The sequence below is a fragment of the Cajanus cajan genome, chromosome 1 (genome assembly GCF_000230855.2).
Source record: "Cajanus cajan strain Asha chromosome 1, NIPB_CcT2T_4, whole genome shotgun sequence".
NCBI lineage: Eukaryota > Viridiplantae > Streptophyta > Magnoliopsida > Fabales > Fabaceae > Cajanus > Cajanus cajan.
Genome location: NC_138517.1, coordinates 6,263,810 through 6,335,898, shown reverse-complemented (window position 1 = coordinate 6,335,898; position 72,089 = coordinate 6,263,810). Strand labels below are relative to the sequence as shown.

The following is a 72,089-nucleotide window of genomic DNA, read 5'->3' as shown; positions in this document are numbered from 1 at the left end:
CGTTAGTTATGATATGTTTCTGAATATTTTTGTTGGTTCAATACATATAATAAAATTTTACTTTATATAATTAAAATTTATTATAAATGCTTATTTTTAAATATAAAGTATATTATTATTATTATTAAAATTTATAATGATAAAAAAAATTTATCATATGAATTATATTTTAAATTTATAATGAATAACTTATATTTTTAATATAAAGTTATTTTTAACTATTCGTATTTTTAAAATATTAAAACTTAATTTAAAAAAATAGATCGAAAGATCCAAGGTGTCAAGAAAAAAATTCTAAGAATATTCGCATGGAAGAGATTTTATGCGAATTTAATGAGAGGTTTTAATGCATTAGTATGTTATTGATTTTTAAAAAAATTTAAAATTAGGTCCTTAATTTTTTTGACACCAGATTAGGTCCGTAATTACAAAAATTATAATTGAATAACTTTAATTTCTATAAAACCACAAAAAAATTTTAACTATTCACATTTTAAAAATATTAAAATTTGATTTGATTTATAAAAAAAATAGACCGAAAGATCTAAGGGGTCAAGAAAAAAAATTCTAAGAATATTCGCATGGAAGAGATTTTATGCGAATTTAACGAGAGGTTTTAATACGTTAGTAAGTTATTTATTTTTTAAAAAATTAAAATTAGGTTCTTATTTAGAGAAGTTTTTTTTTTTTTTAGAATCATGATACTTGAAAATAACATATTTAGAAATCATGATTTTTTATTTTTTTTGGGTAAAGATTAGAAATCATGATAAAAAATCATGATTTTGAGAATAGTTAAAATTAATTTAGTTATTCATAAAAAAATTTAGAAGTATAAATTTTTTGTTTTATTAGAATATTACTTTTTTTTTTCTTCATCCAAACCAAAAATAAACACATAGTTACCGTGTCTTTTTCCAAGAATGAAGTGTATGTTATTGTCCAATTTTTTATTCAATACTCATTTGTCAAATAAATTTCTTCTTTTAATTTTCATTCTTTCTTCCTTTCTCTCGATATATCATTCGCATCTTTCTAACCCAATTTATATTTCTCATCTTTTTTCATTTAAAATTCTATTAATTAAAACTGTATTCTATATAATCTTATACATGTTTTAATTAGTGTTATTTTCGATTAAACATTTACATTCTTACATCAACATCAAATGAATACATATAACATGTTAGTAATTGTAATTCAAGATGTTCAATACATGTCATATTGTTGCAAAATAGTAACAAAAGTTAGTAAAAATCATGGTATAAATAAATTCTCAAGTTAAAAACCAAGTTGCTAGTTTATATTAAAAACTAAAGAATTCAAGTTAATAAATTTAAAGTCCCATTAATAAAAGTATGTTTGTTGATTAAAATCTTGTTGAAGAAGTTACTTATTCGAGAGTTATTACCATTTGAAGTTATGGAAACCAAATTTGATAGATAACATAGTGTGATTGCAGGAAAACCAGTTTAGACATAATTCATAAGGATTTGTATTAATAGTTGATAATATTCCAACAAGCCAAACCATAGAGAAAAATATAGTGCCCTATTTTCTCGCTTCAAAATCCCACGCTCAAAAAACCTATATTCTCTTAAAAGAAGACTAGTTTAATTTTGGCAAAAATACAAAAGCCCCACAGAATCTTATTCAAATGCTGCTTAGTGATCCTGTGCTAAACAACAATCAGTAGGGTTCCACTGGGGCTCTGAATTTGGAACCAGCATACACAGCAGCAGAACCAAGTTCCTCCTCAATCCTCAGAAGCTGCAATAACACAGCCCAGGGAAGGGTAAGTGACAATTGTTTCCAAGGTATTCAAGTAATTCAGTTCATCTGAAAAAGAAAAAAGAAATGATAATCTTGGCGGTTTTTACCTGGTTGTACTTGGCAAGCCTTTCAGATCGGCAGGGAGCTCCAGTTTTGATTTGTCCCTGTTAAATAATCCACAAAAGATGATCAAATTATATCAGCTATCAGCTTAAGGTAAAAAATTCGTGTTTCAAAATTTAGACACAATTTGTCCGAAAAGACACCACTGGAACCAAAAAAGATGGTACGATTAAACAAGCTTCTGACAACTTACAGTTGCTAACCCAACTGCGAGGTCAGCGATGAAGGTATCCTCAGTTTCACCACTACAAAAACCAAGATGAAACACATTAGTAAGCACATGCAAAGAATAATACAATGTCGGAAAACAGAACAAATGGATACAAGGGGATAAAGAAAAACAATGAAACTTTTTTAGACATCAAGTACCTCCTGTGGCTAGTCATGACACCCCAACCATCACAGCTTCAATACTTTCAGTTACACTACCAATTTGATTCACCTGACATTCATATAAATAAATAAATAAATTTCCTAGTTATAGTTGATAGAGAACTTCAGATTAAAAACATAACCTAATTAACATGGAAAAGGCAAAAGTTAATTTACCTTCAACAGAAGGGCATTGCAAGCCTTCTCCTGAATTGCTTTCTCCACACGCTGCAGAGTTAATAATAAGACAGAATATTGTCAAAATGATGCATGTTTGCAGAACATAGCCCACAGGTTTTGAAGTTAATATAGCATACCTTTGGATTGGTGACAAGGAGATCATCACCAACAATTTGCACCTGCTGACCAACTTCAGCCGTTAATTTTGCATAGTGCTCCCAGTCATCCTGGTCAAATGGATCCTCAATGGACACAATTGGATAATCTGTCACATATGATTTGTACACATTCTTCAAGCTGTCTCCTGAGATTTTTTGTGATCCATCATTGTTCTGCAACAAGGTAGTCAATTTTATAGTTAAAGCATTTGACAAAGAAATACTTCTCAACTGAGGAAGATGAAAATTTAAGGAAAAAATGGGAAAAAATTTGTAATTTTTCAACCTCTTCCTTAAAATTCAAGTCATATGTTTTGTCCTTGCTGCCATAAAATTCTGAAGCAGCAACGTCCATCCCAATTACAACCTGTGGTAATAGTAATTAATTAGCCATATATTAAGATGCTAAAACAGATTTAGTAGATGAAGACTCAACCTTTCCAGTGTAACCAGCTTTGGCAATGGCAGTCTTCAGAAGCTCGAGACCTTCTTTGTTTTCCTGTAAATTTAACAGAAAAAACATACAATGTGGGGTGATAAAATTGTATTGAACCAGCAGTTATAGATAGTTAATGCTCGGTGTACACTGTACAGTAACAGCAGAAAAACATGATAATCTTTTATATATTTTTGGATTATTGAATAAAGATATTGATATGCAGAGAATATAAATAGCTCAGTTAAAAATTATTTATATTTCTTTTAAATAATGCTTAGATCTCTCAAACCAAAAGGAGCAGGTAAGGACCTGGATATTAGGAGCAAAGCCACCTTCATCACCAACGTTGGTAGCATCCTGTCCGTACTTCTTTTTAATCACCGCCTGCGAGATGAACAGATCAACATCTCAAATTATGACCACTAGTAACAATGATTTTTCCTTTCATCCAAATATTTTTAATTTTAAAAAGAAAACTGATGAAAAGGACAGTAACCTTAAGATGATGGTACACTTCTACACCCATTTTCATTGCTTCTTTGAAGGAAGATGCCCCGACAGGGCGAATCATAAACTCCTGTAGAAGACGTAGGGTAAGTAATTCAATAAATAAATAATATATATATATATATATATACGTGTTCAATTGCAATATTAAATAGACATTACCTGCATTGCTAGCTTATTTCCTGCATGTGAGCCTCCATTGATAACATTGAATGAAGGCACAGGCAGTACCAAATTCTTGTTACCAGCCAGATTGGCGATGTGCTAAAAATTAAAAATAGAAAGCAGACCATGAGAATACAAGATACACAAATAGGAACTATTATTAGTGAAACCTCACATACCTTGTACAGTTGAATTTTCTTCACTGCAGCACCGGCCTTACAGACAGCAAGTGACTAATGTGTAGTCTGGCTTTGGTATCTTCTTCTATCATTTTTCCAAAACATAATTAACATAAAGAGCAAACCTTGTAACTTAAATTAAAAACAAAGACACAAACTATGGAAACAGTACAGGGAAGAAATCAGTCCTACTTGTAGTTCTGTTGGTTGGTGGTGGTGAATATATTATGAGCTTGCATATGAAGAGTTCAGCCATTTGTCTATACATCTGGAGATCAAGGTTTTCCACATTTGGTATATCACTTGCACCAAAGAATTTTACTCTGGCAGAGGAACCTAGTTCAACATTACAAAATGCATCAGAAGATTTATCACAGAAATGAACACACTTGGTTCATTCAAGAATTAACAAGTCCAAAATAGAAATGCTACCCCCTCTATAATATGTTGACATACAAAGTTTGTTCTTGTTGTGACTCACAAAACAGAACAAGTTTCTGTAAACTCATTTGGGTGGAAACAAAATGTGAAGGGGGAATTTCCATGTGCAAATTGCACAATGTTTATCTCTTAGCTCACATGGATAACTAATAATACGCACGTAGAAACAACCAAACTGCATCACATAAACGATATGAACATTTATACATAGAATTATTTTACTTTTTGTATTCACTCATTAACTTCAAATTCAATATCCAACTCACTCAGAGCACAAAGAATCAACTTTCGTTTTCTTCTTGAAGGATCAATTGATACAAAAATATAACACAAGCACATCATTACCCTTTCACATTCCAACTCTTAAAATTAAAAAACAAAAGCAATACAAAAAGAAAATCTCCCAAATCTAGAAGCCATGATCATTTTGTAATTCGACAAGGTTCATCTACCTCGTTATTGTCCCAGTATAGAATGATAGAAAAAGCAAACTAATAAGAGTAGAAACTGATTTAATTGAAAATTTTCACCCTTGGGTTTTGGGCCCCCTTCATACGTGGAAAATAGACCCAAATGTATAAGTTATTTATGTCTTATTTAACCAAGTGAGAAAGATCAAATTAGAGTTGAGAGTGAGAGGCTCATTAATGAGAGAGAACAGTTGCAAACAAATATAGAGAAGAGAAGAGAAAATCATAGTGCAGTTTGCATATCCATAGGATGAAGCACATTAGATGGAATTGGAATGAAAATAAATTGAAATAACCATCGGCAGATTAGAGAAGCCGACTGCTGACACATTGGAACACATTTGCATATATAAGTGATTGAAAATAGGTTACTTATAGTTAATATGAATCAAGAGAATCAATGACTAACTATTTTTTGCCACAAATCAAATGACCTAGTTATTCTTTAGTAACTAGAAAGCATCTCACCTGATTTAACACTTACAATAAGCCTCTAGCAATCATTTCTCGGAGAAGTTCCTCTGCCTTATCATTCTCGTCTTTTTCAAATAGAGAAGAAATAATTATTTCAAAAGTTATAGCATCAGGGATGCAACCTTTCTCTTCCATTTTTGACTGCAAGGCCAATGCTTCATCAAACAACCCCACTTTACAAAGTCCATTGATCATAGCATTATATGTCACGACATCCAGATGATGGCCTTTAATCAAAAGATACTGAAAAGCTTCTTGTGCTTTCTCAAGTCTTCCACCTTTGCACAGTCCATCAATAAGTATTGTATATGTGTACTTATTTGGCTGAATTCTCCAACTAATCATTTTCTTGAATAATGCAATTGCTCTGTCTAGATGACCATTTTTGCATAAAGCATCCAATAAGGAACTGTAGGTAATTATATTGGCAGGTTGACCTCTATCATGCATCTCATCAACAAGATTCCAAACATCAGCTATCCTTCCCGATTTGCACAGACTATCAATAAGTGAATTATAAGTTACTGTATTAGGAATCATATTTTTGCGTTGCATGTCTTCAAAAAGATTGATGGCTTCATCTATCATTTTCTTCTTACATAATCCATCAATCATGATAGTATAGCTATAAACGTTAGGTGCCACTCCTATTTGGGACATAGAGTTGAATACATGCTTTGCTTTTTTCACTTCATTAACCATGAAGTATCCCTCTATTAATGTATCATAAGTAATAACATTAGGTTCCACACCTGCTTTTACCATCAAAGCTATCACAATTTTAGCTTCTTTTATCTTTCCTTCCTTACATGACGCATCAACCAATATGTTGAAGGTATAAATATCTGGGTTGCTGTTTTTTAATTTCATATCATTTAACAAAGCAATTGCTTCTTTGAAATGACCCATAATGCAAAAGCCATACATTAAACTATTGAAAGTGACAACATTAGGAGAAATCTTTTTGATAAGCATTTCAGAATACAAATTACAGGCATCAGCAACAAGTTTATTTTTGCATAAGCTGTCAATGAGTGTGTTATACATTACCACATTAGGTTTAATTGAATGCGCTTCAATCCTTCTGAGTAACTCTATGCCAGCCTTTGTTTCTCCTGATTTACAAAGACCATTGATCAAAGTCCCATAACTAACATGGTTCAACTGAAATCCTTGAGCTTTAACGCAATCATGAAAGTGCAGTGCTTTCTTAAGCTGACCACAAAGACATAAACCTTTGATGAGTGTTGTGAGGGTTATTGCATCTGGCTTATATCCCATTTTGAGAATCTTGGCGAACACAGAAAAGGCAAAATTGATGTGACCGAGGTGGCAGAAGCAGTTGATGAGGATGCTCAAAATAACAATATTTGGTGTAATACCTTTGAATTCCAATTGTTTGGAAAGCGAAATAGCAGTTGGGTAATGGTTCATCTTGACAAGGGATCCCAAAATGTGGCCAAAATGGAAGATGGGTGGGGAAGGATGCATATGGAGCATGCGATTGAATGAGGCAACGGCATCGTCGTGATTGAGAGATTGAGAGTGGAAGGTTGCATTTGCATAAAAAGGAAGAAACTTTGGAAACCTAAACCTTAATACTGACAAAGACATTGGAGGAAGCCAGGCATTTAAGGTCATCAGATCAGTCAACGGCGGAGAAGGAGTAGCGACGGTAGCCCTCCGATAACACAGGTTCCGGCTGAGAAAACTGCAGCGGTTAGGCAAGGGTTTGCAGTGAACTCCTACACAAACCGAAAGAGCTATCTGCTAATTTATGAATGAAAACAGAACAATCATATATTTATTCAACAACAACTTTTAAGAAAGAGAAAATAGCAGCTGATTTTTGAAGGAAAACAACATTCATATTCACGCAATTTACGTTTGATTCAGTTTTCTAACTGCTGAATATAGTTTAAATAGAAACACGATTTATATAATTAAAACTTAGAAAAAAGTTGTTCACCTAGTTTTTAAAATCTACTCATTTCTTCTATGATAACATGTGAAAAAGAAAAAGAAAATAAAAATGGATTCAGAATACACTAATGTGTTTATTCTTTATTTCTGCATTATGTTCATGATTCTTTAATTTTTTTTTTTAAAAAATCTCACCCCGTTAGTGACTCTTTTTTTTTTTTTATTTTGTTGGTATTTTACATGTGAAGGAGTAAAAATAGAGAATTGTAAGTATGATAAGCCTAATATAGGATGCTGCATCTCTTAGTTCATTTTGTTGAAAAAGTAACTACACCGTTGTAGGATGAACTAAGTAAATGAAATAGCATAAAAAAAGAAAAAAAGATATTAGGGCATGGGTAGTGATACTTCATGTGGTTAAGGGTAGTGTTTTATAATACACTACTACAGTTTTTAATGATTAAAGTACACACTGTTATTTTGAATAATTTATTTTTTATTAATAATGTATAATTAATGTTATTTTATAAAGAGGTATATGTGTTATTTAAATAAATAAATAAGAGAGATTAGTATTCACTTAAAAATTAGAGAGGATGTGTGAGTAATATAAAGAAATTTTAGGAGAGATTAGTGGAATTTTCCCTTGAATTTATATTTTATAATAATTTTTTTAATATATAAATTATATTATAATTAAAAATTATTATAAATAAATATTTTATTATATTATAAAATGATAATAAAAAATTTATATTGAGATACAATAAAACTATTTTTAATTATTGATAATTTAAAAAAATTACATAATTAAATTATTTTTGTCTAATAAAAAGGTATAACTCATTCTTGCTAGATTAATGTTATAAGGATAGAATAGTATTTTTAGTCACAACTTCATGCTCAAATTGAAGATCAAATCATGATCTATAGTTAAACAACATATGTCATGTATATTATGTTTAATATTTGGTTCAATGGTTGATCATGTGTATAATTAAATATTTTATAAAAAAATTAATAAGTCATTAATTTAAGTAAAATTAGATTCAATTTTTTTTAAAAAAAATATGATCTCATGTTTGAATATTATGAATAAAAAAATGTAATTGAAAGATAAGACTTCAACAAAAATGGAGAGTTGAATTTTTTTAGTGGTTATCATCCATAAAATCAATAAATACTTCACATTAATAATGTGTATATATATATATATATATATATATATATATATATATATATATAAGAAGGGATTCGTTTATGCTATGAGTAAGTTTACCTAAATTTACTTCATTTAATAATTCATGTTCTTCATTAAATTTTAATAATCCAACTGTTGAATTCAAAGTTCTTAATGCATAGATCAAGTCTACAAATTTTTAAAAATTTTGAAAATCATTTGATACTTCATTTTATTAATTCAAATCAACGTATAAAATGATTTTATGATTATCCGACCATTTGAATCAATGAAATAAAATATCAAATAATTTTTAAATTTTTTTAAAGAGTTGCATACTTAATCTATACATTAAGAACTTTAAATTCAACAGTTGAATTATTAAAATTTGATGTAAGACGTGAGTTATTGAATGAGATAAGTTTAGATAAACTTATTCATGAAATAAACTAATTTCTTTTAAACATATATAGACTAAAATCCTCATAAATGACACCTCTGATGTATTGTTTATCCACAATAAATTTGTCATTTACAAGTTTACAACATAATAATAAAATCATGGTCAAAGCATAGAAGACACGAGCCAAATTATGAATTTAACACCATAACGGATGCATGAGAACAAGTATGTTTACCAAAGCAAACAAATCATAGATAAGTACTAACACTAAAAACATTTATTCCAAGGATTAACATATATTTTTTAATATGTATACTTTTACTTATCTTATTTTATAGTTTAAAACAAACTTTTTCTTCTTTATATTTATCCTTTTCAATATTTTTTAGTTTATATAGTTTAAGGTAAATCCTTTTAATCCATATTGATAATTATCTTCTAATGTTGTGTTGATGTGGTTAAAGTTTTCAATTTTGTGAGAATAAAAAAAAAGTGTCTCAATAATTAACGTCATAGGTGAAGGTACGTACGAAAGTAACATAAAGTATCGAAAAACCTAATTTAGAGTAATTTTAACAAAATAAAATCTGCATCAGAGACAGTTGAATTAGTCCCTATAGTTAAAGGTAGATGTTTTTAGTTTATATCGTTAATATTTTTATAACTTTGTGTTGATGTGATAAAAAAAACTTTAATTTCGTGAGAATAAAAAAGTGTTTCAACTATGAGTGTTACATATGAGGGTACAAAAAAGACATGAAGTGTCAAGAAATCTAATTTAGAATAATTCTAACAAAATAAAATTGACATTAAATACACAAAAAATTTTAAATTAATATCTTGGTTACATCAATACGAAAAGGAAAACATTACAACAAAAAAAAAAAATTAATGACAAAGATTAAAAAATTAAAAAAATTATAAGTATAGAGACTTAAAAGTATACAAACTAAAAGGTAATGTAAATGATATTATAGAGACTAAATAATATTTTAACATATTTTAAATTATAGAAACTAAAAAGATAAAATAAAGTGAAATTATAAAAATAAAAAGACATTTCAACCAGATTTTAATCTACTATATATCTCTGTGTGTGTTACTAAAGTTATTTTAATAACTACTATACATATTAGAAGAAAAAAAAGAGGTACTCTCTAGTTATAAAAAATAAAATAATGAGTGATTATTTAGACAGAGATTTGGAAACCAAATATCTTTGAAGTAGAGAAAAGAGATAATAAATAAATAGATTAAAGATAATAAAAGAAAAAGTAATTTAGAATTAGTTATAAGGATAAATTAGTTCAAAATTTGTGTATACAAAATTAGAATATCTCTTTTATTAATAGTATAGATATAAATGGAATAGGCAAATTTACATAATTAGATTTCTCTATATTTTATCACATGTAAATGTTGAGGTTGCTAAAGTCTTTTCAGTAACATTTTCTCTTTAGTTTTTTTTTTTTAACTTTTTTTAATTTTAAAAAATAATCTTTTTTGAAACTCAAAAGAAATTATAATATAAAAGAATATTTTATTTTATAATTAAATCTTTAATCTAAACTCTAATGTCACCAAAAAAAATTTTAAAACTTAAAAATGCCGTTTAATAAAAAATAATGAGTCCCTATATATTAGATACAAACATCTATCTTGTACAAGAATGTTTTTAAAAAAATTCTTCAAGGGTTTATAAGAATTTTTTTAACTTTTATTTAATTTTTTTTACATGGGATAGAAATATATATCTAGAAAAAAAAAAAGATATTTTTATTTAGAAGTCCAATTCTAATATATAAATTTTTAAATAATGTTTATTTCATAAGTAATAGAAAAAGAAAAATAGTTGTGCATAAGCACGAATTACTTATTAATTATGAGAAGAAGAAAAAAAAAAGAAAAAAAAAAGAAAAAAATTGAAAAAATATATTTTATGATCGTGACTGATTACAAATCAAATTTTATTTGTATAAAAATCTCTTAAAAGTATATATATTTTTTTATCACTTTTTAAAGGCTAAACATTCTTCCTAATCTTGTCAGGAAACAACAAATTAAAGTTCTTTTTTTTTTTTTTTTAATTTTGAGCACCAATTAATCTTCTTGTTGGTTTATGCCAGATATATCCTTCTCTGTCAAATATAAAAAATTGAAAATTGATCTCATGCAAAAATTATGTACCAGCTCTGTCAAATATATATGTGTTCTTACCGGAGATCTGCTGTAGTAATGATCCACCAAGTAAGATTGGTGAACCTCCTTCACTGGTACCTTGGTGCTCCAAGATGGGGGTGGTACCTGCAAAAGAGACTCTGATGTCAAAGTTAGGATTTGTATGAGTATGAGTCTCGTATAAGTAATGCACGTACCTTAGTGTGAATTAGGATTGCGTTGGGCCTTGGGCCCGATGATCCGGTTTCAGAACGGGCCGTTCTGGGTCCAGGTATTTTCAAAAAAATTATCATCCACGTGGCATCCACGTGGCCAAAAGTTAACTCCGTTTAAATAATTTGGACGGAAGTGCCACATTAAAACTACTTAATTAATTTGGGACTAAATTGAAACCAATTAATTAGTTTGGGACCAAATTGAAACCAAAAATAAAAGTGAGACTAAATTGAAACAAACAATTAATATAAGGGACCAAAATAGGGTTTTAACTTTTAACCTTGATTTTTTTTAAAACATTTGTTTGTTAAAAATAATTAATAATTAATTAACATCAACGAATTACGGTGTGTAAATCTACAATAATGATTATCATTACATAAAGTAAGATTATGAATCACAAAAATATTAGAATGGCTAAAGTTGTTTATGTTAGGATGTAAGTAAAGTCTCACATCATTCAAATAAAGACATGTATTTATATATACACAATTGTCTTTATTAATAGAAAGGTCTTTTTGGATGATGCACAACTGTTTAACCTTTCATTTTTTTTTCATGAGTTATATATACATAATGTTGTACAATAAAATATAAAAACTACGCATAGATTTTTATTTTCTATGATAATATGAAAAAAAAATACACTTATATTCTCTATATTTTTTTAAAATTGTATTCAATATCCTTTTATAATTTAGATATATGATAAGATCTATTAAAAAAAAATGTTACGCAAATCTCTTGACCCCAAAAATGCTTGTGAGGTGAGATGCATATGATTTTTAATGAATTTTTCTTTCTCGAAAATGCTCTCATCTTCTCCAATCATTCTCAGTAACAATATATAGATGGTCGGGTTAACAATTTCTAATCATTTAATGAGTAGCAAAGATCCTGAATATACAAAAATGGAAAATTAATTGGTTATTCCATGCAATAGGTATGACTGACAACTTCAATTATATGAACTATCTAAATTTAACATACTTACTTCTTGTTGTGACACTGTTTGTCCCATGCATTGAGTATATTTCAGGGGGGAAATTTGTTGAAAGAGATACATTAAAATTGAAAGGCCAATCAGCAATAATGCCCGAGGTTTGCTCTCATGACATGATTGTGCATTAAGTTGTGAATAAAAGCTATCATGTACTAATATGATGTGTATATTATTTTTCTCTATTGTCTTGCTAATGTTGTGAAACCAAAAGCAAAGTCAGAAAATCCTACTCTTGAAGCAAAGGCCGAAGCAGATGCATCAACTAATTCAGTAGCAAAAATTGACCATGAAAATGCAATTCCTACACATAAAGCAAATGTTTTAATTCCTTGATGGTTTACAAATTAAGAAAATTAGCCAACTATCTCTGTGGGACATCCTATGGAGCACTAGATAGTTATTATAAAGCTACGTATATATTTCATTAATTCCCTTTTTCTATACTGTTGCATTGCTACTACAAAATAAAATGATAAATAGTGGATCTTATTTTGCGGAGGTTTTAAAACCTTCCTTAAATTATTAAAATCTGTTATTTTTTTGATTAATTTGTAGAGGTTTATAACCTCCTCTAATTAAAATATTATTTTAATTTATAGAGGTTTATAACCTTCCCTAATTAAAAAATATTTCCTCACTTAAATATTTTTTCTCTAAAAGTTAAAATAAAAGGAAATTAGTATGTGACTCTACAAGTACTTCCCTCTCAAAAGATAAAAAAAATCTTTTCAACTCCCTCTTAAAAGAATCAGAAAAAGAAATCCCTAAACCCTCTTTATCAGTACATGGCTCCTTAATGTATCCTAAATCCTGTGATGATTCAAGTGCCTCCAAAGTGAACCCTAAATCCTGTTTGCATCATTTTGATTCCTTCTGCCTTGGACGCTCTTCCTCTGTTTTGTATTTATTGCACGTGCAATTCAACAAGGTTAGCTTCACCTTTCCAAACTTCATTTGCAATGATATTTTATTTATTTGGAGCGTTAAATCACTATTCATATATTGGTGTTTGTTTAACGTTTGAATACATGACCAATGCTTTTGACTCATTCCTCCTTTTTCAAATCCCTTAAAGTTGCCCGTGGATAATCTAATCCATCAATATCATAATTCCACCCACAAAACAAGTACGAGAATTTTATTTTATTAATATATATCTTTTTGAAGTTTGGATAAAGATAAACGTAAACGCAAGAGACGGAGATCTATGAGGTAGTGTTTGTTTCCAGTGATTTACTGTTTACGAGCAACGAAAGGTGAAGAAAGTGAGTGTTTGTTTCCGGTGATTTGCAAAGAAAGAAAGGCGAAGAAAAGGGGGAGAAGCTGAGATGTCATCCTCGCGTTTTTGCGAAGAAACGAGATGAAAGCCACGTAAGATTTGAGAAAACCCGATAATACCCTGTCCAAAAGCTGAAAAGAGGTGAAAAATTGAAGCAAAAATATGCTAACATTGAAGGGTATTTAGCTAAAGAGTCTCTTACCTTTTGTTTTCGATACATTAAAGATATCGAGACAAGGTTTAATAGACCTAAACGTGTTTGTGATGACCCAAATGACAGTGAGACTTCTTTCGTGTCCTCTATCTTTCCACCAATTGGTAAACCAGTAGGAGCTCGCTCAATGTTCACTTTAACTCCAATGCAAAAATTGCAAGCTCATCGATATGTGCTCCTTAATTGCACAATAGTCACACCATATGTGGAGTAAGTAAAATGAGATAAATTTTAATTATTAATCTACTTAAAAATAATAACCATGTGTATTGATTATAATAATTAATTTATGTAGTGAATTTAAACAATTTATAAAAAAGAGCTCAAGAGGAAGAAGACCTTCATCAACAGAGATAGAGAAGAGAGTCAATAAAGAGTTTGTTGATTGGTTTAGAAAACGGGTGAGTAGTCATTTAGTGGTGAGAGACATTTTTTTACCATATTTGTTTTAAACTCTAACTTCTAATCTTTTTAGATTATGAATCCAGACACAATGAATGAAATGTCTACTGATCTAAAGTTTATAGCACGAGGACCATTGGATAATGCAACAAGATTTACTGCATATAATATTAATGGGTTCAAATTTCGAACCTTGGCTCGAGAAGAGGGATTAAAAACACAAAATAGTGGTGTTTTTTTAACATCCAATACATCATGTGTTTCAAGTAGCGTTGATGGCAACTTAAGGCAAGCATATTTACCTTATTATGGGAAGTTGGAAGATATCATTGAGATTAACTATTATGGTCGGTTTACTGTTATCCTTTTCAAATGTAAATGGGCAGATACTACACGAAATAAAGGGTATAAAAAGGATTATTGGAATTTTAGTTGTGTTAATTTTGATAGATTGATTCATATTGGCGATCATGAAGAACATGAACCATACATTGAAGCATCTCAAGCACAAATGGTGTATTATGTAAATGATGTAGTCAATGCAGGATGGAGTGTTGTTGTACACATAAAGCCAAGAGATTTATATGACATGGGGGAAGAAGTAGAAGAAAATGCATATGAAAATGAGTCATACCAAGAGCAAGAACTTGAACAATTTTTTAGGCTTGATGATCAGTATGTACAATTGGCTACAAACCATCTAAATGATGATATAGTTGACTGAAGTTTGACTCCTAAAATAGTAAGAAGTTCACACTTGTCTAAATATTATTATTTATTGTTGCACTTCTTTAAAGGTAATAATTTGACTTATAAATGTTGTTATTATTTCATTTATTAATTATTTTAATTTTGTTTTAATTTACATAGTATGTCATGTTTAATTTTGTTGTTCTTTATTTATTCTTCTCATAATATTGTTGTCATGAATATGTAGTCATGCCAAAAGTGAAGCGTTTTAGAAATGCACAAAAATCAGTACCTCAACCACAATGTGATACACCTCTAACACAAGCTCCAACACATTCTGTTCCAGCAATGAATCCTGAAATTTCTTCCCTACCTAGTGATTCCTCACAAGCTCCTGAAGTCCCAACTGTTAATGTCCCTCTTTCTCATGTATCAACTTCTGAAGTTCCACAAGAAGATGAAACAACAAGACTTCATGTTGGACGTGAGTCTACACAATGTTGGACTATTGAGGCAATAGGTATATGAGTATTGTATTTTTTTTTTAATTATCATCATATGAAGTATATTACAATTTCTTATTAAGAAATTCTTTTATTGTCAAAGACTCTGAAGAAACGATCAAGAAGATTAAGGTGAAAGTTAGAGGAGTCAATAACTTACCTAGGGAGTTACGCATCATTGTGAATTTTGATGACCAAGGCCAAGCAATTGGTGAAGCACAAGCCTTGCTTGCAGGATTTCTTGGAACACTGGCATCTGATTGCAAGTTATTTCCTATGGATTATGATAGGTGGTCTGGACCTTCAAGAGTACCTAAAACTTATTTTGATGATTGCTTTGAAACAATTTTAAAGGTATGTTAATTAGTTATATATAACTTTGTATAACTACATTGCTTATATTTTCCTATCTTAACTATTTTTCATATATATCTCTATTATTTTGCATATGATATTGACAAATTTGTTTTTTTTAAGCCTCGATTTTATTTTAAGATTAATGAAGCTAGTGCAAAACGGTATTGCAAATTGAGTATGGGAAGAAAATAGGCTGCAAATAGGCAAAGCTTATGGAATGAATTCAATGATCCATCCAAAACAAGAGATGAAATCATAAGAAATGTGCCGATAGGCATAGATAAAGATCAATGGGCTCGTTTTGTTCATTATCGTCAAAAAACCATCAATATTGGTACAATTATATTATTTTAATTATTAAATTGTTTTTTTATAGCTAATTATATGATTACTATTACAATTTGTAACCTTCAAATTGCTTTGCTTATAGGAACTTTGTAGGAGAAATAAAGAAATTCGAAGCAAGCAAGTTATTCCACTCACTCGTGGATCCAAAGCTAATCCTAGAAGAAGAAATGAGTTGGTAATGACTCTATATGTTAACTTTTACTATTTAAAGAAGTTAAATGTTTACTTACTCTTTATTTATCTTAGTTGTTAGAAACTGGGAAGGTACCAAGTCGTGGACAATTATATATTGAAACTCATAAAAGGAAAGATGGATCATTTGTAACTGAAGAAGCAAAGACTATAGCGGTATGTTTTTTTTAGAAACATTATTTTCAAGTATTGTGCCTAATCTTAAAACTTTTATATTTGATTTTGTTACATGCCTGCAGGAACAAATTGAAGTAGGATTGACTCAAAGCACAGTTGATGAATCTGAAGTTTCTCCTCTTGATGTTGTTGGTAGAGTGTTAGGGTCAGAGCACTTTGGGAGAGTGCGATGCATGGGATTGGGAGCTGTTCTTTCTAATACATTCAAGAATACAAGACTTCGAGTTTTTAGCCTGAGCTCTTCTTCATCTGGTGTTGTCTTTCCATCTTCAAACCAAAGGCAAGAGAAGTACAACAATTTAGAATAAGCTTTTAAGGCCTACATGATAATGAAAGAAGGAAGGATCCTTGAAGAATTATATAGTTATTTCACTCCTGAAACACATGTAAGTAATTAATGTGCATTATGTATATGTGAGGTATCCCTAAAACTTGTTAATGTAATACACAATATTCTCTTAAAACTGTTTGACATATGTCTATAGTTAATTAATTTATTCATATTATTAAGGAAATATATTTTGTAATTGGTAGGGGTGCTTATTAAGCTAATATATAGTTTTGTAGGTAGATTTTATAGTTAACCAACAATATTGAGCCACATCTCTTCATTAACATCATTGTCTAATTTTCTTCATTTTGGCTGGTTCTTAATACTCTTTATCTCAAGTTAGGTCTATAAGTAAACATACATGATCAAAGTAATAACTATGCATAAGTTTGGAATATTAAAATAATTGTTTGGAATTGATTTTTTTATTATTGATTGTCATTATGATATAGTATGTGTGATACACCCTTGAATATAGTATATATAACTAACTATTTTTACTTTTCTTATTTCAGTCAAATGATGCTTCAAGTGTTCCTAATATACCTTTGGATGCAAGAGGATCTTCTAGTGCTAGCAACCCTTAGTTTGCTTATAATGTATTTTGGATTTAAAGTTTAATTAGTACAAGACTAATATTACTTTGTTATGGATTTTATGTCATACTTTGATTTACAATAGAAATTTGAATTGTAAATTTTTGAACTATACACTGTTATTTTTGTTATTGGAAATATAATTTCTAAGTCCATATTACGAGTATTCTTTTATTACATTTTTTTATAGATATGATAAGAAAATGGGAAATTGTAATACATGTAGATTATGAAATTAAAATAAGTATAAAAAATTGTCATATACAATAGGGAGAATTAGAAACTCGACTCTAAAATCTCTATTGTCAGAATGCTTTAAAAAAAAAACCTTCATAGTTAGTATAGTTTTAAAACATCTTTCAATAAACCTTCATAGTTAGCGTAGGTTTAAAGCCTCCTTTAAAAAACCTCCATAGTTAGTGTAGGTTTAAAACCTCCTTTAAAAAACCTCCATAGTTAGCGTAGGTTTGAAACCTCCTTTAGAAAACCTCCACAGTTAGTGTATGTTTAAAACCTCCACAAAAAAACCTCCGCAAAATACTATCGATAACGGAGGTTTTTAAAACCCCGCTAATTGCTTGTGACGAATGTAACTGCGGAGGTTTTTGAAAACCTCTGCAATTTATTTTGCGGAGGGTAAAAGCCTCCACTAAACGCAAAAATAACCTCCATTGTTTAGCACATTTGTTGTTAAGAGGAGGAAGCACGTGAGGATGGAGGTGTAAGTGGCAATGGTGTAGTTAAGGAAGTTGAAGGAGACTAAGGAAAAGGAGAGGTAAGTGAAATAGTTAGAGAAGATAAGGATATTTTAGAGAGAGAAAAATTCACTAAAGTCATGTACAGGTTATGACATGCATTTTTTTGGATTCAGGAGAGTTCGATGTAATATTTATTTAATTTTTAAAAAATCTTACTATAAATTTAAATTATGAAAAAGTATTAAGTACAATTTTTAAAAAAATATATGGACACTAACATAATTTAATCTATTAAAATTTGTTCTGACTATGATAGAAGTGGAATAAAAAAAAAAGCATTACTAATATTTATTTTTTGTGAAAATGATTAAAAGCTCTTGAAAAGAAAATAATCTTTCTAAAAAAAACACAGAAAGTTCTGAGGTCTGTTATGGGGGAAGGAATTTGTCATAAAAAAAATTATCTCTAATTAGTTAAATAAAATAATTATTAATTTTAAAATATTTATTTCACTATAAATTAATCATAATATATATTTACTTTATTTATACACATTTATTTATTTTTTTATGAAGATTAAGTATTATTATTATTATTATTATTATTATTATTATTATTATTGTGAAAAAAGAAAATTTCATGATTACGTAACTCTATTATAAAAATATTTGTGTGTGAATATTTTAAATTTTAAAATTTTTAAACTGATACAATTTATAGTTATAAAAATTAGAGGTGAATATTTAAACCAATCTACTATCGCATTCTAATTTTATTTACCATTTTAATTTTTTTTATAACAATTTAATTTTGCTTGTAACATTTTTCATTATAGAAGAGAGTTTTAAGAGATTAAATTGTCAAAATTTGTCTCTTTAAAATTAAAAAGATCTTACAATTAATTAATCATTTTTTTATTTAATATTTTTATTTTTTATTTTTTATTAATAAATTATAGAGCTTAATTTTAAATAATATTAAAAAATCTTACTTTGTTTATATACACAAAATGACTAAATGAATGAATAAAAACATATATTGTTATGTAGAAAGCAAAAACGAGATAAATAGAATGTAAAAAAAGAAGAAAAAAAAGGTGAGCCAATTCAGACCAATTTGACCCAAAAAAAAATGAATTTTTAATAAATTTATTAAATTGGGGTTGTAGATTGGTTGTATCAAAGCTCAATCAGTTAATTAAGTGACGTAAATCCATAGTTTTAAAAATCGGACCGGTCATCGAACCGGTTAAGGTACTGGGTCAGTGGGTCAAAGGTTGAACCGGTGGGTCACTAGTTGAACCGCATGACTCGATTTTTATTTATTTTTATTAAAAAGTATTCATACTAAATATATTTTATACTTATAAATTTTAATAAATTCATATCTTATTTTAAATTTCAATTTTTCTATCTTATTTAAATTTATTTTTATTTTTATTTTGTAAAAAAATACATAAAAAAATTACATGTTAAACGGTATATTAATACAAATTAAAAATATAAATAATATGTACATATATAATATACTTGCAATTAATATCAGAAAATAATATATGTAATATTTACATAGATATTACATTATTAAATATATAATTTAAAATTAATAATATACTATAAAAGTTATTTAAGTTGTATATATTACAAACAAATATATTAGAACAAGTAGTCATTGTTATATTTAATAAGACTCCTTGCTTTTTCATTAAGAGATTCAATTTTCATTATTATTTTTGTGATTTATGGTCCCTTAAAAAAATTAAAAAAAAAAAAGTGGTTGAACCGGTTTGACCCACCGATTCACCGGTTGAACCGGAAAATTGACCGGTTCAATCCGGTTTGAAACGGGTCGACTGCATAACCAATCCAACTTCAGATTCAGACCGGCTGGACCACCGGTTCCCGGTCCAACCGGTCCGACCGGCCGGGTCGATCCGGGTTTTAAAACACTGCGTAAATCATCTAACACTCATGTTAACTCAAATTAATATTTTGAATTATTTAATTAAGACTTAAATATATTTTTAAGTTATTTTAAAATGAACAAGTTTTGATTATGATTTTTTTTTTAAATCTTCTTTCTATTTTTCATTTTTATAAAATGTATAAGCATTATTTTTTTATCCTCATAAAATGAAAAAATTGATTTTGATCCTTGTAATTTATTTTATTTATTTTCATCTCCTAAAATTTAAAATTATTATTTATTCTTGATAATCATTTTAAAATATATAAATAAACATATATTTTAAGGATCTATAAACTTTTTAAAAATAATATATGGTGACAAAGTAAATTATAAATACAATCTGAGACGATTACTTGACTTACAAATAATCTTATAAATAGTTAAATATGATTACATAATAATAAAGATTAAAAATATAATTTCAAATTTTAGAAAAATTAAAAATTAAAAAAATTTACAGAGATTAAAATTAAAATCTATTCATTTTTTCAAGATCTAAAAATATGTTTAAATGTTAACTTAATTGCTTATATCATTCAAAATTCAAATTATTACCTACAGTACAGGATATCAATGATAAGTGCTTCTAGTAGAAACTCACTCAAAGACCAAGTTATAATTATTCAATAACTCCCAGACATTAAAATCCTCTCATAGGATTACCCACCCCGTGAAAAAAGTAATGTACTAGGAGGCACCCCTTCGGTCAGGCAATAGGCTGAAAGGGGTGCTCGAGCCGACGAAAACACACCACCCCTTCGGTTGGAGGATGCGCTGAACACACCCTCTCGGCCAAAGGGGGTACCCCAGGACTCCCTTACCACTAGAACACCCATCAAAACCTCTCGGTATTAAGCTGGGCCGAACACCTCCTCGGCCTTGATCTAGGCCGAACACCTCCTCGGCATTGACCTAAGCCGAACACCTCTCCGACCTTGGAGGAGGCCGAACACCCTTTCGGCCTCATGCCTAGCCGAGGACTTCAACAAAGCAGATTTATAGATGATTGTTTCATAGGTCATGACTTTTCATGAAGAGTTGTGTCTTTCTAAAATTTTCCAGAAAATAGGCTCTGATAATCGATTACAAGACTTGGTAATCGATTACAACGGTTTAATTTCAAAACGTTTGGAACGTTGTAAAATTTAAATTCAAATTTTGGAACTTTTATCTTTTGGTAATCGATTACAGGGAATGGGTAATCGATTACCAGAGCACGTTTTAATAAGTGCATTTTGAACATATGAGATTCATCCTCTGGTAATCGATTACATGTACTCGTAATCGATTACCAGACTCTTTAAAACAATAATTGCCTTATTAAAACTTAAAATATAGAAAACCTTTATTTTCAAAACCTTATTAATATAAAAGATTATATTTGAGTTTTCTTGAAATTCTTTATTTTAAATGGCCAAGAACCTTATGCAATTTTTCTAAAGATTTCTTTTTACATATAAAGCTAGGTTAACAAAACTTATCTAAAATACATTGAGATTTTTGTTTCTTGAATACCTTGCTTTAACTTGACCTCTTGTTTTCTACAATTTGTTTGGCATCATCAAAATCTTTTACATGCGTTCTTCCACATTCTCCCCCTTTTTGATGATGACAAGATACTGTAAATGGAAAGAAACAAAAAACAGTGTATATCGATCACTCCCCCTTAGTCTCCCCCTTAATAAATCATTGTTTGATGTTAATTTTATTTTATAAAAAAATTTGATCAGAAATAGACAGTTGTAGTGATCAGGTTAAATTGTTCACATCAAAATATTCAATTTTTGATCAGAAATAAATTATCACTTTTTCTTCTTTCCTTTCCTCTCCCCCTTTGGCAACATCAAAAGGAATGAGACAATATATATAAAAAATATAGAATGAGATAAACAAACACCATTCAAAACCAAAAGTCAAATATGTCCCTACACAAAATAGTCAGAGTCAAGCAAGCAGAATTACCCTAGAACATACTAATCAAAAGTTCAGAAATTGACTAAAAATAGTCCAAAACATAAAATAAACTAAAAGAGCAACTAACAGAATCACAGACAACTATCTACTCGGAAAGGCGTCTAAGAGATTTTACTTCCTCCTCAAGACGAGTCATTCGAGTGTCAAGAGAATCAAAACGTTCACCAACATAGAACCGGAGATCTCTAATTTCATTAAGAACATCCGAGAAAAGTGCTGATGAAGGATCTTGAGGAGGTGGAGACGGAGTCCTATCATCAGTGTCTACTACTTGAAAATCCCGCTTTTTGACCCAGGTGTTATCCAGTGTTTTCTTGTACCCAAAGGAAGCAATTGCATTTGCCCCAATCTCAAAGACCCTCTTAACTGGAACCCAAGTTTCATCCTCCAGAGGAACATTGAAATGTTTCAAAATAGTAGTTATGAAGTGTGGGTATGGAAGAGAAGCATTAGCTCGCAAGGCCTTATTCATTCGGCTTCTAATCAGATGAGCCCAGCTAAACTCCTGGCCAGTGATTAGAGCCCATATCAAGATTAAGTCCTCCTCTGATGCTTGTGCAAGGTTAGTCGTGCGGGGAAGCAGTACCCGAACAATTATATAATGCATGAAATGAAAATCAAATTTAATTGATCCTGCCAATAATCTTCCAGTCATATCAGCATTTTCCACACAAATCATACTTCGGGCATTGGGATGGGAATATTCTGGTTTCCATGTATCCGGAATCGTTCCCTCAAACAGAGTACCTTGATCTTTTAATTTTAACAAATCCCGGAATAGAGACTGATTTACCACTATTGGAATTTTTTTAACCTCACTGTAAAGAACTCCATTCCTAATTTCCAAATTACTGTAAAAGACCCGGACTAATTCTGGATAAACAGGGTTCGTCATTGACATAAAATCCAACAACCCAGAATTTTTAAAAATCGTATAACACTCAAATGATTCCCCTTCAAAAAAATCAATATTGATATACTTGGGATCAACAATATTTCTCTCAGAAAATAACTGGTAGTACCTATCTCGTTGTTCTTCTGTGGAGAACAGAGCGAGAGCACGTCCAGTGTATGGAATGGGATTCGTAGGAGTAGGAGCGTCGTCGGAAGGAGGCTGTTGGCGGCGCCTGGCGGTGGTTGAACGTGACGAAGAACCATTATGACGCTTTGATGAATCCGCCATTTGAGTGATTGTTTTGAAAAATTCAATCGGTAGAATTGAAGAGAATTGAAAATGAAGAAGAAAGGAACAAACGGGACTTGATTTCGTTAAGATTTGAGAAAGATATGAAGATTTCAAAATGTTAGGGCGCGGAGGGTTTTGGGGATTTTTCGTGAGGAAGAAGACGAACTGCACGAATATAAGTGCAGATACGTCGTGTAATCGATTACACCATATGGTAATCGATTACACGTTTCCAGATTTGTGCATTTTCGCTACTGGTAATCGATTACAATTCATGGTAATCGATTACCTTTACCCAGAAGGTGAAACACGCTCTGGTAATCGATTACACACATTGGTAATCGATTACATGTGTACCAAAACAAGCAACTACGCTCTGGTAATCGATTACTTGACCGTGTAATTGATTACAGTTGTTCAAATTTTCAGAACAATTATATATTCCCTCTAGTAATCGATTACCTTACCCTATAATTGATTACTATTCTTAAAATTGTAACTTTTTCCAATAGAATCAAAAAGTAATGTGAGAATAGCTAGAATCCCCAATTCTTGCCTAATTGAAAAAAAGTTTTCTTTTGGTAAGGGCTTTGTGAATATATCAGCTAATTGATTCTTTGTTTCAACAAATTCTAGAACACAATCTCCTTTTTGAACATGATCTCTAAGAAAATGATGTCTTATCTCAATATGCTTTGTTCTAGAATGAAGAACTGGATTTTTAGAGAGATTGATAGCACTAGTATTATCACACTTAATTGGAATATGATCTATTGATAAACCATAATCAGATAGTTGTTGTTTCATCCATAGTATTTGTGCACAACAACTTCTAGCAGCAATATATTCTGCTTCAGCAGTAGATAAAGCAACACTATTTTGCTTTTTACTATGCCATGATACTAAAGCGGATCCAATAAAATGGCATGTTCCACTAGTACTCTTTCTATCAGTTTTACACCCAGCAAAATCAGAATCGGAGTAGCCTACTAGATTGAAAGGCATATTTTTAGGATACCATAGACCTAGATTTGTGGTTCCTAACAAATATCTCATAATTCTTTTAACAGCACTCAAATGAGATTCTTTAGGGTTAGATTGGTATCTAGCACATAAACAAACACTGAACATAATATCAGGTCTAGTTGCAGATAAATATAAGAGAGATCCAATCATACCTCTATATTTCTTTACATTTATGGTTTTTCCCACTTCATCTTTGTCAAGGTAGCAAGTAGTGCTCATTGGTGTTGCCATTGATTTAGCATTCTCCATTTCAAACCTATTGAGCAATTCTTTACAGTATTTTCTTTGATTAATAAAAATTCCATTTTTGGTTTGCCTTATTTGTAGTCCAAGGAAAAAATTTAGTTCTCCCATCATGGACATTTCAAATTCACTTTGCATATCATTTGAAAATTCCTTGCACAAGTAGTCATTAGTAGCTCCAAAAATAATATCATCAACATAGATTTGGACTAAAAGGATGTCATTCATTTTTCTTTTGATAAAGAGAGTAGTATCAACTTTTCCCTTTGTAAATTCTTTTTCCAAAAGATATTTACTAAGTCTTTCATACCATGCCGTAGGAGCTTGTTTTAATCCATAAAGAGCCTTTTTCAATTTAAAGACATGGTTTGGAAATTCTGAGTTCTCAAAACCGAGGGGTTGTTCTACATAAACTTCTTCTTGAATAAAACCATTTAGAAAAGCACTTTTAACATCCATTTGGTATAATTTGAAGTCCATTATTGATGCATAGGCAAGTAACATCCTAATGGTTTCTAGTCTTGCTACTGGTGCATATGTTTCTTCATAATCTATGCCTTCTTCTTGATTATAACCTTTAGCAACTAATCTAGCTTTATTTCTAATGACTAAACCATGTTCATCAAATTTGTTTCTAAAAATCCATTTTGTTCCTATAACGGGATGATTAGTGGGTCTATTTACCAAATCCCATACTTGATTTCTCTCAAATTGATTTAATTCTTCTTGCATAGCATTAATCCAATGTTCATCATTTAAAGCTTCATCAATATTTTTAACTTCTATTTCAGAAACAAAAGACATATTGTTGCATGCTTCTTTTAGAGAGTTTCTAGTAATTACCCCTTTTGTTATATCTCCAATGATATTTTCAAGAGGATGATTTCTTGAGATTCTCCACTCTCTTTGAGGATTGATGTTTGTTTGACCTTCTTGGATTGTTGAATCCTCTTTTTCTTTATCTTTGTCATCCTTGTGAGTTTGCTCATTAATATGAGTATCTTCAAAGCTTTCTACAATTTCATCAATAACATCTCTTCTTGTACAAACAAGGTTAGTTTCATCAAATACAACATGTATTGATTCCTCAATAGTCATAGTTCTTTTGTTGTATATTCTAAATGATTTACTATTTAGAGAGTATCCAAGAAATATCCCCTCATCAGATTTAGCATCAAATTTTCCTAAATTATCTTTTCCATTATTAAGTACAAAACATTTGCATCCAAAAATGTGAAGATGTGAAATATTAGGTTTTCTTCCATTGAATAACTCATAAGGAGTTTTCTTAAGAATAGATCTAATCAAGGCTCTATTCATAGTATAGCATGCAGTGTTGACAGCTTCTGCCCAAAAATATTTGGGGAGTTTTGAATCATTAAGCATTGTTCTTGCTAATTCTTCTAATGATCTATTCTTTCTTTCTACTACTCCATTTTGTTGTGGAGTTCTAGGAGCAGAAAAGTTATGTTCAATTCCATTTTCTTCACAAAATAAATCAAAATCTTTATTTTCAAACTCTTTTCCATGATCACTTCTAATGGAGACAATCTTAAGGTTTTTCTTATTTTGAATTAGTTTAGCAAATTTTCTAAAGACACCAAATGTATCACTTTTATTAGCAAGAAATAAGGTCCAAGTGTACCTAGAGAAATCATCCACTAAGACAAGACCATAGTAACTTCCACCAAAGCTCATAGTTCTAGAAGTTCCAAATAAGTCCATATGCAAGAGTTCTAAGGGTCTTGTGGTTGTAACAATATTCTTTGGTTTGAAAGATACTTTTACTTGTTTTCCTTTTTGGCAAGCATCACATAATTTATTTTTCTCAAATTTAATTTTTGGTAGTCCTATTACTAAATCTTTTGAGATTAATTTATTTAAGTGTTCCATGTTTATGTGAGCAATCCTTTTATGCCATAACCAAGATTCATCATTTTTACTCATGAGGCATTGAGAATGTTTAGGATTATTTTCTATTTTTATTTTATATACATTGTTAATTCTAAATCCCACTATCTTAACTTGTTTATCATTTTTGTGTTCAATTAGACATTTTTGTGAATCAAACGATACTCAAAAACCTTTATCACAAAGTTGGCTAACACTTAATAGACTATGTTTAAGACCTTCTACAAGTAAAACATTTTCTATGGAAGTTGAGAAATTTGTACCAATTTTTCCAATGCCAAGAATTTTTCCTCTGTTGTTGTCTCCATAGGTTACATGTCCACTTCTTTTAGGAGTGAAGTCAATAAATTTTGAAGCATCTCCTGTCATGTGCTTGGAACATCCACTATCAATGTACCAAGTTTGGTTTCTTCCCACAATAAAAACATGTTATGAAAGGAAAACTAGGAACTTGAGTGGGAACAAAGAAATTTTTGTACTCTTTATGTTGTTTTTGAGGATTATATCCTAATCCTGTCTTATCAAACATACATTTTTGCTTTCCTAATATTATATCTAAATTGTTTCTTCCATTTGTAAATTTTGCAAGAGTGTTTCTTAAATTACTAATTTCTTCCTTAAATTTATTGCAAGTTGAACATGGATGATTTGCTTTATTTGTATCTATCTTAGTTTTAACTTCATGTTTTTCATTTTTAGAATTAATCATCTTAATTTCAGTTTTGAGATTATCTAATTCATTATTTAATTTTGAAATCTTGTTTTCTAATTTAGAAATTGTTTTCTTATAAGATGATACTAATTTTGCAAGTTTAAATGACTCTTTATGTAAATCATTGAATGCATTTTGAAGTTCATCATATGAGATTGAGATATCATTGTTAGAAGATGTTACCTCTTCTTCGCTTTCGTAGTCATTTGCCATAAGTCCCAAATTTACAACTTCATTTTCAGAGTCACTTGTAGAATCTGTGTCATTTTCTTCCCAAGTGATATATGCTTTCTTCCCCTTCTTTTCTTTGAGACTTTTCTTATTAGATTTCTCCATCCTTCTTTTATAGATTGGACATTCTAATATCAAATGTCTTGGTTGATTACATTCATAGCATTTTGGAGTTGAAGAAGAATCTTCTCCTTTCTTCTTATTGTTAAAGTTGATTCTTTTTCGGTTTCCTTTGTTTCTAAGGAATTTGTTGAATCTCTTTATAAAGAGGCTGAAATCCTCATCATCCTCTAAACCATCTTCCTCAATATTTTCTTCTTTCTCATCTTCTTGTTGAATAGATGATGATGTTTTGAGTGCTATCCCTTTCTTTCTTTTATCACTTTCCTCATTTTGATTCAGTCTCATTAATTCCATTTCATGTTCTTGGAGTTTTCTGAACAATGAGGCAAGAGGCATGGTTGTCAGATCTTTTGATTCAGCAATTGCAGTCACTTTCGGTTGCCATTCCCTACTCAAACATCTCAAAACTTTGTTAACAAGATCTTCATTAGGAAACACTTTTCCTAGAGATGCAAGATGATTAATTATATGTGTAAATCTTTTTTGCATGTCTTGTATGCTTTCATTTTGATTCATTCTAAATAATTCATATTCATGAGTGAGAGTGTTTATCCTAGATCTTTTCACATCATTAGTACCTTCATGTGTTACTTCAAGTGTATCCCACATTTCTTTAGCACTCTTACAATTTGAAATTCTAAAATATTCATCAATTCCTAAAGCAGAAGTAATTATATTTTTGGCTTTTAAGTTATATTGAACCTTTCTTCTATCATCTTCACTCCATTGTTCTCTAGGCAAATTTTTTATTTTATGACCTACTACAACAGTGGGAATGAAAGGACCAATTTCAATAGCATCCCATATGTTTAAGTCTATGGCTTCTATAAAAATTTGCATCCTAGATTTCCAATAATGATATCCTACCCCATTGAATATAGGAGGTCTATTAATAGAGTTTCTTTCAGGAAATAACAAATTTGATGAGGCCATTTCAAATCTTGAAGCTTTTAAGCCTTATACAAGAAACCTGTTCTTGATACCACTTGTTAATCAAGTAGCCTCGTGTAACTTAAGAGGGGGGGGTGAATTAAGTTATATAATTTTTCTTCTCTTTATTAGTTTTTCTAACTTCTTTCTTATAAAATCAATATCATAAACAATTTGTACGTAATGATGCAAAAAAATTCACAACAAAACTAAAAGTATAGGGATAGAAAATTGCAAACTTGATTTTATACTGGTTCGGCCAACCTTGCCTACATCCAATCCTCAAGTCACCCACTTGAGATTTTTCACTATGCTTGTAACCTTTACAAGACTCAAATTCTCCAACACCTAGGAATTCTCTTTCCTCGTGTTGAGAATCACAGACCACCAAGGAGAACAACAATTTCCCCTTTACAGATCAATAGAAAAGATGAATGAAGTAGAACAACTCTCTTTGAAGAGTGGATTTTACACTTTGTTGATCTAGTAGAACTCTTTAGATAATATTTACAAATGATTTTTGGCCAAGTGATTGTAAAGATAATTTTTCACAATTGAGTTTGTAACCTTTTTCTGAAAAATTATTGGTATTTATAGATGATTGTTTCATAGGTCATATGACTTTCATGAAGAGTTGTGTCTTTCTAAAATTTTCCAGAAAATAGGCTCTGGTGATCGATTACAAGACTTGGTAATCGATTACAACGGTTTAATTTCAAAACGTTTGGAACGTTGTAAAATTTAAATTCAAATTTTAGAACTTTTATTTTCTAGTAATCGATTACAGGGAATGGATAATCGATTACCAGAACACGTTTTAATAAGTGCATTTTATTCAATACTCATTTGTCAAATAAATTTCTTCTTTTAATTTTCTGTCTTTCTTCCTTTCTCTCAATATATCATTCGCATCTTTCTAACCCAATTTATATTTCTCATCTTTTTTCATTTAAAATTCTATTAATTAAAACTGTATTCTATATAATCTTATTCATGTTTTAATTAGTGTTATTTTCGATTAAACATTTACATTCTTACATCAACATCAAATGAATACATATAACATGTTAGTAATTGTAATTCAAGATGTTCAATACATGTCATATTGTTGCAAAATAGTAACAAAAGTTAGTAAAAATCATGGTATAAATAAATTCTCAAGTTAAAAACCAAGTTGCTAGTTTATATTAAAAACTAAAGAATTCAAGTTAATAAATGTAAAGTCCCATTAATAAAAGTATGTTTGTTGATTAAAATCTTGTTGAAGAAGTTACTTATTCGAGAGTTATTACCATTTAAAGTTATGGAAACCAAATTTGATAGATAACATAGTGTGATTGCAGGAAAACCAGTTTAGACTTAATTCATAAGGATTTGTATTAATAGTTGATAATATTCCAACAAGCCAAACCATAGAGAAAAATATAGTGCCCTATTTTCTCGCTTCAAAATCCCACGCTCAAAAAACCTATATTCTCTTAAAAGAAGACTAGTTTAATTTTGGCAAAAATACAAAAGCCCCACAGAATCTTATTCAAATGCTGCTTAGTGATCCTGTGCTAAACAACAATCAGTAGGGTTCCACTGGGGCTCTGAATTTGGAACCAGCATACACAGCAGCAGAACCAAGTTCCTCCTCAATCCTCAGAAGCTGCAATAACACAGCCCAGGGAAGGGTAAGTGACAATTGTTTCCAAGGTATTCAAGTAATTCAGTTCATCTGAAAAAGAAAAAAGAAATGATAATCTTGGCGGTTTTTACCTGGTTGTACTTGGCAAGCCTTTCAGATCGGCAGGGAGCTCCAGTTTTGATTTGTCCCTGTTAAATAATCCACAAAAGATGATCAAATTATATCAGCTATCAGCTTAAGGTAAAAAATTCGTGTTTCAAAATTTAGACACAATTTGTCCGAAAAGACACCACTGGAACCAAAAAAGATGGTACGATTAAACAAGCTTCTGACAACTTACAGTTGCTAACCCAACTGCGAGGTCAGCGATGAAGGTATCCTCAGTTTCACCACTACAAAAACCAAGATGAAACACATTAGTAAGCACATGCAAAGAATAATACAATGTCGGAAAACAGAACAAATGGATACAAGGGGATAAAGAAAAACAATGAAACTTTTTTAGACATCAAGTACCTCCTGTGGCTAGTCATGACACCCCAACCAGCTTTTTTAGACATTCTCACAGCTTCAATACTTTCAGTTACACTACCAATTTGATTCACCTGACATTCATATAAATAAATAAATAAATTTCCTAGTTATAGTTGATAGAGAACTTCAGATTAAAAACATAACCTAATTAACATGGAAAAGGCAAAAGTTAATTTACCTTCAACAGAAGGGCATTGCAAGCCTTCTCCTGAATTGCTTTCTCCACACGCTGCAGAGTTAATAATAGACAGAATATTGTCAAAATGATGCATGTTTGCAGAACATAGCCCACAGGTTTTGAAGTTAATATAGCATACCTTTGGATTGGTGACAAGGAGATCATCACCAACAATTTGCACCTGCTGACCAACTTCAGCCGTTAATTTTGCATAGTGCTCCCAGTCATCCTGGTCAAATGGATCCTCAATGGACACAATTGGATAATCTGTCACATATGATTTGTACACATTCTTCAAGCTGTCTCCTGAGATTTTTTGTGATCCATCATTGTTCTGCAATAAGGTAGTCAATTTTATAGTTAAAGCATTTGACAAAGAAATACTTCTCAACTGAGGAAGATGAAAATTTAAGGAAAAAATGGGAAAAAATTTGTAATTTTTCAACCTCTTCCTTAAAATTCAAGTCATATGTTTTGTCCTTGCTGCCATAAAATTCTGAAGCAGCAACGTCCATCCCAATTACAACCTGTGGTAATAGTAATTAATTAGCCATATATTAAGATGCTAAAACAGATTTAGTAGATGAAGACTCAACCTTTCCAGTGTAACCAGCTTTGGCAATGGCAGTCTTCAGAAGCTCGAGACCTTCTTTGTTTTCCTGTAAATTTAACAGAAAAAACATACAATGTGGGGTGATAAAATTGTGTTGAACCAGCAGATATAGATAGTTAATGCTCGGTGTACACTGTACAGTAACAGCAGAAAAACATGATAATCTTTTATATATTTTTGGATTATTGAATAAAGATATTGATATGCAGAGAATATAAATAGCTCAGTTAAAAATTATTTATATTTCTTTTAAATAATGCTTAGATCTCTCAAACCAAAAGGAGCAGGTAAGGACCTGGATATTAGGAGCAAAGCCACCTTCATCACCAACGTTGGTAGCATCCTGTCCGTACTTCTTTTTAATCACCGCCTGCGAGATGAACAGATCAACATCTCAAATTATGACCACTAGTAACAATGATTTTTCCTTTCATCCAAATATTTTTAATTTTAAAAAGAAAACTGATGAAAAGGACAGTAACCTTAAGATGATGGTACACTTCTACACCCATTTTCATTGCTTCTTTGAAGGAAGATGCCCCGACAGGGAGAATCATAAACTCCTGTAGAAGACGTAGGGTAAGTAATTCAATAAATAAATAAAATATATATATATATATATATATATATATATATATATATATATATATATATATATATACACGTGTTCAATTGCAATATTAAATAGACATTACCTGCATTGCTAGCTTATTTCCTGCATGTGAGCCTCCATTGATAACATTGAATGAAGGCACAGGCAGTACCAAATTCTTGTTACCAGCCAGATTGGCGATGTGCTAAAAATTAAAAATAGAAAGCAGACCATGAGAACACAAGATACACAAATAGGAACTATTATTAGTGAAACCTCACATACCTTGTACAGTGGAATTTTCTTCACTGCAGCACCGGCCTTACAGACAGCAAGTGACACTGCCAATATAGCATTGGCTCCAAGCTGAAATATTCAATATTGTGGAAACCCAATTAACATAAAATGGATGGCCAATGCTGCTACAAAAAGATGCAGCCACTGAACTCAATAAGCTAGAAACAGAACATATAGTGATACCTTCTGCTTGCACCACCCCCATTCATTAACAGTTCCATCAAGCTGCTGTACCATAAAGTTGTCAAGTTCAGTCTGCTTGGTTGGGTCCTGAAAAGGCAGGAAACAAATAACAGATGAAATCAATTATCCACCACTAGCATGTTTCAAACAATATGCTATAATCCAATTTTACGTCTGCACAATACCTTGCCAACCAAAGCAGGTGCTATAATTTTATTCACATTCTCCACAGCCTACGCCAAGGAAAATATAAAATCTTATCATCAGCTCCAACGCATTAAAAAAGTAAATAATAAAATTTAAAAAAAAAAAAAAACAAATGAAAATCAAGAGAGATCCAGATCCTCAGCAGCCAGGGAATGCATGCATTCAAGTCGGTCAACCATAACTGTTGGATGAAGATCGAGCAGCTCAGATTTGGTATATCCGATTTATAATATACATGCGTGAATGCATGCTTGTAATCCATTTTCCAAAACGACTTGTAAACACATCAAAGTAAAAAAAAAAAAAAACAAAAAAATGAAGCATCGTGCACCTTGAGAACACCTTTCCCGAGGTAGTCTGATCCTCCATCCCTCAATTCCAGAGCTTCATAGACACCTTTACAGAAAGCAAACCAAGTTAAGACAAACCACTCTCAGATATCTACGCAATACAACACGCAACAAAACCTACGCATTCCACTTATAGTCAATTAACTACCACACTCCAAACTCAACAATCCCATTCGGCATGATAATGACACATCAAGCAGAATAACACAAACAATAACTCATACAACAATGAAAACAAAAACACGTCTCCTTCTCTCTCTCTCTCTCTCTCTCGTACAAACAACGATGAATTATTCACCTGTTGAAGCACCGCTAGGCACAGCGGCTCTGGCGAAGATTCCATCGCTAAGAGTAACATCAACCTGTGACAGTAACAAACCACATTCAGAATCGATAAACTATAGCTTCGCATAAACAAGTTCCGTCATAAAAAAATGTAGAACGTGAATTAATTTATCTCTCATTTTCCCGCACATTCAGTAACGACAAGCCACATCTCCACATTAACCAGTTCCGAAACAAAAGTAGAACAAAAACCTTTCTATCCAACACTGAAAACAGAACGTGAATTCATTTTCATCTCGTTTTCCCCGCACATTTTCTCAACAATGTCGAAACAGAAACGATAAACCATAGGTTCGCATAAATCAGTTCCGTAACAAAAGTAGAATAAAAAAACCATATCCAACAGTGAGAACAGAAGGTGAAGTCATTTTTGTGTGATTTTCTCAACAGAAAAAGGAAAAGGAGTGAGAGAAGAAAGCGAGGCTCACTTCGACGGTTGGATTCCCACGGCTGTCGAAGATCTGGCGAGCCTTGATGACCTTGATCGTTGCCATTGTCACGAATCGCAGAGTGTCGCTGTGATTTTCCGACCCTTTTTTCTCGTGAAAATGAACAAGGTGGATACAATATATAGTGGGTTGGGACGTGGGCATCACGGAAGAGCGCTGAATCTGGACCGTTGGGCGTGGAAAAGGAGGATGACGTGGACGGCTGAGATGGGGTTCTAAAGCGCATGGTGAGACTCTTGCTCCGATGCGAGTGGGGCCCACGAGACGAATATGCTCTCTTTCTTTCTAGGTGCCGGAAACAACGTTCAATTCAATCGTCGGAATTCCAAACCAATATTTTTTTATTAAAACATTTTAAATATTTTCAAATTTATGATGAGGTGTATTAATAATATTTTTGTTTTTAATTTCTTAATCAATACACGTTCATTAGATTTATTTGATTTTTATTAGGGTCAATTTTATGATAATTCTGATCAGTTAGAAGTGAAAGGAAGTTATATGAAATGGAACGTTTCATTAATTGTTCTAGAAGAAACTCACTTTCAATTCTCCCATTGATTTTTTTTCGAGTTAAAAATGCATTATTATAGAAGCACATAAATCATCTTTCGTTTTAACCTTCACATGCGACATAAGTTTGGTATATGTATCCATCCTTAATCTTCCTCAATTTCACACCAAGCTAGAAAACAATATATATTGTCTTGTGTCTTGTTTTACCAGAATAAAAATGATATGAAAAGGAGTGGTTTGAGAGCACCTAGTTCTGATAAAGGGTTCTTTGTTTTGGAAAAAGCAGTTTATTGTTTTGTCAGTAAAAGGTTTCGTTGGTGGTTTTCACACATGGACCAGGTTGATTTGTAAAATTCAAGGTCCGTAGGCATCAGTGGCCAACAGTTTTTGCGTTCTGATTTCTATAGCTATTTGGGCTGTATTTGAATTTTTTTAAAACATTTGTTGGTTATAAATAATTAACTTCAACGAATTACAGCGATTATAAACATACAATAATGATTATCAATACAGAAAGTAACACTATGAATCCCAAGTAAGATATTGGAATGGCTGAAGTTGTTTCACGTTCATATTTTTTTTATTTTTTTTGTCATGAGTTATACACAATGCTGTACAATAAAATATAAAAACTACACATAGATTTTATTTTCCATGATAATATGAAAAAAAAATTAAATTAATTACACTCATATTCCCTATTTTTTTAAAAAAAATTGTGTTGGATATCCCATCATAATTTAGATATATAATAAAACCTATTAAAAGAATAATAAATGTTACACAAATCTCTCCTCATTCCAAAAATGTTTGTCATATGATAAGTACATCATTTTTAATGAATTATTCTCTCTCAAAAATGCACTCATCTTCTCTAATTACTCTACCTTTTCAATATCCTTCAACTTCCTCTCCACCCTCCACATCACCACCACCAAATAGTTATTGTAATTAAGCTACTTGTATATTTCATTAATTCTCTTTTCTATTATGTTGCATTGGCTCTCCCTTAAGGAGGTGACGATGGTACAGTTAAGGAAGTAGTGAGTGAAGTAGTCAGAGAATATGAGAGCATTTTTAAGGAGAGAGAAATTCACTAAACTCGTGTTGGTCGCATTATACGCATCTTTGGATTTAAGGGAGGTTGATGTAACATTCATTGAGTATTAAGTATAATTTAAAATATATATATATATATATATATATATATATATGAATGCTAATATAATTTATTTTATGAAAAATTGTTGCGATTACAATAGTAGTGGGACGGAAAAAAAATCATTACTAATATTTATTTGAGAAAATTATGAAAAACTCTTAAAAAGAAAATAACCTTTTTGGAAAGAAAAACAAAAGTTCTAAGGTCTACAATGCGAAAAGGTATTCGTCATAAAGAAAATTATTTCTAATTAATTAAATAAAATAATTATCAATTTTAAAATATTTATTTTATTCTAAATTAATTATAATAAGTATTTACTTTATTTATATACATTTATTTATTTATTTATTTATGAAGATTATTATTTATTATTATGAAAAAAATTAATAATTACGTAACTCTTTTATAAAAAAATCTTTGTGTGTGAATATTTTAAATTTGATTTTATATTAAATTTTGAACATTTTGAATTGTCACAATTTATAGTTATAAAAATTAGAGGTGTATATTTAAACCAATCTACTATCACATTCTAATTTTATTTACCATTTTAATTTTTTTTATAACAATTTAATTTTGCTTTCGACATTTTTCATTATAGAAGAGAGTTTTAAGAGATTACATTGTCAAAATTACTGTCTTTAAAATTAAAAAGATGTTACAACTAATTAATTATTTTTTTATTTAATACTTTACTATTTTTAATTTTTATTAATAAATTTATAAAGCTTAATTTCAAACAATATTAAAAAAATCTTACTTTGTTTATATGCACAAAATGACTAAATGAAAAAGAAATAAAAAAAATGTATAAAAAAACATATATTGTTGTGTAGAAAACAAAAATGAGATAAATAAAATGTTTTAAAAAATAAAAGTGAGCCATTTCAAACCAATTTGACAAAAAAAAATGAATTTTTAATAAATTTATTAAATTGGGATTGCTAGATTGGTTGTATCAAAGCTTATCAATTGGTTAGTTAAATGATGTGAATCTCTGATAAATTGCATCAACTCAAATTAGTAATTTGAATTATTTACTTAAGGTTTAATTTTTTTTTAAATGAACAAGTTTTGATTATGGTTGTTGTAAAATCATCTCTTTATTTTTCATCCTTATAAAATTTGTAAGCATTGTTTTTCATTCTTGTAAAATGAATAAAAATTAGTTTTGATCCTTGTAATTTATTTCATTTTATTTTCACCCCTCTAAAATTTAAAGTCATTGTTATTTGTTCTTGATTATCATTTTAAGATATATAAATAACATATGTTTTAAGAATCTATAAATTATTTTTGGAGATGTCACACATGGACAAAATATCACATACAATATATAGATACAACATGAAATGGTCACTTAACTTATAAATAATCACATAAGTAGTTAAATATGATTACATAATAATAATCATAATAAGGATTAAAAACATAGTTGCAAATTTTAGAAAGATAAAAAAAAATTATAAAGATCAAAATCAAAATTTATTTGTTTTTCAAAAACTAAAAATATATTTAAATTTTACTTTAATTACATGTATCATTCAAATTATTACCTACGAGGTGCCAATAGCAAATGTTGTTAATAGAAGTCCACTTAAAATTCCCTTTACAACTATTCAACTAACTCCTAGACACCAACATCCTCTCAGAAGATTGTCGACCAAATAAAAAGGATAAACTAAAGAAATTCAGATCTCCACCCGTAAAGAATTGAAAGTTCAATATGAAACTTTAACCACTAACATTAATTTGTGTTGCGGCAAATATGATATTAGCAAGTGTTAGAAAGTCTTACGAAGGATGTGGTTTGTCATTGTGAATTTGTAATGACGACGACATTTGTTTCCATAATCTCTAACATGAAAATTTTATTTTCTATAAATTTTTTTCTTAGGTTTCATAGTTTGTACGTAATTGATGAGAAAATAAGTCATGCCCCAATCACAAATATTTAAATGCTGAAGGAAGACCTGAACCATAGTGTCTCAAGATAAATGCTACATATTTAAATTTGTAGTAGTTTTTTTTTTTTATCATATTTATCAATGTACATGGCATTCCACTTGTTAGATATGTGGCATTCCACATGTTTTTGAAGTTTCCCAATTTGAAGGTTTGGGTTTGTCATGGGCCATGAATTTTGGTAGATTTACAGTCTAATAGTTTAGGTTTAGGTCAGGCCCAATAGAATACAAGTTTTGATTATAATTGAATTTTTATGCCTTCACGTTAATACAGATGGAACTTATTTTGGTGCTTGAGAAAAATTGTTGACCGACTCTAGCAGTTTGCTTAATTTATAGTATAAATAATTCTATCTAAGTCAAGAGGAAAATATTTTAATAAAATCATTGAAAATAAACGATTTCACATTTTGGAAAACTATAAACAAAGAGACAACAAGTGAGAAAGCAATAAAAAAAACAATTAATTTGACTCTTAAATCTAATGCAATTGAAAGTCAACCAAGTTAGATAAACAATAATTGTTGATGGATATGCTTCAATCATCAATGTTAAAACGTGCAATGACTTTACCCTTTCAGTTTCTTTTTTATTTTCAGAAACTTCAATACATATTGATTGAGTTGTTCCCCTGAATTTCTTAGTTGGTTCTTCCAATTAACCCAAGATTAAGAACTTTAACTGAAGCAACAAAATATAACTGCCATAAACATGAGAAAATTAAAATCTAGAATAAAATGATTAACAGCACAATATCAAGATAAACTATATTAAACTACAAACAACCGAACCGATTCCCATTCATATCAAAAGACATATTTTAAGCAAGTCTATGCATGAGTTTGGGGTTAATTCTTATATACGACAATGCTAGCCAGTTCCCACAACTAGCAGTTGTGTGTATGCAATGCATATTAAACTAAAACAAGAGCAACCATTTAATAAGAATTGTACCACCATTTGAACTTGTCAAAAGTCACTATTTATAAAATATATTGAATTTAAAGTGCAGGTTATAGCACTGTTACATCAGCAATTTTGTTTTTACCATACAGTATTTTGAGAGAGTTGTAGCTTCATGGTTAAAATTCATCATCTTTCACTTTTTTCCTTGCAAAAAACCTTTCTTTTTACACACAAATTACAGACTATTTCAGATTATTTCAAGAGCCTCACATTTCAAAGACTCTCCATCTCTCTTTTAAAATTTACTCTTCTCTCCTTTAGCACCAATGATATTTCTCTAGACAACAAATTCTGGAAATAATCATTACATTAATCAATCGTTGTAAAATTCTGGACAAATAATTGCAATTACGGATGAAGCCTAATACATGTCAGGTCATGTTAGTTTTACTGTTAATTTAATATTCTTTCAATGAATTTCAGTTGATTTTATTAAATTAGTTTGATACTTGTGTGTTATTGTGAGCTTGTTGCCATCAGGATATATTAGGCTTTGCCCTCTCCCTGTAATCTGGTTGGACTCATCAAATTTTGTGCAAGCTTATGCTTTCCAAGTCCACACATTATAAAATAACAAGCAAAGGGAACTAATGCTGCATTCTGTATTTGTCCATGAAACTGTAAATCTATAAACAGACATTAGGTTGTACAGCCACACTGACTAATGTGTAGTCTGGCTTTGGTATCTTCTATCATTTTTCCAAAACATAATTAACATAAAAAGCAAACCTTGTACCTTAAATTAAAAACAAAGCCACAAACTATGGAGACAGTACAAGGAAGAAATCAGTCCTACTTGTAGTTCTGTTGGTTGGTAGTGGTGAATATATTATGAGCTTGCATATGAGGAGTTCAGCCATTTGTCTATACATCTGGAGATCAAGGTTTTCCACATTTGGTATATCACTTGCACCAAAGAATTTTACTCTGGCAGAGGAACCTAGTTCAACAATACAAAATGCATCAGAAGATTTATCACAGAAATGAACACACTTAGTTCATTCAAGAATTAACAAGTCCAAAACAGAAATGCTACTCCCTCTATAATATGTTACTTGACATTCAAAGTTTGTTCTTGTTGAGACTCACAAAACAGAACAAGTTTCTGTAAACTTATTTGGGTGGAAACAAAATGTGAAGGGGGAATTTCCATGAGCAAATTGCACAATGTTTATCTCTTAGCTCACATGGATAACTAACAATACGCACGTAGAAACAACCAAGCTGCATCACATAAACGATATGAACATTTATACATAGAACTAATTTACATTTTGTATTCACTCATTACAAACTTCAAATTCAATATCCAACTCACTCATAGAGCACAAAGAATTAACTTTCGTTTTTTTCTTGAAGGATCAATTGATACAAAAATATAACACAGGCACATCATTACCCTTTCACGTTCTAATTCTTAAAATTAAAAAACAAAAGCAACACAAAAAGAAAATCTCCCAAATCTAGAAGCGGTGATCATTTTGTTATTCGACAAGGTTCATCTACCTCATTATTGTCCCAGTATAGAATGATAGAAAAAGCAAACTAAAAAGAGTAGAAACTGATTTGATTGAAAATTTTCACCCTTGGGTTTTGGGTCCCTTCATATGTGGAAAATAGGCCCAAATGTATAAGTTATTTATGTCTTGTTTAACCAAGTGAGAAAGGTCAAATTAGAGTTGAGAGTGAGCGACTCATTATTCAGAGAGAACAGCTGCAAACAAATATAGAGAAGAGAAGAGAAAATCATAGTGCAGTTTGCATATCCATAGGATGAAGCACATTAGATGGAATTAGAATGAAAATAAATTGAAATAACCATTGGCATATTAGAGAAGCCGACTGGTGACTCGTTGGAACACATCTGCATATATAAGTGATTGATAGTAGGTTACGTATAGTTAATATGAATCAAGAGAATCAATGACTAACTACTTTTTGCCACAAATCAAATGACCTAGTTATTCTTTAGTAACTAGAAAGCATCTCACCTGATTTAACACTTACAATAAGCCTCTAGCAATCATTTCTCGGAGAAGTTCCTCTGCCTTATCATTCTCGTCTTTTTCAAATAGAGCAGAAATAATTATTTCAAAAGTTATAGCATCAGGGATGCAACCTTTCTCTTCCATTTTTGACTGCAAGGCCAATGCTTCATCAAACAACCCCACTTTACAAAGTCCATTGATCATAGAATTATATGTCACGACATTCAGATTATGGCCTTTAATCAAAAGATACCGAAAAACTTCTTGTGCTTTCTCAAGTCTTCCACCTTTGCACAGTCCATCAATAAGTATTGTATATGTGTACTTATTTGGCTGAATTCTCCAACTAATCATTTTCTTGAATAATGCAATTGCTCTGTCTAGATGACCATTTTTGCATAAAGCATCCAATAAGGAACTGTAGGTAATTATATTGGCAGGTTGACCTCTATCATGCATCTCATCAACAAGATTCCAAACATCAGCTATCCTTCCCGATTTGCACAGACTATCAATAAGTGAATTATAAGTTACTGTATTAGGAATCATATTTTTGCGTTGCATGTCTTCAAAAAGATTGATGGCTTCATCTATCATTTTCTTCTTACATAATCCATCAATCATGATAGTATAGCTATAAACGTTAGGTGCCACTCCTATTTGGGACATAGAGTTGAATACATGCTTTGCTTTTTTCACTTCATTAACCATGAAGTATCCCTCTATTAATGTATCATAAGTAATAACATTAGGTTCCACACCTGCTTTTACCATCAAAGCTATCACAATTTTAGCTTCTTTTATCTTTCCTTCCTTACATGACGCATCAACCAATATGTTGAAGGTATAAATATCTGGGTTGCTGTTTTTTAATTTCATATCATTTAACAAAGCAATTGCTTCTTTGAAATGACCCATAATGCAAAAGCCATACATTAAACTATTGAAAGTGACAACATTAGGAGAAATCTTTTTGATAAGCATTTCAGAATACAAATTACAGGCATCAGCAACAAGTTTATTTTTGCATAAGCTGTCAATGAGTGTGTTATACATTACCACATTAGGTTTAATTGAATGCGCTTCAATCCTTCTGAGTAACTCTATGCCAGCCTTTGTTTCTCCTGATTTACAAAGACCATTGATCAAAGTCCCATAACTAACATGGTTCAACTGAAATCCTTGAGCTTTAACGCAATCATGAAAGTGCAGTGCTTTCCTAAGCTGACCACAAAGACATAAACCTTTGATGAGTGTTGTGAGGGTTATTGCATCTGGCTTATATCCCATTTTGAGAATCTTGGCGAACACAGAAAAGGCAAAATTGATGTGACCGAGGTGGCAGAAGCAGTTGATGAGGATGCTCAAAATAACAATATTTGGTGTAATACCTTTGAATTCCAATTGTTTGGAAAGCGAAATAGCAGTTGGGTAATGGTTCATCTTGACAAGGGATCCCAAAATGTGGCCAAAATGGAAGATGGGTGGGGAAGGATGCATATGGAGCATGCGATTGAATGAGGCAACGGCATCGTCGTGATTGAGAGATTGAGAGTGGAAGGTTGCATTTGCATAAAAAGGAAGAAACTTTGGAAACCTAAACCTTAATACTGACAAAGACATTGGAGGAAGCCAGGCATTTAAGGTCATCAGATCAGTCAACGGCGGAGAAGGAGTAGCGACGGTAGCCCTCCGATAACACAGGTTCCGGCTTCGACGGTAGCCCTCAACTCGACCTGAGAAAACTGCAGCGGTTAGGCAAGGGTTTGCAGTGAACTCCTACACAAACCTAAGAGCTATTTAACAATGATATTTTTATTCAACAACTTTTTAAGAAAAAAAAAAAGTAGCCGCTAATTTATGAATGATAACAGAACAATCATATATTTATTCAACAACAACTTTTAAGAAAGAGAAAATAACAGCTGATTTTTGAAGGAAAACAACATTCATATTCACGCAATTTACGTTTGATTCAGTTTTCTAACTGCTGAATATAGTTTAAATAGAAACACGATTTATATAATTAAAACTTAGAAAAAAGTTGTTCACCTAGTTTTTAAAATCTACTCATTTCTTCTATGATAACATGTGAAAAAGAAAAAAAAAATAAAAATGGATTCAGAATACACTAATGTGTTTATTCTTTATTTCTGCATTATGTTCATGATTCTTTAATTTTTTTTTAAAAAAAATCTCACCCCGTTAGTGACTTTTTTATTATTTATTTTGTTGGTATTTTACATGTGAAGGAGTAAAAATAGAGAATTGTGAGTATGATAAGCCTAATATAGGATGTTGCATCTCTTAGTTCATTTTGTTGAAAAAGTAACTACACCGTTGTAGGATGAACTAAGTAAATGAAATAGCATAAAAAAAGAAAAAAAGATATTGGGGCATGGGTAGTGATACTTCATGTGGTTAAGGGTAGTGTTTTATAATACACTACTACAGTTTTTAATGATTAAAGTACACACTGTTATTTTGAATAATTTATTTTTTATTAATAATGTATAATTAATGTTATTTTATAAAGAGGTATATGTGTTATTTAAATAAATAAGTAAGAGAGATTAGTATTCACTTAAAAATTAGAGAGGATGTGTGAGTAATATAAAGAAATTTTAGGAGAGATTAGTGGAATTTTCCCTTAAATTTATATTTTATAATAATTTTTTTAATATATAAATTATATTATAATTAAAAATTATTATAAATAAATATTTTATTATATTATAAAATGATAATAAAAAATTTATATTGAGATACAATAAAACTATTTTTAATTATTGATAATTTAAAAAAATTACATAATTTAATTATTTTTGTCTAATAAAAAGGTATAACTCATTCTTGCTAGATTAATGTTATAAGGATAGAATAGTATTTTTAGTCACAACTTCATGCTTAAATTGAATATCAAATCATGATCTATATAGTTAAAGAACATATGTCATGTATATTATGTTTAATATTTGGTTCAATGGTTGATCATGTGTATAATTAAATATTTTATAAAAAAAAATTAATAAGTCATTAATTTAAGTAAAATTAGATTCAATTTTTTTAAAAAAAATATCACTACAAGAAAAATCAGCATTATCTACGGAAAAAATCCGTAGATAATGATGAAAATCCGTAGATAACTGATAATTATCTACGAATTATCTACGAAAAAAATCTGTAGATAATAAGGTCGTAGATAACATTATCTACGGAAAATTTTCCATAAATAACGTTATCTACGGATTTTATCTACGGATATAGAATTTATCTACAGAAATTTCCGTAGATAACTGATTTCAACATAGAACTATTTCTTGGGGAGCCAAATATATCCATACACAATGTTATAGAAGCTGATGAGAAAAACATATAAACAAAAATTAAAGGAAAACAATCTGATACATTTCATCAAAAACAATTGGATCCATCAGAAAACATATAAAAAAAAATCAAAAGACATCAATCTGATCCATTTAATAAAAATTAAAATTTCTCTCCCACTTTCTGTGACAAATGCACATTCATGAAACCAAATCTACTATAAACATAAGAAATAAGGACTCACTATCCAAATCTAAATGAACAATTTAAAACAGACACGTCTCCGTTCAACAAGGCACCAATAAGTATGTAGCGTATAGACTAGGACTGGGAAATAGCACAAAGAATCCTCAACCAGTCCACACAATTATCAGGAACGCCTGACTCACCAAGACAAGCTCCCTATTTCCCCTTCCGTTCTCACCTATATTTCACTAACCCAAAATAATAAACAAACCAAGAATACAAGCAACAAAAAACAAATCATTAAATATGAGAAGCATTAGATTCCAATGAAAAATTCAAAACTCCAAATAAGATGCAACCATGCACCAAGAACAGTTTGAGTGGCTCTGGTGATGATTTTGAATGTTAGGAGAGATTTTAGAGTCATCACAGCCTAATTTTTGAATAGCAAGTCCATAAAGATACAACCGATGCTTCATTCCTTCCATTATTTTGAGGATTTTCTTGGTTTAGATTTAGTCATATATATATATTCTCCTATTGACAAAGCAACTGCCTCCATAATAAGAGTCTTTCACACGTTAATTTTTGGTCACCACATAGAAAGATAGTGAACCCAATATAGCACTACTATATGGTTTGAGGTGATTGCTAGAAGAATCTTATATTTAAATCAAACATGTCCCATAATGGCTATGGTGCCATTCGATCAATTCCTTATGCAAGTTATGATTGCGTAGCAGTACTGAAAGATGAAAAATAGAAACCATATTGGTTACTGTTAATGGAGATAGATTATTAACTTATGATGATTACTTTTGAAGCAGTGCAGGTCCCAAAAGTAAAGTCACACCAAATGTTGGCCTACTGAGGGTATTCCCTTGACCATTGATGTAATTTCAACCGGCCCACATCTCTATTTATTATTATCAATTAAATCACTACTTTTAAATATTTATATTGCTTTTATACTATTTAATTATTATTCCAGAGTCATAGCAGTGTACGTAGTGCTTACACTTGCACATGTCCCATACATACATTTCATAACTCTAAAACTTAGATTCTACCTCCATAACTGCTGACGCATATCAATCATACTAATACTATATTCAGACACTTTCTATATAATCAATTCCCAGCCTCAGAATTACTGTCAAAAGTTGAAAAAGTTATTTGCTGTTTTGACTTTAAGTGATTTTATTATTGATTTTAATCGAATAGAAAATTAATTCAAACTCATGCTATATATGCAGACTTCATTGCCTTTCTGGTATTACTTATCGAAATTAAAAAAGAAGTCTAAAGTAATCATTAGCATAACAAACTAGTTCCAGTAGAGAGGGTGGGGGAGTGCATGCATGCTTCAAACCTGCCTATGTGAAATTAGATTTTCTTTGGTTAGCATTAGCATAACAACTCCTTCACAAAATTACACTGATAAATCTGATTTTCATTGATGTTTCAGGCTTTTAGATAACTGAAATCATCCTCTTGCTAATGTAGATTAAACCATTAGATAGGCAAATGCTTATTTTGGCTTTCTGTGTAAGATTTAGATACATAACTACTTGATACATAATAACCATTAGATATTCATAATGCTTATTTTGGTTGAAAACGTGCAGAACAGACTGAATGTGCTAATTATGCAGACACCCGTGTTAACCACCAATTCACCTGACAATGAAGGTCAGTAGAAATCCTAGTTGATCCAACGTTGGAAACAGCATAACAAGGAAATTTCCCCGCATGTGTAATTTAATTTTAATACTATCAAGAGCTGATACTAATGAATGGAAGGCAAAGGTGGTGATTATGCTAAGAATATATTTGAACAAGCTAGAATGTAGGCAATAGAATGAAGTTGGTCAAGGAGACACAAGTCACAGAGAATGTTTCTGGTCCCAGTGACTCCAAAGTGTGACTAAACAAGGAGTGGGACGTGGCCTTCCAGCATTCTTCATGAATATGTTTTGCTGCCCCAAAACCACATGCTTTTTGGACCCTAAGTCATGCATGCTTCCCTTTTTATTTTAATTTCTCACCTCAGTATGATCAGCACCACCACTAGCTAAATGATGTTCTTATCTTAATTCATAAAAAAGACAAACTCATCATGGTTTATCATCATGAGCGGAAGGAGAATAATCAGTGACCTCTTTAGCCAACTCATTCAAATTTTAAAAAGACAAATATGAAGGCTGGTAACTTTTGCTGCACTATTAGGACCACTGTCAGAAAACTTCAAGACAATGAAAACGAGGGGTGAAAAAAATGAACCAATTTACCCCCCCTCCTATGTTACTTATCAACATGAATGCACAGTATAACTTCATCAACACATTACACCTGAAAGTAAAACTTAATAAATTGTAGGAACAATATATATAAATTATTGCAAGTATATATAAATAGACGAGGCAGAGGAGAGGCAAGTATATATAAATTCTTACAAGAATGAATGCTGATGCATCAAATATATAAAAAACTATTTTCAGAATTTAAAGTGTGAAAGATGGAAGTCTTCTTCTTTTATAGGATGAAATTAGAAAATTCCAGAAAGGGAGATATGGAATTGAGAACAAACAATATAAATCACAAAGAGCAGAGAAGAGAAAACAGAATCAAAGAACATAAGATATTGCTAATACTCATCATGGTACCTTGTTTCACAACAGGAGACATTACTGACATAGATTTTCCTTCCTGACCTGAAAGATACAAATGAATATATTATAGAAACAAGTCACAAGTATTTGGAAAAGATACACTGATGGAAGTCTGGATGCTAAACCTTCAAAATTAATGGGAATGTACACAAAAGCCAAACAACAACCAACGTCCTCTTTGGTCAAGTTATACTCAGATGTACCTACTGATACTAACAAAAAGCTTCTGCATAGATTTTCCACAATGAAACAAGAGTAAAGAGCTTACTAAGTTCAATGAGGGATGAAAACAAATTAAATTTTTAAACAAAACAAAAGCAGGAAGCATCCCCAAAGCACTGTAAAAAATGCAATTCTAATTTGCAAAAGCACAAATAAGTCTAGAATAAAGGAATTTATATTTTAACTTGATGCTTCCATGCCCTTTAGTAAAGTGCAAAGAAGAGAATACAGACCCGGAATCCCTGTTTTCCCGTAACTAAGAAATGTTTGGCTATGATGCTTGTTTCATTCTCAGCACCACCTAAAGTAATAAATGTCAAAATAATTGGTGATCTACGAGAGAATAGCAAGGTCACTGCAACTGGTATTTTTACAAATGCTGAACGAAGCTTATTTTTACAGAGCAGAATGAAAGCTTAAATAAATAAAAGTATAAAAATTGAGGAATAATGAAAGCGAGAAACAGAGCAGAGAAGCCATAAAATACCTAATACAAGGAGGTGTGGTGGCCGGCGAGGGACTGCTGGAACGATTTAACACAGCTGGAGGTGTGGTGGCCGGCGAGGGACTGTTGGAACGGTTTAACACAAAACGAGGTGTGGTGGCCAACGAGGGACTGTTGGAACAGTTTAACGGAGAAGGATCTATGGTGGCCGGCGAGGGAGTGTTGCAGCCGTTTAACAGAGAAGAGAGGAGGTCTATTAACACGAAAGTTTCAAAACATATTTCGTATATCAGCATTATTTTTAATTTTTGTTTCTGCTCAGTTTTTTTAAAATAAATAAATAAATAAACATTTATTTTAAAATTTAATTTGAATCAAACATGTTATTATTAATATTAAATAATATTAAATTTTCTAATATTAAATTTAATATATTAAAATTAATTAAATATTTGTATTTAAGAAATTATTACAGATTTTAGACATATTTTAAAGTTTTTATTTTATTAAATTAATTAAAAATTAATTATATTTTATCACTTTTTAATAAAGTGAGTGAATGATAATAAATTAATTAAAATTTTAAAATATATTTTTATTAAAAATAACTTTTTGGTCAATATGGTGACTAAAAAGTATTATAATAAATAATGAAATTAAATAAATTAATTCTTATAATGATTATTTTTTTCATAATGCTAAATTAAATATTTTAATTATTTTATAATAAATTAAAATGAAAATATAATAAAATATGTTAACTGATATTTTAAATAAAATATATTAAAATATTATAATCAAAAGAAATTTAATATTAAATCAAAATATTATATAAATTATAACTAAACTATATTGTGATATTAAATTTATTATATATTAAAATTAATTATATATTTGTATCAAATAAATTGCTCTAGATTTTGGATTTTATTTATTATGTTTTATAATAAATAAAATCCAATATTAAATCAAAAGATTATAACAATCATAACTCAAATCCAGGTAAATATCTTTCACAATCAAAAGAAATTCAATATTAAATCAAAAGATAAAAAAAAATTATAACTAAAATATTTATAAATTTTATAATATTAAATTTAGTATATATTAAAATTAATTAATTAAATATTTGAATTTAAGAAATTGTTACAGATTTTAGATATATATTTTAAAGTTTTTATTTTATTAAATTAATTAAAAATTAATTATATTTTATCACTTTTTAATCAAGTGAGTGAATGATAATGAATTAACTAAAATTTTAAAATATATTTTAATTAAAAATAATTTTTTTGTAAATACGGTAACTAAAAAGTATTATAATAAATAATTTAATTAAAAAAGAATAAATTTTATAATGATTATTTTTTGATGATGTTAAATTAAATATTCTAATTATTTTATAATAAATAAAAATGAAAAGATAATAAAAATATGTTTTACCTACGGATATTTCCGTAGATAACTGGACATTATCTACGGAAAAAATTCCGTAGATAATATTTCATAGATAATTAAACGTTATTTACGAAAAAATTTCCGTAGATAATAACAGTTTTTCTTGTAGTGTATATCTCATGTTTGAATATTATGAATAAAAAAATGTAATTGAAAGATAAGACTTCAACAAAAATGGAGAGTTGAATTTTTTAGTGATAATCATCCATAAAATCAATAAATACTTCACATTAATAACGTGTATATATATATATATATATATATATATATATATATATATATATATATATATATATATATATAAGAAGAGATTCGTTTATTCTATGAGTAAGTTTACCTAAATTTACTTCATTTAATAATTCATGTTCTTCATTAAATTTTAATAATCCAACTATTGAATTCAAAGTTCTTAATGCATAGATCAAGTCTACAAATTTTTAAAATTTTTAAAAATCATTTGATACTTCATTTTATTAATTCAAATCAACGTATAAAATGATTTTATGATTATCCGACCATTTGAATCAATGAAATAAAGTACCAAATAATTTTTAAATTTTTTTAAAGAGTTGCATACTTAATCTATACATTAAGAACTTTTAATTTAACAGTTGAATTATTAAAATTTGATGTAAAACGTGAGTTATTGAATGAGATAAGTTTAGATAAAATTATTCATGAAATAAACTAATTTCTTTTAAACATATATAGACTAAAATCCTCATAAATGACACCTCTGATGTATTGTTTATCCACAATAGCTTTGTCATTTACAAGTTTACAACATAATAATAAAATCATGGTCAAAGCATAGAAGACACGAGCCAAATTATGAATTTAACACCATAACGGATGCATGAGAACAAGTATGTTTACCAAAGCAAACAAATCATAGATAAGTACTAACACTAAAAACATTTATTCCAAGGATTAACATATATTTTTTAATATTTATACTTTTACTTATCTTATTTTATAGTTTTTATAGTTTAAAACAAACTTTTTATTCTTTATATTTATCCTTTTCAATATTTTTTAGTTTATATAGTTTAAGGTAAATCCTTTTAATCCATATTGATAATTATCTTCTAATGTTGTGTTGATGTGGTTAAAGTTTTCAATTTTGTGAGAATAAAAAAAGTGTCTCAATAATTAACGTCGTAGGTGAAGGTACGTACGAAAGTAACATAAAGTATCGAGAAACCTAATTTAGAGTAATTTTAACAAAATAAAATCTGCATCAGAGACAATTGAATTAGTCCTTATAGTTAAAGGTAGATGTTTTTAGTTTATATCGTTAATATTTTTATAACTTTGTGTTGATGTGATAAAAAAAAACTTTAATTTCGTGAGAATAAAAAAGTGTTTCAACTATGAGTGTTACATATGAAGGTATAAAAAAGACATGAAGTGTCAAGAAATCTAATTTAGAATAACTCTAACAAAATAAAATTGACATCAAATAACAAAATTTTTAAATTAATATCTTGATTACATCAATACGAAAAGGACAACATTACAACAAAAAAAAATTAATGACAGAGATAAAAAAATTAGAAGAAAAATAATATTTATTTTAGTAACATTTTCTCTTTATTTATTTTTTTTAACTTTTTTTAATTTTAAAAAATAATATTTTTTGAAACTCAAAAGAAATTATAATAAAAAAGAATATTTTATTTTATAATTAAATATTTAATCTAAACTCTAATGTCACCAAATTCTTTTTTAAAACTTAAAAATGCTGCTTAATAAAAAATAATAAGTCCCTATATATTAGATACAAACATCTATCTTGTACAAGAATGTTTTTAAAAAAAATTCTTCAAGGGTTTATAAGAATTTTTTTAACTTTTATTTAATTTTTTTTACATGGGATAGAAATATATATATAGAAAAAAAGATATTTTTATTTAGAAGTCCAATTCTAATATATAAATTTTTAAATAATGTTTATTTCATAAGTAATAAAAAAAGAAAAATAGTTGTGCGTAAGCACGAATTACTTATTAATTATGAGAAGAAGAAAAATAAATAAATAAATTGAAAAAATATATTTTATGATCGTGACTGATTACAAATCAACTTTTATTTGTATAAAAATCTCTTAAAAGTAAATATTTTTTTTTTATCACTTTTTAAAGGCTAAACATTCTTCCTAATCTTGTCAGGAAACAACAAATTAAAGTTCATTTTTATTTTTAAATTTTGAGCACCAATTAATCTTCTTGTTGGTTTATGCCGGATATATCCATCTCTGTCAAATATGAAAAATTGAAAATTGATCTCATGCAAAAGTTATGTACCAGCTCTGTCAAATATATATGTGTTTTTACCGGAGATCTGTTGTAGTGATGATCCGCCAAGTAAGATCGGTGAGCCTCCTTCACTGGTACGTTGGTGCTCCAAGATGGGGGTGGTACCTGCAAAAGAGACTCTGATGCCAAAGTTAAGGTTTGTATGAGTATGAGTCTCGTATAAATAATGCATGTACCTTGGTGTGAATTAGGGTTGCGTTGGGCCTTGGGCCCGAGATCGGTTGTGACCTGTTTAAGTGATGAGCTGATGTCACACAGCGCGTATCCGAGGTTGTCTTGCGCTGTGATGCCGAGCTGGGAGCTCGGCTTCGCAGTACGGATAGTACACTAGCCCCCCGAGCTCCGAAGACCGTGGGTCGAGGAGTTTAGTACCGAACTCGTCAGGGAGCAGTGACCTTTCACGTATGTCTGCCTGTCAAGATGCCACGTGTTGCAACTGTCGTTTCATATTTCAAAACGCGAGGTCGGAGCGTTAATGGGCATGACAGTTATGCAATGATGGCTTCCTCTATCATAATGGGCCTCATTTAATGCGTGGTCAGGCATGTTCCCTGGGTGACATGCGTTGTGACCGTTTTGAATTTTGGGGTACTCTTTTCTCTCACTCGCGCCTCTTCCCTTTTCCACTTTACTCTTTTTTATTCTTGTGGCTTCTTGCGCACATTGTTCTTCTTCGTTTATGTTCGTCCTCTGTCTCCATTTTCTCAGTTTCCGCCGCCGTTTCTGGCAACCCCGTCATTGTTAGAGTTATTTTCTGAGGAAGAGTATCAGGTACTTCCTTTCTACGATTTTCTTTCTCCTTCTTCCCAAATCTTCTTCGAGTCTTTTGTTTCTTAATGGCTAGAGAGGGTGGTGCCGGTTCTTCTGTCCCTACCAAGGGTAAAGGCAAGGCGCGCGGCAAGGTGGTGGCCACCGGAACGGCTGCCGCCGAAAAGAAGAAGGCGGAGAACCCGCCTAAGGATCCCGTCCCTGGCGTTCCTGGCTATGAATGGGTCAAGCGCGACGTGGGTGAGTTCCAGAGTGTGTTTAGGTCCTTTCTCGAGGTCAATGCGGTCTGGAGGTCACACAGGATCTGTGACCCTTCCATCTCCCAAAAGATTCGGCTTGAACCCTGTCAAGCTGATGAGCGTGTGTACATGGGGAGTTCTACAGACCTTCCCCATTTATATGTTTATCAGTGTTTCTTTAGGGATTTAGGTGTTTGTCTTCCTTTCACTCAATTTGAGTGTAATTTTTTGAATTTCATCAACTCGGCTCCTTGCTAGTTGCACCCCAATAGTTGAGGTTTTTTGAGGGCTTTCCAAGTCCTGTGCTCGGCCCTGGGGATAGAGGTGTCTCTTCCCGTTTTTCTCCATTTTTACCAGCTGAAAATAGGGGTTCCTCCTTATGGTTTGCTGTGTTTGAGTGGGAGTAAGGATGGGGGTCTGTATACCCTTTATCCCAATCATATAAAAATTTCAAACAAGAATTTTTTCGTGTGGCGCTTGTGGATGTCGACTCGATGGAGGATGGGGCGTTCTACTTTGGTGGGTTGCCGAAGTTTCCCATCTACTGGCGGCAAGCCCCGGCTAGGTTTCACGGGGAAGGGAAATTGCAAATGACAGCGGCAGAGTCGGCCGCCATAAAAAATCTTGAAGTGCTTCCTCACCCGCTGGATTGCAAGCTCGTCCTGTCGCTTGCGAACTCGGCTTACAAGGAGAGGGGTTTAGAGAGTGAGTATTCCATTTTTCATAGATTTTTAGGGTTTGTAGAAGCTAATTTTGCTGATATGTCTATTCTTTCTGTCTGCAAGCATCATGGGCAGGAACAAGTGGCACGAGCTGAAGCATCGCTACAATGTTGCTAAAATTGAGGTTTCGGAGCCTCAGGAGGAGGAGGTGTCCCCCCTAAAGACAAACTGAAAAAGAAAGAGGGGAGGAAAAGAGGTCGGGGGACCTCTGCCCCTCGTAGTGCCGAGGAGGTGACCTCTAGGGCCGCTGATGCCGATGCGGTCGATCTCACTAGGAGCTCTCCACCGCCCGAGGAGGTTCCTCGAACGTCGGTTGAGGAAGGGACTCAGGTTGCTGGGGAGGCTGCCCAAGTCGCCGAGGTGAGTGTCTTGCTTACTTTAACTTTCCTTCTATGTTGGTTTTTCTTGGTTCGTTGAGGTACTATCGCTTTTTATAGGCAGGGAACGCTGCTGAGGTGGTGGCCCAGGTTGCTGAGCAAGTCGCCCAGGCCGCCGTGGTGAGTACCTAGCTTTTGTTTTTTCTTCTATTTTCTCTATTTGTTCTTTTGTGTTATGACATAGGGTTGTTTTTTGGAGGAGAATAAGGCCTTGAAGGAGGAGAACAAGGTTCTAGGTGCTGCCCTCGGCGAAGCGAAAATGCAGGGGGCCGAGCTTCGAGCTGCGAGGGGAGACCTCGCGAGGGTTCAGAAGTCTCTGGAGATCGCCTTGCGGTCCAATGAGGCTTATGCTTCCCAAGTGGGTGAGCTGCAGGAGCTCGCCGCCTCATCCCGAGGTCGGGTGCGCTTCTTGGAAGATGAGGTGACGTCTTCCCGTGGTCGGGTGCGCTCTTTAGAGGATGAAGTGACAAAGAGGAGGAGGTTGCCGCTTTGAGAGTGGACCTTGCGAAGCTGGAGGCGGAGAGGGCGGTGTTGGAGAAGAAGCTTGAGGAAACCGAGCGGTCCATCGTGGTTGAGCATAAGAGGGGTTTCCTCAAGGCGGCTCACCAGGCGAGGCTACTTGCCCCGGGGTTCGACTTCTCCACCATGCATGTGGAGAAAGTGATCTGTTTTGGTAAGCTGGTGAAGGAGGACGGCCTCGAGGACAGCTCAAGTGAGAATGCCTCTGCTTAGGCCGTTTTTGTAATAATTTAGCTTATTTTTCCGTGTTTGATTTTTTCCTTTGAATTCATGTGTTGAACTCTGCGTACATTGTCGTGTATATATATATTTTTTGCCTATGTGCTGTTGTGCTTTTCTTTGACTTCGCGTTCAGGCTTGATTTTATCCTGTTTGCGCGATTTTAAAACACGTTCAGCATTTGCTGTGTATTTTTGTACTTTGTGGCGTTTAGACCCGATTTAAAGTAAGGTGGTTTTTTCCAAGGTTCCAATCCGACCTTGGGTGGAATTGAGATGTTTCGCCGTGAGGTTCAAACTTGACCTCGAATGGATTAGGCCGAGGTTCGAACTCAACCTTGGATTGCTCGTACCAAGGTTCGAACTCGACCTTGAGTGGATTATGCCAAGATTCAAACTTGACCTTGAGTGGATTATGCCATGCCAAGGTTCGAACTCGACCTTGAGTGGATTATACCAAGGTTCGAACTCGACCTTGAGCGGATTATGCCAAGGTTCGAACTCGACCTTGAGTGGATTATACCAAGGTTTGAACTCGACCTTGAGTGGGTCATTCTGAGGTTCGAACTCGACCTAGAGTTGATCATGTCGGGGTTTGAATTCGACCTCGGAGTAAAGTAGGATGAATTGTACGAAGGTTCGAACTCGACCTTGAATTTAGTGTTGTATGAATGGTGTCAAGGTTCGGACTCGACCTCGGATTAAAGTAGGATGAATTGTACGAAGGTTCGAACTCAACCTTGAATTTAGTGTTGTATGAACGGCGTCAAGGTTCGGACTCGACCTCAGACTAAAGTAGGATGAATTGTATGAAGGTTCGAACTCGACCTTGAATTTAGTATAGAACATTTTATGGTAAAATGGTGCAAGATTAAGAAAGTATGAATGGAACAGAATGAGTCATTTTATTGATTGTTTGTATGTGCCTTGTTAAAAACCCTCTCAGCCAAAACCAATTTTTCTGTTTTTTTGGATAAAAGACTGAGGCAGGAAAAGAGTGCACAGCTCATTCGTCAGTGGGATGTCTCTCCGACTTCCACTGGGATCATTGCGTCAGCTTCGTAAGTCAGCCTGTAAGGCGTCTCTTGCGTTGTTGAATGGGGGTGCAATGATATGCCCAGAGGATGCTGGAAAGCTCGTCGGTCCACTGTCTTTTGGCGTTCCCTAGCCGCTTCTTAAGTTCCCGGAAGATGACCTTGTTGGCTGCTTCGGCTTGGCCATTGGTCTGGGAGTGTTCCACCGAGGTTGGGAGATGCTTGATACCGAGCTCACAGAGGAAGTCCTCGAAGCCCTGTGCGATGAATTGCCGGCTGTTGTCGGTAACAAGGGTGTGAGGGATTCCGAATCTGCAAACAATATTCCTCCAGGTGAACCTTTGCACATTTTCAGTTATGATTTTGGCGAGTGGGCATGCCTCTATCCACTTGGTGAAGTAGTCAATCGCCACTAGGAGGAACTTCAGCTGACCTTTCGCAGGGGGGAATGGCCCGAGGATGTCCATTCCCCACTGGGAGAAAGGCCATGACGACATCATATGGTGAAGAGCTTCGGGCGGTTGTAGATGTGTGTTTCCGAACTGCTGGCATTTTTTGCACTTTTGTACGTAGTCCTGCAATCTGATTTCAGAGTGGGCTAGTAGTATCCAGCTTGGAGTACTCTGGTCGCCATTGAGCGTGCCCCGGAATGTATGCCACATATGCCCCGGTGAATTTCCTCGGTGACATAGGCTGCCTGAGGCACAGTCAAGCACTTGAGCAGTGGGGTGGAGATGCCACGCTTGAATAGTTCGTCGCTGATAATCACAAACTTAGCCGATCTCATCCTCATCTTCCGAGCTTCGTCCTTATCTTCGGGCAAGATTCCTTCTTTCAAGTAGCTCCAGATGCCTGTCATCCAACCTTGGTCTCCACTGTTGCTGGTGTTGACGACTTTGTCGTCTAGGCTGGGTGAGTGCAGGGTCTCCTGGATAATGGTTCGATGTTGTCCAAGGTGTTTGGTGCTGTAGACCCCTAAAATTGTCTGGGTCGGAAATAAAGCTTGAAGACTCTTGAGGACTGAAGGAAAGTCAGCCAGAAGGACTCATGGAAGGCCCTAGGAGGATTCTTTGTAGGTCTAGAGGTCTTGTAATAAGCTCAAAATAAGGAAGTGGAGGGAATGAAGCCCAATACGGCCTCCCAAAAGTTCAGTACGGCCGTATTGAACATTTTGAACTACAATACGGCCGCACTGAACTCAATACGGCCGGATTGAAGTTCACTACGGCCGCACTGAACTCAATACGGCCGTATTGAGGTTTTTTGAACTTCAATACGGCCGTACTGAATTCAATACGGCCGTATTGTAGTTCAAAACTTCAATACGGGCCGTATTGACTCCAGGGCCCGTATTGCGCCTGTTCCCTATAAATAAGACGTCATTTGGACGTCATTCAACACTTTTACACTGAGTTTTAACCCTCTTCTTGAGTATTCTGGGTTTTTTTGAGCAGTGCTCTGCCTAGAAATCACTCGGAGAGTTGATCCGACAAAGTTCTCGAGTTCTGAGCTTTTTGCTTGAGTCTCGAACTGAGTCGAAGGGAAATCCTCCGGATTTCCATAGTTAAAATTTTCTAGGAGGGAGCGAGCGGGTTTGTAGAGCGAGGGAACACCAAAAAGCTTCCCAGTTTTACTTGAATATAAAAGCACGCTTCAAAGGTTTCTTCTTAAGACCTTCCTTTTACTGCTTTCTGTGTGTATATTTAACTGTCATCATGTAGATAGTTAAGTTATAATTGTTTAGAATAAATAGGGGTAATTTAGTAATTTTGCACTATTATTTTTAGAAATAATCTGTCATAGGGAACCCGAAAGGGGCGTTGTGGGGTGCTAACACCTTCCCCACGCGTAACCGACTCCCTTACCCGACTCTGGTTGTCATGGCCGAAGTCGATTTTTGAATCGATTGCCTTAAACTTCTTTTTCCAATGTTTTGAGTAAAACATTGATGGCGACTCCATGAACCCTTCCTTTTTATGAAAACCGCTAATCCATGGAGGGTCCCGCTTGGGATTAACATGGATTGGTGAGCCTTTTAATAAAATTGCTCGTTTGACAAGGTCTCAGTTTGAGAATAAGTCATTCTAGCAATCCATATTTTTAAAACAAATAAAAGAGTCCAACCATCCTTCGCGAATACCGAAAGCCCGTTTCGGGCCGGTGGCGACAGATGGCGACTCCACTGGGGAAGCCTCGAGAGTCAGTCCCATTTAGTGATGGATTATTTTCAAAATAATAGTTTAAAATTACTTTATTACCCCTTGCGTGTATGATAACATGCTTTATCTATTTGGCTTTAATAACTGTTGTATTTTTAAATTCTCGCAATTGTTTGAAATAAAAACTGCACACAAACCTTTGCACACAACAGTTCCCTCTATACCCGGGGGCATGAGTGGAAAGCCATAGGGAGTGGATGTTAGTACGGCCGGTTGTCGAATGGGTCTATAGGTGCCCGTAGACCGTTGTCGGAAAACATCACTCAAGGTGATAACCATGAACTCAAATCCGACAGTGCGTTGGAACTTTCCATCGACTTACGACGAGAGGAATTGGGTCCCTATAATGGGGGCACCTTGGGGGCCTCAGACCGGTGAGAACAGTTAGAACCACCTTGAATATGCACTTTTCTGCAGGATACCCCTACCTCGTGATTCGCTCGTGACTGTTCGTGGATGAGTGAATTGTTTGTGCATTGTTTATGTGACATTGTTTGAGCATACATTGCATTTCTTTAAACATACAACATTCCTATTCCTTTTTAAATAAGAATAAATAGAAATAAGAATCTTCCATTACATGGTGTTAACATCTACCTTCATCACATTCATATAGGTAGTTTCCCTTTTCACCCTAAAAATACAAAAAAAATATATATATTCAAAAAACAAAGAAAAATGATATTTATCCAAACCAAGCAATATCATGCATCATCTTAGGGACATCCTAAAAACATGATAATGCTTAGTTGAATAAACACAATGCATGCATATTCAACGTCATCATCTCATATCATGCATTCTTATCAAAGATCATGGAGGGATCTAGATTTGCATTTCATACATCCCTCCTAGTAATTCATTAATAAACATTAATAAAAAGAAAGAATTAATCGATGCGTATGTTCAAGATGGATCGCACGCCGTTTGTTATTAAGTGTAAGCCAACAACCGCGCCAAGCGAGCATACGTCAACTCCGTTGTTGGTAATCAAGACAAACAAAGGGGAAGGTCCAACGCCGTTAAGGATCATCGCTCCAAGGCCTTTTCCCTACGAATCAAATAAGGTTGTGCCATGGATATACGACATCCATTCTTCTGCCAACAGCGATTTCTCTAACATCGCTGGACTTGGGGGCATGACTAGGAGTGGCAGGATCTACACTCCCGAAGATCTTCATGATAAAGCCCCCAAGAATAAAGAAAAAGAAGAAAAGAAAACCGAGGAAAAAGAATCCGAGAAGGAGACTGATGAGCTGTTAAAAATCATCAAACAAAGCGAGTATTCCATTGTGGATCAACTTCACAAGACACCAGCAAAGATCACTTTGTTGTCGTTGATCCTAAGCTCCGAACCGCATCGGCAAGCTCTGTTGAAAGTCTTGAACGAGGCATACGTGTCGCACACTATCTCCCAAGACAAATTTGAGGGGATTGTTAGTCACATCACGGCTAGTGATCACCTCTCTTTCACCGATGAAGAGATCCCCGCTGAGGGACCAAACCACAATAAGCCCTTGCACATCTCTGTAAAGTGCAAGGAATATCTCATCGCTAAAGTCTTGGTGGATAATGGATCTTCCTTGAACGTGATGCCAAAAAGAATGTTCGATCAAAAGGCAATCAAGGGAGTCCAAATGCGCCCGAGCAACATGATCGTTCGAGCTTTCGACGTTTCTAAAAGAGAAGTGGTGGGAGAGATCAATCTTCCAATCCAAATTGGACCCACTATCTTTAATGTCGAATTCCAAGTGATGGACATTACTCCCGCATACAGCTGTCTCCTTGGCCGACCTTGGATTCATGATGCAAAAGTTGTTCCTTCTACGCTCCACCAGAAAGTCAAATTCATTGTGGGTGACAAGCTGGTGACTGTACAAGCTGAAGACGACATACTCATCAGCAAACCATCCACCATACCTTACGTGTATGCAGCGGAGGAAGCTTTAGAAACCGCCTTCCAAGCATTGGAAATCGCCAATGTCGAAACGTTTCCCCGAGAAATGAAGAAGGTAGCCTCCATGCTCACCAAGAATGGATACTTGCCAGGACAAGGACTTGGCAAGGATTCCCAAGGAATTCCCGAGCTACCCACTATCAAGGATAATCCGGGGAAACAAGGGTTAGGATACAACCCTAATAAAGATCAAAGGACGAAGAGGAACCAAGATCCTTCTCGACGTTCTTTAAGCCAGATCTTTAGGAAGGCCGGTTCACAAGCGTCAAGACCGGTCGTCGTCATCAAGTGTTCTTCTCCTTCTGATAGGGATGTATAGACCTGATGACTATTAGAGATTACTCCTCGGGGACAGCCCGACCCCCGAGCCTCGATAGGGCACATGTTTCCATTATGATTATAATAAAATCATTCTTTATTCTTTCTTATTGCTTCTTTTCTTGCTTGCAATAAATCTCTAGACCACATTATTTTAACCCTGTTTGAATAAGCATGAATGAGGTTAAAATTGTCTTAATAACAATAAACCCACATCATTTTTATGTGGAAGTGTGCGTGACAACTTAGAGCACCTTTCCTTGGCCTCGACAAGTGCCATCATGGATAAAAAGAAATCTTTTAAAACAAAAAAAGCTCGGCAGGAAACCCAAAAAGGGGGCTGTGCAAAAATAAGAGCAAAAGACCCGCTAGGAATCCCACGAAAGGGTGACCTAGGCAAAAGTTAGGGTTGCAAAAATGAACAAAAACAAAAGTCCGCTAAAACGCCACAAAAGGGTGTTTTAGGCAAAAATAAGGACAATCAAAAAGCGAAAAGAAATCCATGATGGTACCATGAACAGAATTCAAAAAGAAAAAGTTCAGGGAAAGCTATCTAAGTTGTCAAATCACAACGTCAATAACAAGATTTGATTAACTTCATAAATGCTTAAACAAACAAGCCTAAACACAATAAGCCTACCTTGGCCAGCCATTCTTACAAAAACCATTTTTCAAAATGAAAATAAAAACCCCTCTAAAACACAAACTTTCGAAAAATATATACCTTTCCTTTCTTTTCTCTCTTGTCCCAAGCGATTTTAGGATAATCTAGTGGAAACATTGAGATATAGTGGTCAATAGGAGGGTTGACATATCTTCTAAAGGAAGGGAAGAATCACTTGGTTGATAACACCAAATCTCAATATAACACGCATCATTCCTCGGCTACAGAAATCGGCATCGCACAGCCCGTCTGGAGGAATGGCAAAATTCAAACAGAGAAACGCATCGGTTAATTCTTTTGAAAAATGAATCAAATAGAATTAGATGCATCATACCGCATACATGCATACAGATGATAGGTGTACTGGAAGATCACTTATTCTCTGTTTATTAAAAAAAAAAAAAAATCAAACTTCAGAAAAAACAAATGCGCCCGTATCATGTTCAGTACACCCGTACTAAAAATAGGGTTATGAACAAATTTTCAACTCAATACGGGCGTACTGAAATGGATATGGCCGTATTAGCCACAAAGAAATTTTCAAAGACCTCTTCATGAGGCAATTGCATAAAATAGAAAAAATAGGAAAAATTGCTTGTGTATGGCAGCGGTCAACAGAAAAAGTCGAAAAATCGACAAAAAAGGCAAAAATACAGAAAAAGCCAAAAATCAACAAAAAAAGGCAAAATACAGAAAACCCAACAAATCGTACAGAATAATTGAGCCTGGAGAGGCTTGCCGAAATAATACTCATACAGAATAACTGAGCCTGGAGAGGCTTGCCGAAATAATACTCTCAGAATAACTGAGCTTGGAGAGGCTTGCCGAAATAATACTCTCTCAGAATAATTGAGCCTGGAGAGGCTCGCCGAAATAATACTCTCTCAGAATAACTGAGCCTGGAGAGGCTCGCCGAAATAATACTCTCTCAGAATAACTGAGCCTGGAGAGGCTTGCCGAAATAATACTCCTACAAAATAATTGAGCCTGGAGAGGCTCGCTGAAATAATACTCTCTCAGAATAACTGAGCCTGGAGAGGCTCGCCGAAATAATACTCTCTCAGAATAACTGAGCCTGGAGAGGCTTGCCGAAATAATACTCCCACAGAATAACTGAGCCTGGAGAGGCTTGCCAAAATAATACTCCCCAAAGATATTTTAGCTTTCACTCTTGGACCAAATTTCCCAGAGAAAGCTATCCAAACCAGATCATCGAAATTCCCCAACGGAAGCATGATCCAAACAAAATATCCAAATCAAAGGACCTAAACTTCCTCAGTGGAAGATAGCTTTCCAACTCAAACGAAGAGTGAAGCTAAGCCTGAAGAGGCTTTCTAAATAATACTCTGGGATACATAAGAACTTCAAATCCCCAGTCGCCTACACAGAGGCATTCCTACAAAAAGCAAAAATCCAAAAAGATCAATAACAATTCCCCAAGCGGAATTTGGCTTTTCAGCCAATCATTGAACATCAAGATGATATGCCTAACAGAAGAGGCTAATCAAAATCAACGACAAAATCCCCCAGCGGATAACAGCCTACACAGAGGCAACAAAATCAGAAAATCAAAGAGAGACACCCGAATAAGGATAACCGGGATACTCCACCAACGTCAAAGGACGTCAGCCAAACATAAGGCATCGCTCAATTCAAGAAGAGCATCTGTGTCTACACCCCAAGGAGTCAGAAATTCCCCATGGGTACCAACTATGCAAATGCAAGTTGGGGCACAAGAACCTATGAATGACTGCACATCCCCTAGACGGATCCCTGCGTTATCCAGCCCTCAGTGGCACAAAATCAAAATCAAACCGTCGAAGCAGCATCGTGGACTGTGGAGACAAAATCATCTCAAAGCCTAAGAGGCAGTACTCAGCTACCCAGTTGTCGAGAGCACCGAGGTATGCACAAGCCTAAGAGGCAATACTCAGCTATCCAGTTGTCGAGAGCACCGAGGTATGCACAAGCCTGGAGAGGCAATACTCAGCTACCCAGTTGTCGAGAGCACCGAGGTATGCACAAGCCTGGAGAGGCGGTACTCAGCTACCCAGTTGTCGAGAGCACCGAGGTATGCACAAGCCTGGAGAGGCGCTACTCAGCTACCCAGTTGTCGAGAGCACCGAGGTATGCACAAGCCTGGAGAGGCGGTACTCAGCTACCCAGTTGTCGAGAGCACCGAGGTATGCACAAGCCTGGAGAGGCGGTACTCAGCTACCCAGTTGTCGAGAGCACCGAGGTATGCACAAGCCTGGAGAGGCGGTACTCAGCTACCCAGTTGTCGAGAGCACCGAGGTATGCACAAGCCTGGAGAGGCGGTACTCAGCTACCCAGTTGTCGAGAGCACCGAGGTATGCACAAGCCTGGAGAGGCGGAACTCAGCTACCCAGTTGTCGAGAGCACCGAGGTATGCAATGAGCATGGAGAGGCGACGACTAATACTCACCCTGGAGAGGGCAAACTCAACCTGGAGAGGCTACTCAACAATTTTCCCACCTGAAGACACTACAAGTCGGAAGGATGGCTTATTCCCCGGACAATTGGGTCAACTCCTTTACTTATCAAACGGTACACCAAAAGGCCGTTTGACTAAGTAAAGGGGGGGCAGCTGTAGACCCCTAAAATTGTCCGGGTCGGAAATAAAGCTTGAAGACTCTTGAGGACTGAAGGAAAGTCAGCCAGAAGGACTCATGGAAGGCCCTAGGAGGATTCTCTGTAGGTCTAGAGGTCTTGTAATAAGCTCAAAATAAGGAAGTGGAGGGAATGAAGCCCAATACGGTCTCCCAAAAGTTCAGTACGGCCGTATTGAACATTTTGAACTACAATACGGCCGCACTGAACTCAATACGGCCGGATTGAAGTTCACTACGGCCGCACTGAACTCAATACGGCCGTATTGAGGTTTTTTGAACTTCAATACGGCCGTACTGAATTCAATACGGCCGTATTGTAGTTCAAAACTTCAATACGGGCCGTATTGACTCCAGGGCCCGTATTGCGCTTGTTCCCTATAAATAAGACGTCATTTGGACGTCATTCAACACTTTTACACTGAGTTTTAACCCTCTTCTTGAGTATTCTGGGTTTTTTTGAGCAGTGCTCTGCCTAGAAATCACTCGGAGAGTTGATCCGACAAAGTTCTCGAGTTCTGAGCTTTTTGCTTGAGTCTCGAACTGAGTCGAAGGGAAATCCTCCGGATTTCCATAGTTAAAATTTTCTAGGAGGGAGCGAGCGGGCTTGTAGAGCGAGGGAACGCCAAAAAGCTTCCCAGTTTTACTTGAATATAAAAGCACGCTTCAAAGGTTTCTTCTTAAGACCTTCCTTTTACTGCTTTCTGTGTGTATATTTAACTGTCATCATGTAGATAGTTAAGTTATAATTGTTTAGAATAAATAGGGGTAATTTAGTAATTTCGCACTATTATTTTTAGAAATAATCTGTCATAAGGAACCCGAAAGGGGCGCTGTGGGGTGCTAACACCTTCCCCACGCGTAACCGACTCCCTTACCCGACTCTGGTTGTCATGGCCGAAGTCGATTTTTGAATAGATTGCCTTAAACTTCTTTTTCCAATGTTTTGAGTAAAACATTGATGGCGACTCCATGAACCCTTCCTTTTTATGAAAACCGCTAATCCATGGAGGGTCCCGCTTGGGATTAACATGGATTGGTGAGCCTTTTAATAAAATTGCTCGTTTGACAAGGTCTCAGTTTGAGAATAAGTCATTCTAGCAATCCATATTTTTAAAACAAATAAAAGAGTCCAACCATCCTTCGCGAATGCCGAAAGCCCGTTTCGGGCCGGTGGCGACAGGTGCTGGCGAGCTTTGATAGGAGATCAGCTTGGGCATTTTGTTCTCGCAGTACGTGTTGTATAGTGAACTCGTCGAAAGACGAGATTTGTTGTGATGTCGTGTGAAAGTACCATTGTAGGAGGACGTCCTTGGCCTGGTATGTTCCGCTGAGTTGCTCTACCATGAGCTTCGAGTCGCTGTTGCAACTAACTCTCCGAGCCCCGAGGTCGCGAGCCAACCTTAGGCCTGCTAGCAGTGCCTCATACTCCGCCTGGTTGTTGGTCACCTTGAAGCTGAACTTAAGGGATTGCTCAAAAGTGACTTGGTTTGGTCCTTCCAATATGATACCTGCACCACCACCCTTAGAGTTGGAGGACCCGTCAACGTGTAAAGTCCATACTTGTGGTTCCTCGGCAGAAGTGGGCGTGAGCTCGGCTACGAAGTCGGCCAGGCATTTGAGCTTTCAGGGCGCCACGACTTTCGTACTAGATGCCGAACTCGGACAACTCGACCGACCATGCAATCATTCATCCGGCGAGCTCTGGCTTTCTCAGGATTTGCTTTATGGGGTAGTCAGTTTTGACTATCACCTGGTGGCTCTGGAAGTAAGGTCGGAGATGCCGAGCTGCGGTGATGAGTGTCAGTGCCAACTTTTCGATCATTTGGTACCGTTTCTTCGCATCTTGGAGGACTCGGCTGATGAAGTAGATCGACGTCTTCACTTTATGATGTTCTTGCACTATCACTGCACTGATGGCATTTTCTGCTATAGCCAAGTGAAGGAGGAGGTCAGTTTTGTGATCCGGCCTCTATAGGATTGGCGGAGTCGTGAGAAAGGTTTTGAAACTTCAGAAAGTTTCCTCGCACTGTTCCGTCCACTGGAAGTCTTTTGGCTTCCGTAGTAGAGTGAAGATTGGCCCTGCCTTCTCCGCGAGTCTGGGGATGAAACGAGACAGTGAGACTAACCTTCCGGCTAGGCGTTGGAATTTTTTCACCGTTTGAGGACTCTGCATCTGGATGATGGCTTTGCACTTCTCAGGGTTGGCCATGATTCCTCTGCTAGTGATCATGAAACCGAGGAACTTACCTCCCTGGACGCCGAAGACACATTTCTCCGGGTTGAGACGCATGTTGTGTCTCCTGATTTGGCTGAACACCTCGACGAGGTCGGCAGCATGGTCCGCGGCTGAGGTGGTTTTGACCACCATGTCGTCAACGTAGACCTCCATATTCCGGCCAATCTGCTGGTGGAAAACCTTGTCTATCAGTCGCTGGTAAGTGGCACCCGCGTTCTTGAGACCGAAGGGCATCACTCGATAGCAGTAATTAGAGTGATTAGTGATGAATGACGTGTGCACCTCGTCTGGTGGGTACATCATGATTTGGTTGTACCTGGAGTAAGCATCGAGGAAACTGAGGAGGGCGTGCCCGGATGCTCCATCGATCAGCCTGTCGATGCTCGGCAAGGGGTATGAGTCCTTGGGGCATGCCTTGTTCAAGTCGGTATAGTCGACGCACATTCGCCATTTCCCCGAGCTCTTTTTTACCAACACCACATTTTCCAGCCATGTGGTGTACCTAATCTCATGAATGAAGCCGACGTTCAGCAACTTTTGTGTCTCGGTGATGATGGCCTCCCGCCTTTCACCACCGACCTTCCTCTTCCTCTAGGCCACTGGCCTTGCCTCCTTGTGTATCGCTAACCTGCGACAGATGAAGTCAGCGTTTATACCTAGCATGTCGGCACTGGACCAAGCAAAGAGGTTGGTGTTCTTGAGGATCTCAGCTTCGATCTGTTGCCGCAACTCCGGGCTTAACTGCTTGTTGATTTTTGTGCACTACTCGGGGAGTTTCCCAATCTGGAGGTCATCGAGCTCGTCAATGGGACTTGGCCGTTCATCATGGGAGTCGGACCTCGGATCGAGGTCAGCGATCTCCACGTGGGTGATGTGAGCCACCGTAGGGGGGTCGCTCTTGCACTGCTCGCTGGGTTGGGAGATTTTCAGGCTCTCGGTGTAGCATTGCCGAGCTATTTTTTGGTTTACCTTGACGAAAATAATCTTCCCACCACTCCCCGGGAATTTCATGGTGAGGTGTGGAGTAGACACCACTGCTCCGAGTTGATTCAAGGTTGGTCTCCCTATGATTATGTTATAGGAGGTGTTGGCTTCCACGAGGAGGTATCGGACCATGATCCGCCTTGTGTCTGGAGAGGTCCCGAAAGTAGTCAGCAAATCCACGTATTCCCGAGTGTGTACTCGCTCTCCTGCAAAACTAACTAGGGGCTCTATGTGAGGTTGGATGAGAGAGTGAGAGATGTCTAACCTGAGGAAGGTCGGCCAATACAGGACGTCAGCCGAGCTCCCTTGGTCTATCAGTGTCTTGTGAACCTCCCAATTAGCTACCTTTACGGCTATGACCATGGGGTCATCCTGGTTGGGGCTGACGCCAGCATAGTCGTCGTGGTGAAGGTTATGGGCGGTGAGCTTTGGTGCGAGGCCGAGGTAGTGGAGTGGATGCCGTTGATATTGCGCAGGTGCCTCTTCCGGGCTAAGCTGCTGGCGCCTCCCCCTGCGAAACCACTTGCAATTGTGTTGATTACTCCCCGTAGGTGGGCCGATCCTGTTTCCTGCCTTACCTCGGCTTGCACTGCTCCACTGTCGTTTTGCTGAGAACCATAGGGTTGGTCCGTGCGAGTTCCCGAACTGCAGCCTCTACCTCGTCCTCGTCCACCAAAGCCTCCTCAGTGACCCTGCTGTCGTTGGACATTGGCCGAGGTGGCCCTCTTGAATGAGCTCCTCAATGCGGTCTCAGAGTGTGCGACACTCCTTAGTGGTGTGATCGTGGTTTCTGTAATATCAGCAGTGCTTCGACTTGTCCGCACTGTTCGGAGTGTGACCTAGCGGTGGTAGGGTTAGTAGGTTGCTGTTACTGGCCTCCTCCAGGATGTGAACTCTAGGCGTGTTCAGGGGAGTGTAGAAGTCGTATTGATGGGTTCCTTCTCCATGAAATGATGTAGAGATGAAGGAGAGGAAGCCTTGCCCTTGATCTAGGTTCAACAAGGTGGACAAAAGGAGGATATATGGTGAAGGAAAGGAAGTTGGCGTGAAATGATGGTGTTTGGGCGGAAGCACTTAGGGTGGAGGTGTTTGGGTGCTCAAAGTTGGCTCACTCCAAGGTAGGTGGAGGCCACTCTAGGTCTCACTCTCCAAGGGTGGAGAATGAAGGTAGGCTAGCCGAATTTAGCTAGGGACTAAGGATAGGGACTTGAGGCATAAGAATGCTCACTCAAATTCATATACATCCAAAGTGTTTACAAGTGGTGGGGTGTGGGGTTTTTATAGGAGGAGTTGCATTTAGGGTTGCATTTAGGGTTGTATGGCCGAAAATGCTAAGGCCAAATGCACTCCAAATGCAATGCCAAATTAACCCTAGATGCAACTTGGTGGCCAAGTTTGGAATCTATGGGTTTAGATTGGCTATAACAAGGTGCATGATAAGACCATGCAACCTTTGCCCTTCACTTGGGCCTAAGCCTTTCTAACACCAAAAATAGGTCCAAACTTTGCCAAAAATTGCGTCACCTCCTCTAAAACACCTTAGCCCAAAAATTGAAAACCCTAATTATCTAAAGCACCCCATAATACAAGGGTAAAATAGGAAATACAAAGAAAGTAAATCCTATGACTAAAATACCCCAAAATACAAGGGTAAAATTGGAATAAACCAAATAAATCCTACACTACTCAAAATTAGTCATAGCATTGGACCATGTGATGGGTTTCACATGAAGTACCATGGATGGTCCTCCATCACGTATCTCCCTCCTTGCCTGTCCTGGCAGTTTTCTTGAATTGGTTGTCGTTGGTGACCTTCATCTTGTCTTTGTGGCCATTGTCGGGTTTCGCCTGTGATTTCTCGCAAGCCTGGTCACGGAAGGCAGAGTGTTCCTCCATTTGGATATACCCAACAGCACGGGCGCGGAGCTCGTCCATATCACGAGGAGCTTCACGACATAGACTGTCGACGAACGGTCCGGGCTTGAGTGCCATGAGCATGGCGTGCAGGGGACCTCGGGATTCAGATTTCTGATCTTTACCGAGGTGGCGGCAAATTGTTCCATGAACGCCCGGAGTGGCTAGTCGTCGTTCTGTCTGAGGCTGGCCAGAGCGACTAACGTGATGTGATGAGGTCGGCTCGTTGCATATTGTGCCGTGAATCGCCTGACCAGAGTGCTGAAACTGTCGATCGACTTAGCGGGGAGCTGGGTGTACCAATTGAGTGCAGCCCCCTTAAGCGAGGTCAGAAAAACCCTGCATAGTATAGCGTCCTCATTAGTATAGAGGTTTACCTGTGTGGTGTATAGATCGATGTGCTCGTCTGGATCTGTTGTGTCGTCGTAACGGTCAAGGTGGAGAGGCTTCCACCCAAAAGGGAGAGGTGTCTCCTTGATGCCGTCCACAAAAGGATTATGGCGGAAGGTCGTCTGATTCCCCGTGTCGTGGGCGGGAGTGTTGCTGACGTCATGCGCCGACCTGTTCGTCGATACGTGAGACAGATGTGTGGCAGGCCTGGGAGTCGGTGCCCTAGCCGCTGTTGGCGGTTGAGAAACCGAGTGCCCTTCATCCGCATGCAGGTTACTTTGTGGAGGGGGTTGATCCGAGGGACGCCGAGGGAGTTGAGCGCGAATACGCTCGTTCTAGGCACGTAGTGCCGCTAGGTCAGCTTCATTAGCGGTACGCATCGCTGCTAGGTCAGTTTCGTGCTTGGCACGCATACTTTGTAGATCGGCGGCGTGTTGTTGCCGCATCTGTTCAACCTGCTCGATCAGTCTTCTCAATGCTGATTCGTTATCCATGGTAGTTGTGTGATCTAGGTCGTTTGTTGCGTGTCTACTATGGCTTCTGGTGAAAACCATAAGCGTGGCCAATAAGAGCTGTCTTGATCGGCCCCACGGTGGGCGCCAAATTTCCTTACCGGAGATCTGCTGTAGAGATGATCCGCCAAGTAAGATCGGTGAGCCTCCTTCACTGGTACGTTGGTGCTCCAAGATAAGGGTGGTACCTACAAAAGAGACACTGATGCCAAAATTAGGGTTTGTATGAGTATGAGTCTCGTATAAGTAATACACGTACCTTGGTGTAAATTAGGGTTGCATTGGGCCTTAGACCCGAGATCGGTTGTGACCTGTTTAAGTGACGAGCTGACGTCACACAGAGCGTATCCGAGGTCATCTTGCGCTGTGATGTCGAGCTAGGAGCTCAGCTTCGCAGTACAGTTAATACAATATGTATAAATTAAATCAGTAAAGTAAAACATTCCAAGAGCAATTCATGTATGTACGTATAGATTTTTCTTAATATATATATATTGATATAGATATTAGATATATACACAAACGTGTGACACAATCTTTCAGTATCTCCTTTATACACGAAATCAGTCCTTGAAAATAGTGTTAATTAAAAACACATGAAGATAACAAAAGTTTAAGGATATTAGATTAGAGTTCGCTCTTCTTTTTATTGAGTACATTTATAATTGCTTTACTTATAGTGTTATGCATGGTTGTTAGGCCACAAGGCTGAAATATTGGGTAAACTAGTTCAATTTAACTGTTCTCTACATCACATCATCTTGAACTACTTCCCAATTCACAATGATTTTCCAACTTGGATGTAACAAATATAAGTATGTGGTTGAATAGACTTTTTTCAAGTACTTCTAACTCAAAAAAAAAATTGAATTTTTTTTTATAAACTAAAATTAGGTAATGCGTGAATAAAAAATATGAGTTTGAAGAAGTTAATAAAAGAGTTTTTACAAATTAATTTATACATAAAGTAATTTTAATTTTTAAAAAAGTTTATTACATATTTTTTTTCTAATTTTTACTTTTGGAAAAATTTACATAAACAGACTCTAACTAGATTTCAACAAATATCAAAGTTTAGTAATGAGATCTTAAGATGAGGAAGAAATGGAGATTACAGCCTTTAAGTCAGCAAGGCACTCAGTTGGAAGACCAAGAAAGGAATTTACAAGGAAATCATCGATAGGATCAACTGTTGCCACACCAACCAATCTGCATTTTCCCTCTTTATCCAATCTCTTGCCTCTTCCACTCTTCACAATGCCCTTTGATTCTTCAGATGTCAACACTGTCTTCACCAGCAGTGGGGCAGCCTTATAGAGACTACCAGCAGAAAAAATGAATCTGGCCTTGAACTCAAGATCAACCTTGTAAAAAAAATTAAAAAAAAAAACCGAAGCAACCATATCATTAATTGGGTGGTTATATATGGAACTAAACTAATTAGAGAGACACCTTTGGCAAATTAAAATAAGATCATGCTTGACCAACTGTTTTTGCCTTTACAATGCAGAAGTTTCTCTAATTAACTTTGGCAGTGTAAATTCTTTTTATATTGTTATTTTATCGCAAATTAATATATATAGAGAGTAAATTTATTGACTTTAATTATAACTGTTATAGAAGCTATATGACAGATGATTTTTGAATGATTAGTGGTACAAAATTTTCACACAGATAATGAATGTCTATTAAACTATTGTATTTCACTCATCTTTCTCTAAAATCAGTCCTAAAAGAAAATTTGAAACAAACACACTGCAAAGCATTAATTAGGGTCACTAAAAGTTGTACACATAACATTTGTTTGAATAAATTTCTCTAAAATTACTTCTAGGAGGAAAAAAATAGGAAATTAAAATTAGTTTATAAATAAATTAATTTGTAAAAGCTCTATAATATAATTTTTCTAAAAAAGTTATACATAAGCTTATATATAAAATAAGTTTTATCATATAAAAAAATTTATTTCATTTTTTCTTCATTTTTTTTTCCAAAAGAATTATAGAAAAATTTATCAAAACATACCAATAATGCACAATCCTTTGAAGTTGAAGTATAATCTCGAGAACTTATGTTTACCTTGCCAGATTCTTGGTTAATACTTCCTTGGAATGCTTGTGGAACTATATCAATCTTCAAAAATGGTGGCAATGGCAATCCAAGAAACTTGGTTGTAGAACTTGTTAGTGGTGGAATATACAAAGTTTCAAGATCAAATGAAACAGGAAGGTCATTTTCGGTTGAATTCTCTGTGACCTTCGCACCAACTCCAGTTCCTATTCCCCCTTCAGCATCATACTCAAAGTCAGGATACCTTGAAATTCCAAGCCTGCAACCCTTTTCTGTCTTGAAACTGACAGTGTAAGACTCGGTTGTTGAGGGTTCAATGCTTGTGGAAATGATATTTTCCTGTTTTTCACTTGAAAAGGAAAAGAAGATAGTGCTTCTTCTTCTAAACTTTGATTTCTTGGTGCACAATTTGCATGGAAATGGTGGGCTTAAGGAGTTTATTTTGCAACTCATCTAGTGTGTGTGGTTTAATGTGCTTTGAAGATAGTTTAAAATAGATATTTTTAATTTATATACTTACCTTTTACAATCATTTTTAATTTTTATAGTTTAAGATAAATTATTTTTATTCTTATATTTGTAGTTCTTTTAATTCTTTTACTACATGTCGTTAATTTTTTTTTAATTTTATCTATTTTTTTATTGGTATAATATATAGAGATATTCAATTTTATAGAGTGAAAAAAAAAGGTATTTCATAATGGGTATCCTAGTTAAGGGCACAATCTTCAATTTTAAGGTGAAATATTTCAATAATTAAAGTGGTCCAACAAAAATCTCTGAAGGACTACTATGTTAGATATTGTAATTTAAGGATGCATTTTTGCTTATCTACACTAGTCTTACAAAAAGGAAAGGAATTTTATTAGGAAATAGTTGAGAGGGAAATCATTAAACAATAAACATTAAGGTGAGTGAAGCTAACATCGGAACTTGAAGAATTATCTTTAATTTTACTAATTGGTACAATAATCAAACATTTATTAAATTTTATTTGAGTTTCCCATCCAAAAATAACTCACATGACTTCTCTTTTCGGAATATGTAGGAGTAGGTGCATTCCTATACTTTCTGTTTTGCCTGAAATACCAAAGTCAACCCAAGATTAAGAACTTTAACTGAAGCAACTAAATATAACTGCCATAAACATGAGAAAATTAAAATCTAGAATAAAATGATTAACAACACTACATCAAGATAAACTATGTATTCCTAAATATTAAACTACAAACAATTGATTCCCATTCATATCAAAAGACAGACATATTTTAAGCAAGTCTATGCATGAGTTTGGGGTTAATTTTTATATACCACAATGCTATCCAGTTCCCACAACTAGCAGTTGTGTATATGCAATGCATATTAAACTAAAACAAGAGCAACCATTTAATAAGAATTGTACCACCATTTGAAGTTGTCAAAAGTCACTATT

The 72,089-nt window shown here is 34.0% G+C and overlaps 4 protein-coding genes and 1 pseudogene across 9 annotated transcripts; all 5 read right to left on the bottom strand.

Annotated features, from left to right (window-relative positions):
• Nucleotides 1-1,471: 1,471 nt before the first annotated feature.
• LOC145956385 (enolase-like) lies at nucleotides 1,472-4,441 on the bottom strand (annotated as a pseudogene). The gene is made up of 14 exons (XR_014432743.1): nucleotides 4,378-4,441; nucleotides 4,069-4,232; nucleotides 3,897-3,950; nucleotides 3,715-3,816; nucleotides 3,542-3,622; nucleotides 3,355-3,429; nucleotides 3,043-3,105; nucleotides 2,893-2,973; nucleotides 2,586-2,780; nucleotides 2,446-2,496; nucleotides 2,266-2,338; nucleotides 2,090-2,141; nucleotides 1,881-1,937; nucleotides 1,472-1,770 (listed from the first exon to the last, which is right to left on the bottom strand). The product of XR_014432743.1 is annotated as an enolase-like (transcript).
• A 1,175-nt stretch (nucleotides 4,442-5,616) lies between these two features.
• On the bottom strand, nucleotides 5,617-7,177 carry LOC145957396 (uncharacterized). Its single transcript, XM_083073648.1, has 2 exons — nucleotides 6,332-7,177; nucleotides 5,617-5,780 (listed from the first exon to the last, which is right to left on the bottom strand). The coding sequence occupies exons 1-2, from the start codon at nucleotides 6,920-6,922 to the stop codon at nucleotides 5,754-5,756; spliced, it is 618 nt and encodes a 205-aa protein (XP_082929774.1). The 5' UTR covers nucleotides 6,923-7,177; the 3' UTR covers nucleotides 5,617-5,753.
• Nucleotides 7,178-29,627: 22,450 nt separating this feature from the next.
• On the bottom strand, nucleotides 29,628-33,783 carry LOC109793775 (enolase). Its single transcript, XM_083073608.1, has 17 exons — nucleotides 33,633-33,783; nucleotides 33,158-33,221; nucleotides 32,841-32,905; nucleotides 32,488-32,535; nucleotides 32,303-32,389; nucleotides 32,108-32,188; nucleotides 31,926-32,027; nucleotides 31,713-31,793; nucleotides 31,526-31,600; nucleotides 31,214-31,276; nucleotides 31,064-31,144; nucleotides 30,757-30,951; nucleotides 30,618-30,668; nucleotides 30,422-30,510; nucleotides 30,246-30,297; nucleotides 30,037-30,093; nucleotides 29,628-29,926 (listed from the first exon to the last, which is right to left on the bottom strand). The coding sequence occupies exons 1-17, from the start codon at nucleotides 33,696-33,698 to the stop codon at nucleotides 29,846-29,848; spliced, it is 1,338 nt and encodes a 445-aa protein (XP_082929734.1). The 5' UTR covers nucleotides 33,699-33,783; the 3' UTR covers nucleotides 29,628-29,845.
• A 5,055-nt stretch (nucleotides 33,784-38,838) lies between these two features.
• On the bottom strand, nucleotides 38,839-47,418 carry LOC109793776 (uncharacterized). Of its 5 annotated transcripts, none has more exons than XR_014433556.1 (6): nucleotides 47,150-47,418; nucleotides 46,566-46,666; nucleotides 46,435-46,482; nucleotides 40,259-41,991; nucleotides 40,087-40,131; nucleotides 38,839-39,207 (listed from the first exon to the last, which is right to left on the bottom strand). XR_014433556.1 is itself a non-coding variant. In XM_083073597.1 (6 exons), exons 4-6 carry the CDS (start codon nucleotides 46,463-46,465, stop codon nucleotides 39,171-39,173), a joined length of 1,785 nt encoding a protein of 594 aa, XP_082929723.1. In that variant the 5' UTR covers nucleotides 46,466-46,482; nucleotides 46,566-46,666; nucleotides 46,896-46,963; nucleotides 47,150-47,288; the 3' UTR covers nucleotides 38,839-39,170. The 5 variants fall into 5 exon arrangements, 4 of the variants coding, with proteins under 4 accessions (XP_082929723.1, XP_082929720.1, XP_082929715.1 ...); XM_083073597.1 differs by lacking the exon at nucleotides 40,087-40,131 and adding an exon at nucleotides 46,896-46,963 and having other exon boundaries at nucleotides 40,275-41,991; nucleotides 47,150-47,288; XM_083073594.1 differs by lacking the exon at nucleotides 40,087-40,131.
• Nucleotides 47,419-69,660: 22,242 nt separating this feature from the next.
• Nucleotides 69,661-71,125, bottom strand: LOC109794364 (uncharacterized). Its single transcript, XM_020353811.2, has 2 exons — nucleotides 70,667-71,125; nucleotides 69,661-69,951 (listed from the first exon to the last, which is right to left on the bottom strand). The coding sequence occupies exons 1-2, from the start codon at nucleotides 71,108-71,110 to the stop codon at nucleotides 69,676-69,678; spliced, it is 720 nt and encodes a 239-aa protein (XP_020209400.1). The 5' UTR covers nucleotides 71,111-71,125; the 3' UTR covers nucleotides 69,661-69,675.
• Between the last annotated feature and the right edge of the window lie 964 nt (nucleotides 71,126-72,089).

Coding starts and splice junctions, on each gene's coding strand:
- LOC109793776 (XM_083073589.1), bottom strand. CDS start 47,403: ATGCTGATATACGAAATATGTTTTGAAACTTTCGTGTTAATAGACCTC. Junction 41,992..46,434: donor GTCTCCTGTTGTGAAACAAG/GTACCATGATGA, acceptor CAGTTTTCTCAG/GTCGAGTTGAGGGCTACCGT. Junction 39,208..40,274: donor ATGATTGCTAGAGGCTTATT/GTAAGTGTTAAA, acceptor TTGTTGAACTAG/GTTCCTCTGCCAGAGTAAAA.
- LOC145957396 (XM_083073648.1), bottom strand. CDS start 6,922: ATGACCTTAAATGCCTGGCTTCCTCCAATGTCTTTGTCAGTATTAAGG. Junction 5,781..6,331: donor ATTCAATTAAACCTAATGTG/GTAATGTATAAC, acceptor ACTTATTGATAG/TCTGTGCAAATCGGGAAGGA.
- LOC109793775 (XM_083073608.1), bottom strand. CDS start 33,698: ATGGCAACGATCAAGGTCATCAAGGCTCGCCAGATCTTCGACAGCCGT. Junction 31,794..31,925: donor GAAATAAGCTAGCAATGCAG/GTAATGTCTATT, acceptor CGTCTTCTACAG/GAGTTTATGATTCTCCCTGT. Junction 30,094..30,245: donor TCGCAGTTGGGTTAGCAACT/GTAAGTTGTCAG, acceptor ATTATTTAACAG/GGACAAATCAAAACTGGAGC.
- LOC109794364 (XM_020353811.2), bottom strand. CDS start 71,110: ATGAGTTGCAAAATAAACTCCTTAAGCCCACCATTTCCATGCAAATTG. Junction 69,952..70,666: donor TTAACCAAGAATCTGGCAAG/GTAAACATAAGT, acceptor TTTTTTTACAAG/GTTGATCTTGAGTTCAAGGC.